This window comes from Camarhynchus parvulus, chromosome 13, assembly GCF_901933205.1.
Source record: "Camarhynchus parvulus chromosome 13, STF_HiC, whole genome shotgun sequence".
Classification (NCBI taxonomy): Eukaryota; Metazoa; Chordata; class Aves; order Passeriformes; family Thraupidae; genus Camarhynchus; species Camarhynchus parvulus.
Genome location: NC_044583.1, coordinates 460,250 through 531,744, shown reverse-complemented (window position 1 = coordinate 531,744; position 71,495 = coordinate 460,250). Strand labels below are relative to the sequence as shown.

General features: G+C 47.5%; 2 protein-coding genes across 2 annotated transcripts; one reads left to right on the top strand and one right to left on the bottom strand.

Moving 5' to 3' along the window:
- Nucleotides 1-21,810: 21,810 nt before the first annotated feature.
- TLX3 (T cell leukemia homeobox 3) lies at nucleotides 21,811-24,454 on the bottom strand. The gene is made up of 3 exons (XM_030957513.1): nucleotides 23,979-24,454; nucleotides 23,351-23,594; nucleotides 21,811-22,767 (listed from the first exon to the last, which is right to left on the bottom strand). Exons 1-3 carry the CDS (start codon nucleotides 24,406-24,408, stop codon nucleotides 22,557-22,559), a joined length of 885 nt encoding a protein of 294 aa, XP_030813373.1. The 5' UTR covers nucleotides 24,409-24,454; the 3' UTR covers nucleotides 21,811-22,556.
- Nucleotides 24,455-25,612: 1,158 nt separating this feature from the next.
- LOC115908814 (spidroin-2-like) lies at nucleotides 25,613-47,660 on the top strand. The gene is made up of 3 exons (XM_030957677.1): nucleotides 25,613-25,738; nucleotides 26,715-26,988; nucleotides 47,197-47,660. Exons 1-3 carry the CDS (start codon nucleotides 25,613-25,615, stop codon nucleotides 47,658-47,660), a joined length of 864 nt encoding a protein of 287 aa, XP_030813537.1.
- Nucleotides 47,661-71,495: the final 23,835 nt, after the last annotated feature.

The window sequence follows — 71,495 nt, the reverse complement described above, 5'->3', positions numbered from 1 at the left end:
CATTTCTCTAATCCCCTCAACAATACCCTTCCCCAAGCCTTTTTTCTATCTTAATTAGATATTCTATCCCTTCGGTTTAAAATAGTATTTAATTTCACTTAATGATTTCAACAAAAAATATTAGGATTCCCCAAACAGACATGTTCCCTCTGAATTCTCTCATTCTTTTTTCCAAGGGCTTCAGTTTCATCTTTTTGTTGCTTTGTCAAAACACAGCTAATTGACTGTCCTGAAAGTACAATTTTAGTAATTTCTCTCAATGAAGCATTGCTGCCTCCTCTATTAACACTGTCTAATTGGACTTTGAATCCCCAGCCAGTGACTTCACCCATGCTACAGGCCCGGATCACTGCAACAGTAAATATCAGCATCCCAGTTAAATGTAGGTTGGCTCACATTCCCCCAAAATTGGCTTTCTGCTCCTTAGAGTCCAATCTGATGTAATATTACATTAACCATTTTTTTCTCTGGGAACTGGAGGGAGGGAGGGAGGGAGGAGAAGCTGCAGCGCAGATCTGCGTTTCCTCTGCTCGCAGAGCGCGTTTGCTCCCGGCGCCGGCGGGGAGGGAGCGCTGCGGGCTGGCAGGAGCTCTGCAGCCTCCCAGCCCTCATTTCCACCTTCTCTGTTAGCAGCTTCAGCTGCAGACTGCACAGCAGGCAAGGACACAGCAGCGCTGATCACCACAGGCCCCACAGCTCCAGAGGGGTACCTGCCACCCAACTCCATCACCCAACAATGGACCCCAGCACAACTCTGCTGTGGGCAGCAGAAGTCATTTCTCTTTTTTTGCCCTCCTTCTCCATAATACAGGCTGTATGACACGTGGCTTTCAACCATCGAGGGCTTGGCACATACTGGGGGGCTGGGAAGGTTGAGTGGCCGTGCCACACTGCAGCAGCAGCAAACCACCCCCGGGCTTCATCTGCAGCCGCTCTAATTATCTCAGAGCATCTGCCATTAAAACGCAAGATCAGGCCAGCTACAAGTAGGAAACAGAAACAGAACTCTTCACTGATGCCTGCAACAGGCACCAAAGGCGTATAACTCTGCATAATTGCTAATTGTTATTACTATCGCAGGTGATGCCAGAATTGCCCAGAGATGCCTCTTGCTCCTTGTGCCCCTGTGGGATTTGGGGGAAGGCTGAATCCCACGACGAGCACTGGCAGCGGCCCCAGCAGGGACCCCCCCCCCGGCAAAGCTGCCCCTGGGGCCTGCAAAGCCCTGTCAGAAACCCTCAGCAGAAGCCTCACCAGCAGCCAAAATCGCAAGGGACAGAGTTAAGTGCGAGTTCAAGCGCGATGAGGGCGAGCGAGCTCTGCAGGCCCGGCCCTGTGAGGGCCCGGCCCCGTGAGGGCCAGAGCCGCACAAAGCGCCCCCGCTGCGCCACGTCCGCGTTCAGCTCCCGCCGCCAGAGCTCCGGGGCCTAATGAAGCCACTTGACCTCTTGCTACCCCCATTCTCCGATCTCCAAAGAGGGTATTAATGCTCCTGACACACGGGCAGTCAGGGGCTGGGGGTGGGTTTGACACGGGCTGTTCCAGCCCTGCTTACAGCTCTGCAACAGCACAGCCTAAAAACACCCTAAGATTCCCCCGTTCTGTTGTCTCGAAGAGCTCCTTACAGTACACAACACTATTAGATGTTTTTTCCCCTTTGCCACTGCATTCCTGTGCCCCCAGCAGGGTTCAGCTAGGATCTAATTTTGTATTTCTGAACTGGATTTTGATTGCTCACACTCAGACCACTTCACTACCACACCGCTCCAGGTGTGAAACCCTCATAAAGCTGACCAAGCAGCGCCATTTCTGCTCTGAGCGTGCACAACCCACTTGCAAACGTATAGCTGAATGATTCCTTTGCTCCCCTGCAGCGACTCACCAACTGCTTGTCCTTGCCCAGTGCCCAGCCTGGAGGCTCAAAGCTCCAGGGTACGGTTTGGAGCCTCATCCAGGTTTGATCCCAGGACCAGGCTGTGGAGCAAAGCAGGACCCCGCTTTCAGAGATGTTGGGATCAGCTCATTCTGTGCTGCAAGAAAACACTCCAGCAATTAATGTTTCTTGTAAACATACCATAGGTGGGGGTAAAAGCCCACAAACTGAGAAGCCAGAAGCTTTTTTTGTGATTTAGTTTCTTATTGGAATATACAACCAAGGAAGAAAAGACATCTTTGATAAGACTGACATTAGAAGCAGCCAGTGAAATTAAAACTCCAGGGAATGGCCTGCCCTTTTCTTGTCAGGCAGGTATACAGATTCCCTGCTGAGCACGTCAAGATACTCATAAAGATACCCTTTAAGATACTCATAAATACTAGGGACAAAACTTTAAAATAAAGAAGGGAAGGGCTTCTGCCTCCTTCAGTTTTGGCAGACCAGTTTCAGATGCTTTAAAGGGCCTGGCTTCAATCTGAGTACTCCTTCTCCTGCCCCAGAAGGGGACCCAGCCCCAAGAAGGCACCAGCACACCTGGTTTTGGGGCTGGAGCATCTCATGTTTCTGCTGCCTTCCACAAGCTCTGCTCTAAATGATGCTAAAGAAAACCAGTCTCAGAGCCCCACAGTGAGCTTGGAGCTGCATCCAGAACTCAACAGCACATGTACGCAGAGGATTGATAGATAAAACCACTTCAAATGCATCCCCCCTTATTTCTGCAGGCTTGTGGAGCGGGAGCAGGAGGACTCATGAGCTCTAAGCTCAGAGGTGCTGGGAGTTTTGTTCCTGGACAAATCTCCAGTAACTTCTTGGAGCTCAGATAAATGCTTTGATTTATTCTCATTGGCCTCATTCTCTTCTTTCATTTTTACAGATTATACCTTACCCTGAAAGCCCATTTTTTCACAATGGTGAACAGCCCATTCTGTGTCTGGGTTCTTTATCTCAGGGCAGTGGGGATCAAGCTTTTAAATTCAGTTGTCTTCTCCCCAGTCCTGCTCCCAGCAGCATCTTCCAGCTTCCACCAGCCCCGCACAGAGAGCCCTGCTCCCATGAGCACCTTGCCAGTGTGCACTCACTGCACACTCATGGATCTAAATGAGCACCATTCCTTGTGCTTCCACATTTTAGGAATATATTTATCTTGTTTATAAGAAGATAATAATCTTACAGCAATCTTGCAGTGAGCACTTAAATAATGTTACAAATAAGCAGTTGTGTATGTGTTCAACCATAAGAACAAGGGAGGCGAGGTGACTTAAACCCACCCCTGATTTTGCTGTAACAGCCTGTGGCCCACATACTGGGCCATGTAGCCATAGCAGCAGCTAGCCGGGCTCACAAGAGGGCTTTCCTAATAAATTCAGATTAACAGAGAACAAGTTCCTCCTCCCCACCTCTTTCACAGCCTCTAAAACCAGACACCCAGGCCCTCTCTGACACGTGTGTACCACCTGAGCCTCACACCAACATTACATGTCATTAACAAAACATAAACCAGTGGTTGCATCTTAACGGGAAAAGTGAAATCTCTTTATGCAGTTAAAGAAAGATACCTTGTCCAGTCATTAAGTGATTAACTTACCTAAGAAATAACAGCACTAGGGCTGTCAGACTGGCACACAAACACTAAAAAGAGCAGGGATCAGATATCATATTAGGCTAATTATAAAGAGAAGAAAAGACAGGCAGAAGCATAAAATAGCCATGTGGACAGTATTTTGCTGGAGTTTTTCTTTACACAGAAAAAGCTCTGAACATGTTCTGCAAAAAAGATATATGGGTATTAAAACCATTTCTCTCCTGGTTTCCCTAATTTAGTGCTGTACGTGAGGAGGCAGCACATGTTCAGACAACCTTCCAGGTTGTGTGAAGCAGTGGCCAAATCTTCATACAGACCAAACTTCAAGTGAACAGAAATCCTTAAATCCCTGCACAATCAACCTGGAGCACAATTCCAGGTCCTGGAGGCTTTGCAGAGCAGAAGTGAGGCAGCACAGCCCATCCCACCCACCTCCTGCTCACCCCCCTGCTATGGCCATGTTCCTCCTCTGGAGCAGGCACAGAAGTCCCCGAGATTCCTGGAGCCTGGGTGCACTCAGTTCCTTATCAGCCTGGTGTGTTCATCAGAGTCACCCAGCCCTGATGTCCAAAGATGCTTGATTTCCCTCCAAGAGAAACTGAGTGCCTTTCCTTCAATTTCTGCCCTGTTAATGCTTCCAGAACTGAAGTTTACCTTTCTGACCTGGTTTTGGTCAGGCTATTCCATACCACCTCATGTCATTGCTGGGGCCAGGAAAAAGGGACACTCTGGCTTCTAAGAAGAAGCACATGGCTACCAGTGGGAAAATGTGGCGGCATTGTCCACGTTCTTCCTTGCTCAGGGTCCATGTGGATGCAGCCTGCTGCACACAACCAGAGTGAGGTTATCTGTGACAGCCTTTGGCACCTGCCAAAATCCCGGCACCTGAGAGACTTGGGAGGCAAAAAGCAGGGAGCACAGCACTGGGAGGAACCTCTAGAATTGAATGGAGGTCGTGAGGATCTCAATTATAAATTTAGGTTAACATCAGTTAAACATCAATTTAGTGGGAGCCGATGAGTTGCAAACCCATCTTTGGGTAGGAGGCTGCCCACTGTGCTCTGCCAGCCAGCCAAGCACAGACCTGCCCTCCCCTTCCAACCATGGACAGCTACAGCCCCCAGCTGTGCAGGGATGTACTGATACTGAGGGATATCCAACCCCTCGTCCAATTGTGCAGGACATCATACACAGCAAAGTTTTCCAACACAACCAAAGTACTGACCTGACAGCTCAGGACCTGGGAACAAATGACTGGGACAGCCAGAAGTATCTGGTCACTGTTCAGGGAAAAGGGATGTGGGTTTCCATTTTTAACACTTGCATCCTCTTTAAAGCTTTTTCCCCCCCACCTAAAACCTAATATTAATAATGATGGCTGGTCCTACTTTCCTTGAAGTAATGCCAATTTTAATGCATTTTTTTAATATAACTATAGTGCTATTGAGGAACAAGTAGTAAGTGATAGATACTTTAATGCGAGTCAATATGTATTTGTATGTGCTTTATGACTTAATCAATATTGCTACATTAGCAAGAATAAATATGGTGTTTCCTTTTCTGGCCTTGGAAAGAACAAATAAGGAAAGTCACATGCTGAAGTTTAGGAATGAATAAAATCTCCACATTGCCCAGACAATTCAGTAAATTTCTTGACATTCATTTGTTCTCCAGAGCAGAGGAAATACGTCCTAGGCTGCACAGGCAACACTGAGGACTCAGCCTGGGACTCCAGTTCAGGTTTTTCACGGGGAACTTCCTAAGAGGAAATTTACAAAAGGAAACAGGCCCCAGTAGACAGTGCAGATCCACTCCAGCATGCTGAGTGTCAAGGGGAAGGGCTTGGCACCCTGAGCAATGAAGGCTTTTACTGCTGAGGAGCGAGAGGAGTTCACCAACCCTTCCCTAGCTGTGCCTGGCCCAGCACACTGGCAAAAGGAAATGACAGAGTGATCCTGGTTTACTACTGCTCAGCCATTTACTGCTCCAAAAGCAAAGGTTGTGACATGGATAAGACATCCAATTTTGTAATTGACACAAACTTTTCCATCAATTATTTGTTCTGGAGTACTGGCCTCATCCAATGCAGCAAGGAAGCCCAGCCCCAGCAGCAAGACATTCATCTTGGACTCAGTGATCCCAAAGGTCTTTTCCAGCCTAGTTAATTCTATGATTCTGTGATCTTACACGTTCTACGCATTCATCCTCCAGTGGCAGGCCTTCAGCTGGAGCAAATCTGCTGGGAATGAGCATTCTCCTCTGCCCTTGCTGCCCCTCAGATCAGAGTCACACTGCTGGCATGCGCTGGTACTTGCCTTAGGTAAGGCATTCCCTGTGCACCATGCAGTGGCTCTGCTCCTGCTGGACCCACACAGGGAGGGAGATCCAGCTTGTGTCATCTGAGCTTGAGCACCCTGATGGGATGCAGCACAAGACTGGCTTCTGATACTGGCTTTGAGTATCCCCAAACTGTGCCAGAGAAGTCCCACTCCTGTCAGTGCTGCTGGGAGACAAATCCAGGTGGCATTCAAGAAAACAACAAAGATCACAGCACTTGTTCCTACTCCAAAATCCCCCAAATCCAAGCAAGCAATATCCATTTCTGCTCAGAATCTTCATGTTTCTAATATCACATTTCGGGGCTTCATCTTGAAGACATCAGTGAGATGTGCCCCCCAGGCACATTCTAGGGGGTTTAAGAAAGGATCTTAATTTATCTAATCTGACTAAATATCCTCAGAGCAAGTCTCAGCAGTGACCAGTGTCCCTTGATGTCCCCCCACACAGCTCCTTTCCCAGCCACACCATCCATGCAGTTCCAGAAGGTCTCTCACTTGAGATCCTCATTCCAATGTTCAGTGTTGGATAGATGCTGTCCTGCCTTCCCTCCGCAGCCCAGCTCTGCGAGGGCTCCTCTGTCTGCGCATCCGGCCGGCCGCAGGCTCAGCCTTTGCCAGGGGCTGTCCACGCTCCACATGAGCAGAGCTGCAAGGTGCATCTGGGATACTTGGCACTTGAGAGGCTTTTCGGTGTGCCCCTCTTGAGGAAATAATCTCTGGAAATTCAGCCACTGCTTATTGCATCTGCCTTTGGCTGGACCCTAGCGGGTTCTGTCTGCATCCTCCACCACTGGCCTTCTGAGCTACTTAGAACACGGACTACTTTCCTAAAATTGGGCTAAAAGGTTGTGCCAGTGATGCTGGAGCTCTGCTAAACCCACCTGGGGCTGGCTGCTTCCAGCCCAGTGGCACCAGCTGAGTTAAATGCAGTCTCTCCCCCTGCACTGGGTGTCTCCTGCCCTGCTGTCACACAGGATAACCCCCACGGCTATCCTCCTGCCATTCTGGATTTACTCTGCTTTCCATGAGGTCAGAGCCTGACCTTACAAATCATTGAGCCAGGACTCACATAAGGGCAGGAGAAGAGAAAAAAATCTCCTCTATCCTCAATTTGGAGAGTTTGGCAGCATTTGTTTATTTTTAACAGATCACCGCCACCACATTTCAGCCCTTTTCCTGTTGTGATCATTAGAACTTTTAACTGGATCATAAATCTTTTATTAACATTTGGTATTATACTAATTAAAACTGTTTCATGTATGTATTATTAATTTCTCCAGCACTTCTTGTGAGGGTGATGGTTTTAGCTGGCTTAGCAAAATTCACCATAGTAAATAAGGAGAAACTAATTTCCAGGCAATTAGGCTTGCAGAAAAATAAGTTTCTTAATGAAGGGGATGATCATTACAAATTTTACCTAAATAAACAGGGTTTCTTAATGGTAACTCTTCAAGCTAAGTAAACAGATTGGTGTGGTAATGTCCTAAGCAATACTTAAATGTAACTGTTTAATAAATTGGTAAATTACTCATTTCATCTTAGAACAAAATGGTAATACTGCAGTAATAACCTAGTATATATTCTGTAAATATGAAGCATTATCACTTTAGCTCTGAAGAAATCACCACAGTGATATGTCAGCATTGATCTAAAACTGCAGCATTTTATCTCAAGTTTATTACCCATTTTTGAGAATTGCTGAGATTTTCAGAGCATAATGGCAATAAAAGAAGATTTTAAAAAGCGCTTAAATGTGCATAAGTTAATCAGAGGTATCCTCAGGGGGAAAAGGAAATTTGGTAAAACATGAATTATAAGCATCATTTAAACTTACTTTGGACACTAGAGATAATAAATGGCACCATAATTTAGAAATAGCTTTTAACATCAATGACTGTAAGAGGCACTTTACTGTTCATAAGAATTGCAAAGCAACGGTGCTGAAGCCAATTTTATTAGCCATTTTTTCCTTGATAAAAGCAATACAACCATTTCCAAAATGAGCAGACAGGAACAAGAGTTACGTGTTAATATGCAAAATGCATTTGAGTTGGTTTTTTTTTTTTTTTTTTTTTTGTAAATAGCCAGCAATAAATTTACTAAAAGATACAGTCTGGAGACAATTGAATGATCATTGAAGAAGAATAAAGCCTGCTCAGAGTTTACATGTTTGGGAAGAGCGGATAAGAGGAGGGAAAAAGAATCGTTCATACATCCCTATTTACTGGGGAATGTCGCGGCACTTCCGAGCTCAGGGGAGCCGCCGTAAATCAGCGGAGGCAGCGCGGGTGGAACAAGGCTTCTCCTTGCTAACTTTTCCCAGCCGACAGCGCATGCCAGGCTCGGGGGCCCGCACAATGCCCTATTAACGCGCCCCTCTCCCGCGGCAGAGCCCCACAATGCAGCTTTCAGAGCCATCCCTTATCAGCCCTCGCACCAATAAATTTTGGCGAGGCAGGACAAGAACGCCTTTGAGGAGCTGCAGCCCGCGCGTTACCGGGGTCCGGCTGCCCCGCCGCCGCTGCCCGGGGAGCGGGACCGGCCCGGGTGAGCTCAGACCCCGCTGCCTGCCCGGGGAGCGGGACCGGCCCGGGTGAGCTCAGACCCCACTGCCCGGGGAGCGGGACCGGCCCGGGTGAGCTCAGACCCCGCTGCCTGCCCGGGGAGCGGGACCGGCCCGGGTGAGCTCAGACCCCACTGCCCGGGGAGCGGGACCGGCCCGGGTGAGCTCAGACCCCGCTGCCTGCCCGGGGAGCGGGACCGGCCCGGGTGAGCTCAGACCCCGCTGCCTGCCCGGGGAGCGGGACCGGCCCGGGTGAGCTCAGACCCCACTGCCCGGGGAGCGGGACCGGCCCGGGTGAGCTCAGACCCCTGCCCGGGGAGCGGGACCGGCCCGGGTGAGCTCAGACCCCGCTCCCTGCCCGGCCCAGCAGCACAAAACATCCGGACTCGGCTTTACCCTGAGGCGCCGCGCGTATGCTCATGGAACTGGCAAACAAATCCAGCTCAAGAATTAAAATTTAATTTAATTGGTTTCAGACTACCCCCGAATCTCGAGAATAAGAGAGATTAATATTCTTGAGAGTTTCCGTGTCTGAAACATCCAGGATCCTTGACACATGAAGTAGCCCTGCTTGGCAGATTGGGCTGTTAACGCTGAAACTCAAGAGAAAGCAAATATCTATATTTTAATTATTTTACTCCTGGCCACTTAGCATAATCAAGATCTAACTACAGTTCTTATCCCACACTGCCTAAACGACTTCTTCATGGTCTCAGAGCTGCTGGGAGCAGTCTCAGCTCTCCAGTTTGTCCCCCACTAATTGCTGGGTTCGGATGTGGTTTCACACCAATCCAAGATAAAATAAGGCCACTTGTATAATTTCCTAGGGAACCAAATTTAAGCCATCCTGGTAACAGACTGTTGGCTAATTTTCGATGTTGGCAAGATTAATTCAGCCACTGGAAGAGCCACAGGACAAAACCTGAAGCTGTTCAAGAGAATATGGGAGGAGCAGGGAAGCATCACACTTATTCCTCAAAGCATCCTCTGCTCCAGGACTTTGCCTTGGCTTCCAGCAAAGCGCATTTCCAGCGGGAGAGATCCCTCTGGAAGTAAAGACAGAGGATGGGAGCAGTTTGTTAAGTTGAACAAAGAGAAACCAGGAGGTGATGTAAACCTGAGTCTCCTGTACAGGACTCAGCAGCATTGAGTAAACAAGTGTGCCATTGGTTCCAAGGGCTAGAAGCTAGAATTATACAAATCTAGGGAAAAAAAACAAAACAAAATAAAACAAAAACAACAAACAACAAACAAACAAACAAAAAAAACAGGAACAAGATATTAATTTTTATTGTGACTGTGATTAAGTACTTAAATTTTGAATCGATTCTTCATCATTAGGGATATTTCATTCAAGACTGGATTACTATTTAAACGAATTATCTTAGCTCAACTAAAGCTTTATTTGGGAGAAATTTAATACCTGTATAATTAGACACTGAATTAAGATGACCTTGCCATGGAACAACTACATTTTAATTTACTCTTCATAATTAAAAGCAAATCTCTAAATACCTAAGGCTGATTTTTTTTTAAACACCCATTTAAATCTTCCTGTTGTTCTAAGCGAACATCTTAAAACGCCGGAGGTTGGTATCAAAAAACTTGTAACCCTAAGATCCCTTGAAATCTGGAAATACATTTTTAATTAGAGAACTCAGGTGCTATACTCCGTGAGCTGGGCAAGCACGGCTGAAGCAGCGAGCCTTGCAATCCTTTTTAGAAGCAGTTTAACACCGGAGGCATGGGGAGACAGGAGGATGGACAGACAGGCTGTGCCCCCCTGAAAGGTGCTGCACCCCCTCGAGCTCCCAGCAGGAGGAACAGCTCCTGTTTCACAGCTGGTTCCTGTGAAACCAGCTCTGCCATACCGTATCTGGCATCAAAAACAGCAACGTGGAGCTTGGCTTTTGCACGAAGACAGCAACATTTCCAGCCTCTCTTTCCCCTCCCCATTAGCAGGGGGTTTGGCTGTCGCAGTAGAAGCAAGCCTGCTATTTTAATGCCACCATAGAAGAGGGATCTGCGCGCTCGGGTCTGTGTTTGCTCCCTGCAGCTGTGTGCAGCTCAGCCCGAGGGCATCCTCGGCAGCACCGCCCTCGAGGCGCGCAGAGCCCCGGGGGAGCCGGAGCCGCCCCCGCCGCCCGCTCCCGCACGGCGCTCGCTCCAGACCAACCTTTGGACCCGCGATCAGCGAAACCGAACGCATGCATTTATGAAGATGAAAACTCAAACTGAAACGTGCACTGAAGCATTTGGCAACAAACGGGATTGTGGAATGGGGCCCGTGAGCCAGATTTTCAGTAAATCAGAACACTCTATGAACGCTCTATCCCAGCGTACGAGGCATCGTCGAAGAGCTCCGAAAAGACCTGTGCAGCAAACATCACGACACAGCGAGTTCCTCATGCTGCCCCGAATCTGACAGACCCTGCTGTTCCTGGCACTTAAACAGAGAGAAGAGGGAAATTCCCTCCTGGCTCTGCCTGGGCTACGGCAGGGCTGATCGGGGGTACACAGCCCGAGTTTATTGGTGTTATTCAGAATTCACTTTGGCCTCTACACCAGAGCTGACTGTTGCTCGAGTACTTACTGAGCTCAGTGCAGAGGGCTGCATCCTCGGCTGCTTCAGTCGCTTTCAGCCCATTCACTCCCTGGCAAGAACGATGCCAATTCCGATCAAACCCTATTGTACACTAATGATATTCAGGCGGCACCAGCCAAGCGCTGGGAGCAGCTGAGCTCTCCCACTGCCTGGTGGGTTCAGGAAGAGTTACAGGTGTAGGATTTGGCTTGGCTGCTTTGTTTTTGCCTCATCTATTTTCATACATGTTTGAGCCTTCCATGACACGTCACTGAATTCCAGACACAAAAATTATCTTAAAGGAGATTTATTATTTTGGGATGAAGAAAAAAAAATGCTGCTCTCTACCCAAGTGAAACCTATAAAAGGTACGAGCTCGATCCTTCCGCAGCTACTTTAAGAGCCCTCCTCCAGCACAGCCCGCACCAGTGGGTGTCAGTCTCCCTCCGTACCTGGGGGCAGCGCTGGCCACCCCCCAGGGCTGGGCCACCCCTCCGGGGCTCGGATGCGGCGGAGCTCCCGCGGCAGCCGCGGGGGACGGGCACGCAGGCGGCCGAGCAGGTGGCTGCACACGCTGCCTCTCCCACCTGCTGCCCCGTGCCGAGGCACAATGAACTTGTCAGGCCGTGCTATTGTCACCGAGAGCAGATGTCGGCTGGGCAGCGCGGCCCCGCTTCGCCCGGCCGTGCTGCAGCCGCTCGCTGCGAGGCGCTGCTGGAGCCGCTTCTCGGAGCTTCCCGTTGTTCGGGGGGGCTCGCCTGCTTTTCCTCGGGCCCCATTTCTCTCTCTTGCTTCCACCCACTTTCTTCAGCTGTTCCGTAACCCCTGCTTACTGCCCTCTGCGGGATTTTTGGGTCCTTCTTGCCGAGTTTTACCCTGTTTGCTGTTTTCTGTCTTTCCCAGTGGGATGGTGATTTCTCCACGGAGCTGTCCCAGTGCTCGCTATCCAGTGGGACCCCAAAACACTGCACTGTGCACTCCCTGCCTGCCCCTCAGCAGGAACTCATGCCGAGCGATTTCCATTTCTAAGGCAGTACCTGGTTGCTTGCTCACATACAGCCCCACTGCACTGAGGTTTTAAACACAAAAAAAATTCCTTTTCCACCTGAAAGTCCAGCAGAGTCCCACGGCGCAGCTTCCCATTGCTCCAGGCATCCTCATGTCTCTTCCTCACCACTGCAGCTCTGCACAGCCCTTCCCCTGCTCTCTCCCAGGTGTTCCCATCACTCCCACTTCCAGCTTTGCTCTTGTTCATTCCTGGCTTTCCCCCTCCTTCTCAGTTTTCTGTGCATGCTCAGAGGTCTGGGATGTCTCCTTTCTCTGATCTCCCCCTGCAGCTTTCCCAGTTGCTACATTTCCATCCCTTCCTGCCCTCCAGTCCCACCAGCTCGTGCTCCATTCTCCTTCAACCCATCAGAGTTTTCTCACCTCACTCAGTGCCACAAGCGATGCGGTCAGAGTGCAGATCACACCTCGTTTTTCTGCTTCTGCCTCATTGTTAATTTGAATTGATAAGAAGGAAAAGTCTTGGCCAGAGAAGAAGACAAGAGCAAAGCAACAAACACCTCCGAGAAAATGAGCCAGCACTGTGGGAGGTGTTCCAGCTGCAGCTGGGAAACTGTGGCCTGGCATCCAAAGCAAGTCAGGAAGCAGAAGTAAACAGAGATGGACCAGACTGAGGGAGGGTCTCTTTTTTCCATCTGAACTAGTGAACAGTGATTTGTGTTGTGCACATCAACCCAGTTTCCTCTGGTTTTGCTCTCACCCATGGAAGTCTCATCTGTAGGACCACAAGTCTGGATGGACAAAGGACTGACAGACTCTGCTGTGTGTGGTGTGACAAAGGCCTTTGCAGACCTGTCTGGGCACCCTGCAGAGCAAACAGGGAAAACCAGTTGTTCATGTGAACCTTGAGCAGCACAGGGAGGTAAAAGCTTTAACAGGAAAGAGAGATTTGTGCCAGAAGGATCTCCCTCAGAGCAGTTTGACAGAGTCAGTCGCACAGGGGTTGGAAGCTCCATCTAAGAATGTTTTTGGAAAACTGCCTGCAGTTTGAAGGAAAATCCTGACATGAGAAAGGGACACAGGCTACTTTATTTTCCCTGCCTTATTCCTTATGGCAGGGAGAAGGGACAGTGGTTTCAGCCCAGCCCCTCCATGCAGCAAAAGTACATCTTTTCTCCTCTGATCACTTGGCTGCAGACAGAGAAGGTCTCAGCTTCACAGAGATCAATGTAGGAAAGCCACAAGCATGACAAGGCAGAAAAAAAACCCTAAACCCCTACAATTTCTATCCTTGATGAATTAGAGGAGGATCACATTTCAGATCTCCAAAAAAGGTCCTGCAAGCGTTTCTATCCTGAACACTTCACCTATTCCAGGTACTCCAAAATATTTCAGCCTAGAAAGGGTGCAAAAGGCTTTTTCCCTGCTCAGGCTTTCAGAGACAGTCTCCTTTTTCACACCCACCATTGACCTCCTGCTGAATAAAGGGGACAAATTTGAGTTGAAAGCATTCCTGATGAACAGTCTGAGGACAGGGGAACCTCCACAGCCCATGCCAGTCTGGAAGCAACGATGGGTACAACAGCTGCTCCGCTGGAGCACCGAAAGGCAAAGCTCCCCAGTGCAACACGACAGCTTCAGCGAGCGAGTCCCCAACTGTGCAAACTGCTTTCAGAATCAATTACCCATCTCAGCTTCTCTGGGCAAGAAGCAACCTCCCACTTTTTTTTTCCCCTCCAACCCTACAAAAGAAAACAGAGCAACATTAGGGTGCCGTTTGAGCCCTGAAATGCTGAGGGGTCTCTTGGCTCCAGGCAGAGAGCAACCATGCACCTGTGCAGAGAGGAAAGCTGGGAACAGAGGAAAGCTGGGAGCAGGGGGCTCAGAAGCTGCCAAAGCTGATGGAAAATAAAGGCTGGGGAGCTGCACAACACCAGAAATAGGCAGGCTGTGACCTGAGAGACAACAGCATGTGCCTCAGCCAGGAGCAGAAAGGCAGCATGGAGACAGGATGCCCACAGAAGACATGTCACAGGGATGAAAAAGAGTATTTTTAGAAACTCCAGGAAAAGCATGACTAAGTACTGCTTTGAAGTTCTACTCAGGAGCACAGATTAGGGCAATCCATGATGCAGGGTGCAGGACTGCAGCTCCCCAAAGAGATTTTTAGGTGCCAGAACCAAAACAAGATTAATTACCACACTTTCTCTGTTGCCTATGAAGGAACCATCTCCTACACATCACCCTGCAGATGCACCCACCTGCCTGCCCATGTGTCAACCTCAATGGTATAAAAGACATAAGAAAAGGGATTTGATGAAAGATCTAGAAGGATCACTGTTTCCTCTTCCCAGTCTACAGCTCTGTGACAGCTAAAGCATCCCCATCTTCTCTGTGCTGCTAGAGCCAGAACTGGGCACATCTGGGAGGGCAGGAGAAGAGCTGGCAGGGAGGAACAGCACAGCCTGGAGCCTCTGCCTGTGGGCTGCAGTCTGGAGGCTTCATCCCAGGTTGCCCTTGGAATACCTTTTGTCCAGATCTGGAAACATTTTAGCTGTGCTAAAATTCCCTATTTTCCAGATGTCCAAGGGAAACCCAGCTCAGGCCATGGTTCATGACATACCTACCTGCAGCAATGGTATGAGAGAAGCTACTGTCCCAGCCACTCATGCCCTCCTGGCAGGGTGCCCACCTGGTGAGGCCCACAGCACATGCCTAGCCCTCACAGGTGCCCTCGGAGCTCTTGCTCCATCCCACCAGTCCAAGGGAGTTGAAGGCTTCTTTAATTATTAACTGTTTTGCTTTGGTTTCCCACTTTACTTGAGAGCATGGGCTCTCTGGAGGCCGGGAGCAGCCTAAGAGGGCAGCAGCCCTGGTGGGAGCAGCCCAGGACTGGCACCAGCCATGCCCACCTGCGGCTGGCATTGCCCACAGGCTGCTCCCATCACCAGTAATGGGAACAGCGTGTGCGGGTGAACAAGAGGCTGGAATGTCTTTACATTATTCCACCAACTGAGCCCTCAGGGTCATGTCCTCAGCTGATGTAAAGCAGGGGATATGCACTGAAGTTAATGGATCTTTGCTGATTTACACCCTCTGAAGGGCTGGCCCTCTGCCTTGTATAAAAGCTGCTGAACCGTTCCAGCAGCCCTGGTGTTTAACAGCTCCATACTGAGCCAGCCTTCTCTATCACTCCAGTCCATAAACCACAAGCTTTATTAACTAATGATTAGTCCTTCAGTTAAGTTTCAAGGCCATGTTTTAAGAACTGCTGCCCTTAGAGCTGGTGTGGAGTTTTGAAGAGACCTGAAGCAGTGGAGAGGAGAGCAGAGGTGCTGCCAGGCTGCCCTGAAGATGCAGAGGGTCTTTCACAACCATGTTGGCACCCATTGCCCTGTGGAAGTACCTGGGAGTTCAGCACCTCGACTTCAAGCTGAGGGATCACTCTTGCAAACACAGAGGTGATTTTAACCCCATAATTTCAACAAGGCTCCTGAGCTGTGCAAAGGTTAGTTTGGGTGCAAGTCTCTGCCTGACCAGGGCACAGTGTAAATGCTGGGGGACATCAAGCTATAAAGCAGGGCCCAAGTGCATGGAGCAGCTCTGGCACAGGGCAAGCATGATTTGGGAGGACAGACTAACAGCTACTCTCATTTTTTTTCACTTGTACATAATGACTAGTCAGAAAAATGCTGTGAAGCTGAGTCACATCCTTCCCTCGTGTGCTGCTCTCTGGATACCCGGGTGTCACAAGTGTCCTGAGATGGCTAACACAGTAGTCCAGTTAGAAGGCTAAGCTTGGGAAAAATGGTGGATAAAGCTATGAATAAAATAGGATTTTTCTAATCATAGCTTAAAACACAACTTCCCAAACATTAGCTTCAGCTAATGCTCCTCTTCTTCCTTCTCTGTCTGGACTGAGTGAAGAACATCGAGTGCCTTTCTGCCACCAGAAGGAATAAAAGTTCTGCACAGAGCTGGGGAATCACAACAGCCTAGCACACAAATGTTCTCAACCAGGAATGTAATACGGGCAGCTCTCACTGAGACGGTTCTTGTGCAATAACTTAAACAGTACAGATTACTACTTGGGGAAATAAAAGAAAACATAACTTTGAAACTTGAAAAGCTCTTTCTTTGTTGTAATCAATTGCAATAATCCATGTCAGTGATTTAGATGAATATCAACTTTACTTTTCTTTGCTGATGACACAAAACTAAGAGCAATAAAAAACTTAAGTGCATTTGTGCACAACTAATGGATTGGATGTGGCATGTGCCAATGGAAGTCGGTATGTATAATGCAGCATATACTGGATGCCAAATTAATGGGATCATTTGGGCATTCTGGAACACTTGTGGCATTGAGTTTAAGTCATTTAAGGAGTCTGGCAGGGGTTGATGGCCTTCTGTTTTCAAAAGATTGAGGAAGCCTAGTACTTCTGTAGGCAAGCCATGGTATGAATTTTATCCCCGCTGTCCAGCTGCTGCTCAGTCCAAAGATGAGAGACAATAAAACCAAGGCAGTGAGATCATGCCTGGTATCCCTATTAAGAAATATAAGAATGCAGATTCACCCGAACAGAGAGCTGGAGGTTCAGGCACAGAGATGATGGACCAGATGGTCCAACCTCCTGCTAAATGTGAGGACCTTCACCAGGCCACAGGGCTCACACCAATTCACCATGGCACTGCTTCCTACTTGGATTAGTTCATTTAGGAGAAAACTGGTCATAGCACGGAGTGAAATGCATCTCACTGCCAACGTGCACCATCCAGAATTACCCAATGAGCTGCAGAGATTCATTCAGGGAGCTCAGATGTGCAGCAGAGTTGGAGACAGGGCAGTTTTCTCCCACCCGCCCATTCCAGCAAACTGGCCCAAGCTAGGGTGAGGCACAGGGACAGAAGAAGCTGGGTCTGATCCCTGTGGTCCTGCCACTGGGCAGAGCAGCAGAGAAGAACCCAGCAAATTGCACATGCTGGTAATAACAAAGGTCCTGCTCTCTCTGCCTCTTCACATGGAAGTGGGAGATGCTCCACAGAGGTGCAAAATCACTCCCTTGAACTCCCAGGAGGAAAATATTTGCAGGCTCCGCTCAGAACATTCATCAAGGACCAGCGCAGCACCCTTGATATCTGTGTAGATACTGCAGATGTTACTGGGAGATCTCTGGAATCCACTATCCACAGGCAGATTTCACTATTTGCTTTATTTTTATCTTTTGAAGAATGACCTAAGGTCTGAGCTTGTGAGGCTGTTTAGAGTCTGCCCAACTCAGCACCCCAGCAAGCTCAGGCCCCACTCAGTGAAGCACAGTCTGTGGATACTCAACACCACCTACACCAAAATGTCCAAGGCCAGGCTGGACGGGGCTTGGAGCAGTCTGGGCTATGGAAGGTGTACCTGCCCATGGCAGGGGGTGGAATGGGACGAGCTTTAAGGTCCCTTCCAACCCAAACCATTCCATGATTCTGTGATCACACAGTTTGTAGGGCTGAGGTGGAGCACAGCTCACACCCCTCCTGCAGAAGTGTGGAAACTTCCACCTGTGCTGCCTGAAGAGCACAGATCCCTCTCAAATGTCTCTGCTTGGCACTCCCAGCATTTCCAGCTCTGGGCACAGCCTACAAAGGACATGTGGACAGTTCTGAATGCATGATGCAGAGATGCCTTTAGGCAGCTGGCTTATTTTGTCACAATGATCTGGGAAGACTATTTTATTTCTTGTACTTAAATTAAATTAATGGGAGTATTTATCTAAATACCATTACTGCTCTGATCTTAACAACAGATTTTTAAGATACCTGAAATGTTTAGAAATGCTGAGACCCTCTCAAAAAGGGGAGAAAAGCACATAGGTGCCAAACTGCCACAAACTGCACTATAGCTCTGCCCATCAAAGCCACCTGGGTGCCAATCAGGAGGCAAATCCAGATACCCAAAAACAAGAGGGCACCAAGTAGAAATATTTATTTTGCTGCTGAGTCAGAAAAAAGATAGGAGCTTAAAAGACTCAAAAGACCGGGCAACGGAAACACAGGGCATTGAAGGGAAATGCTCCAAATACCTAAACCAAGGGTGTAAATACTTCTTCCTCAAAAAATGCCCACCTGCACAGAAGTAAATACTTCACCCACCTGGTCCAACTCAAGCAGCACATAATCTACTGACTGAGAAGGAACAGCTACATGAGCAAGTGCTCACCTGAGTGAGTCACAGCCCTGAAATTATTACTCCTCAGCAGTGGGGATGATTTTGGTGCAGAAATAAATGCTTCGAGGAAAGTTCAGAGGTGCGATGTAAATCTCAGTATTATTTATGTCATCTATAAATGAGCTAAATTATGATCTAGCTGAGCAAAACACTTTTGTAAACCAAGACATTGAATATTGTGTAGTTTGCGTGTTTAACAGGACCAGGCTTTCATCACGGAGTGGAGGAGAGCTAATAACCCATTGATTTTAGGGCCCATTTAGGAAAAGAATTGCCTATATAGATTTGATCACCACACATTACTTTGTAACATCTAATACCCTGGGCACAAAATAATGCTGAGAGAGGCAAATTGTGGAGCCATTTTTATCCAGAGTGTTTTTGCATGAGGGCATGGCACAGGGGCTGCTATGGGCTGGGGCTCGCAGCAAAGGCAGGAGGAGCTCTGAGAAGATGGTTGATGTTCCTCCAGTTTGCCAAGCTCTGCCTTCTGCATCCACCCACGGAGCTGCGCAGCCCTGCCCGGGAGATCATTCACACAAACAATTAAGCAAAGCTTGGAAAACAACCTGTCCAAAATTAAGTCCCACTGACAGTTCAATAATCCTTAATTCTTATTGCATTTTTTCATCCTTGTTCAAGAAAGTGTTTCTGGGCTTAAAACTTCCGAACAGAGGAATTTGGGTACATAGAATGGGCTTTTCAAAACATAAATTCGCAGAGGTATTTCACTTGCAGATTTAAGACTGCTTGGGAAAGATCCAAATGCTAAGAATTATCAATTTCATAGCAGCATCAAGCATCAACAGATTAAAACTCAGCTTGATGTGATGTGCAGCATCTTCAGCACTCTCAGACCACATCTCCATCATGACTTTCACTGCCTACACTGAAATGACTCCCCCTGAAACAGCCATGCTGCAGTACAGCTGCAGGAGCTTCTGCTGCCCTCACCCTGCCTGCACACCACTCATCTCTTCCTCGGCTGACTGGAGCACTTTAAGGAGTCTTCCACAGACGTAAAGGAGCACTTAGTGATGAATGTGGGGGGGTGAGAGATAAACCATGCTCCCCCCATGCTCCCCCACAGCTAGCCAGGGCCTGTGCTGCCACAAGGGTGTTTCAGAAATTGGGAAGTCAAACAGCTGCCCATACACAACAGCTCGGCTTAAGTTGTTGAGCACAGCCCAAGCGCAAAATGTGGACAGGACAATCAACAGGATCAGGACAACAGCCAGCCCACCCCCAAAATGTGTCCTCTCCTCCACCGGGCACCCAAATGCTTCACAATTACAATTTCTGGGATGGAAAGGCTCAAGCTGGTAGGGTCTAAAGTCTGTGCAGGTCCCTTCAGGCATCTCTCTCTCTGTTGACAGACCTTCAGAGAGACACAGCAGGGATCGTCAGACAATCCTGTCACATCTGAACCAGGCCGGCAGGGAACACTGCTCTCATCCACAGGGACAAATACCCTGTGTTTGTTCCAACTGGTGTTTCCCTGAGGCTCCTGTAAACACTGGATTAACTGGGCAGAGTAATTGGAGGTGACCCCCACTTGTGTCCCCCTCAGCACGGCCGCACACGCTGAACCCCTGTACTGCCCACGCACTCTTGTCGTAGCAGACACGGATGCAACGGCAGCCTGCGTCCCTCGTCCTCAGCACAGCTCAAAATGCACCTCGAGACAGCTCCTCGGGAACAAAGACACCAGGCACAGACACCAGCAAGCCCAAGGCAGCTCCTGGGACATAAATCCCGCTATTTGATGACTACTCAGATAGTTGAAATGGAAGTTTGGTTGTGATTTATGAAATCCTTTGACAAATTGGGGTGCCCTGAGGCTCAATCTCGCTGCCTGCGGCACAGCCCATGGGCAGCAGTGGCGAGGGGACATCCTGGGCTGTCCCTGCCGAGCTCGGACCCACTTGGCTTTGCGCAGGATCCTTGCCCATCACAAAGCCGGTTCCTGAAGAGCGCAGCAGCGTTTTGTTCTCCGCAAATACACTGCTCCTGGGCTTACAGCAGTTTGGGGAAAACTGCAGGGAAATCGGGAACGTAGAGGCTTGTAGTTGTGGGATGTTCGAGCAGTTAAAGAACAACGATGTATCGAACAAAATGCACTTTAGAGATGTTCGACGGTGCAGATAGAACGCAACACCGATACACACGTGCATATGTGTGCCCTTGTATTCCATCCCCATTCAGAGCTGGATTCTTCCCCGCTTTCACTGACACTGGGGTTTCTCGGGGCTGTTCTGTGCACGGTACCCGGGGGTCTCTCCCTCTGTGCCCCGTATTGGGTGCTGAAAAGGAGGGGAAGGCCGAGGGCCGGCAGCCCCGGCACGGCCGCGCGGCGAAGGGCGGTGGGAAAACGAATGCACCGAACAGGGCCGGGCTGGGGCTGGGGCGCAGCAGTGGCGGGGAGCTGCTGGGGACAGAGGACCGGAGTGCGGCGGGACCTTGCACTCCGTCGCCCAGTATACATTTCCCCGTTGTTTTTAATTTTTTCCCCACCAGACACCTCCCCTCGATCGGTGTTTCAGCTTAGGCTGCACATTCTGGCTGGTGGATGGCACCGGTCGGGCCCAGCACCATCATCCTGGTGTGACTGGATTTGGCCCTGCCGTGGGCCCTCCACAGCCTGCCCCCGACAAACCAAATCGACCAGAGCCCGTGCCCTGGTACCGCTGAGGAAAGAACCAGTTAGGGAAATTATTTTTTCCATCCCTCGTCCTGCATGGCTGCCTGGTCCTTGACTGCCCTGTGCCGCAGCCGGGGCCGGGGCCGGGACGGGCGAGCCCGGGAATGGCGTTGCACTCCTGCAGCCTCCCGGTGACCGGGGCCGCGCTGCGGCCGAGGCAGCGGCAGAGCCCCTCTCCCGGGAGCGCGGCCACGGGAGCGCCGGCTCCTGCCCGTGGCCGGGGGAAACCCGCCTGGTCGTGGCTGCTTTCTAAAAATGTCAGTTTTGCAGCTTCCTCCGTTGTTGGAGGCCGAGGCACCCGGGCCCGAGAACTACGGGAGGTTGTTCTTAAAAATCCCCCTGCACAACGGAGCTGGGGGCGAGGACCGGAGCCTCGGCCGCAGCCACCGCCGTCCCGCTGTCGGCGCAGAAAAGGCAGCAAAACGAAAACCACCGGGCTCCGCCGGCGGGCGACTCGGGACCGCGTAGCTGATGGGGAGAAATTACCGGGGAGCGGCGGGGCCTGCACCGGCGCCCGCTCCGGGGGGCGACGGCCCCGCACTTCCCCCGCCCGGCCACCCCTCGCTCCCATGCGGCGCTGCCCGCCGTGTCCCAAAGCCGGGATCGCTCCCGGCCGCTTCCCCCCGCAGCGGCGGAGAGCGGCAGCACCGCGCACAACCGCGCCGGCCCCGCCGCCGCAGCCCCACTCCGAGTCCGCCCGCCGTCCCGGCTCCACTCCCTGGTCCTCTGCCGCCCCCATTTAGGCTTCCCTCCTCCGTGGCAGCCGAAGCTCTGCGGCGGCCGCCGGCCACCGCCCGGCCCGCAGCGCCCGGCCCGGCGGGCTCGGCTCGGCTCTCCCCGGCGCGGCGGCAGCCAGAGAGCAGAGAGACATTTGTAAAGAAAACGTTTATTTACACGTCTCGGCAAGTACAAAGTATTATACATGGTCTGTGTCAACCCCAAATCTTCTTTATTATGAAACATAAGGCGCTTTCTCGAGAGCCGGTGGCGCAGGGAAGCGAGCGCTGTTTCGGGGCGCTAAAGCTCATCGGCTGGGAAGGTGAGGACAGAACGGCGTGTGGTGCCTGGAAGGAGCCCTTATTACTACGGTGAATAAATTACAGCTGACATTAACTTCACCTGGGACAGATGGGAGCTACCGCTTTTCAGTTTAATAGGGTTTCCGAAGCTAATGAGTCATCACCGGCTCCACCGAGTCCCCTCCGCTAAGTGATAGGGAGGTATTTTTTCTTTACACTATCCTCAGAACAGGAAAAAAAATAGCCTTTTGTTCCAAAGCCAACACAAAATACCTATGTTCAGATTTCGATATAAATAATCGAGGTTTTATATAATTCCATATTAATAGTGCCCAAAATCTCGATGCATAAATAAATTAAAGTATTAACACTTCTTACAAAAAGTGACATATTTCCCTTCCTAGTGGAACATCGACACAAATATACAAGCGGCTCCTCTCCGCGCCGGCCTCAGGGAAGCGGTTCCGGTCGGACCTGGTCCCGGTGTCAGCCCCGCCGGCGCCACTCGCCGCCCCGCCACCCGCCCCGTCGGGGAGCCGCGGCCCCGGGGCAGGGGGAGCCGCCGACCGCGCTCCGCGGGCCAGTCCGCTGCGTGCCCCGTCTGCCGGGCTCAGACGAGGGAGGTGACCGGGGGGATCTTGGCGCTCTCCTCCTCCCAGGGCTGCAGGTTCTGCAGCGCGAACAGCGACGAGTTGTGCAGGCACAGCGGGTCGGGCTGGATCGACTCGTTCAGCGACTTCTGGAAGGCGTCGTGCTGCAGCTGCAGCATCAGCCGGCTCGCCTGCTGCCGCTCGGCCTCCCGCTCCTCCGCCGTCTGCCGCCTGCCGGGGGACACGCTCAGCCCGCGCCCGGACACGGGGCACGCTCCGCCCGGGACTCCGCGGGGAGCGGCCGGCCCGGGGTCGGGGCCGGGGCCGGCCCGGCGGTCGCGAGAACCAGGCAGAGCGGCCGGTGCGTCCTTCCCGGGGCCAGGCACCGCCGGGCGGCCACCGCTTGACCGCCAACGGAGGGACTGTGGGCGGCGGGAAGAGCCTGGAAACCCGCCGTTACCCAGTAATCCCGTTTCCAAATATTCCCCCCTTTTCTCCCAACACTCCCTCGATTTTTTTTTTTCAAATTGTTTCCCCGTTTCTTCAAAAAATTCCCCGTTATTTCGAAGAATCCCTCATTTTTACTAACAATCCCCCGTTTTCCGAATGGGGGACTATCGAAAAAGAAATATGTAACGATAATAACAATAATAATTATGATAGCATTATAACAAAAATTCACCCCAAACGGTTTGCCTGCCAGCAGCTGGCAAGGGGGGCGACCCCGGCCGGAGCGGGACTCGCAGGGCGGCGGGCGGGGGACGCCGCCGGGGGCAGCGGCAGGACGGGGTGGCTCCGGGGGCACGGGACTCACCGCCACTTGGTGCGCCGGTTCTGGAACCAGGTCTTCACCTGGGCGTCCGTCATCTTGAGGGACTTGGCGAGGGCAGCGCGCTCGGCCGAGGCCAGGTACTTCTGCCGATGGAAGCGCTTCTCCAGCTCGCAGATCTGCACCCGGGAGAAGGATGTCCGCGGTTTCTTGCGCTTCGGCGGAGTCCGGTTCTGGTAGGGATGCCCGATCCGCCGTGTCACGGTGAAGGGCGTCAGTGCCGCCGCCGCTGCCCGGGGGGGAAGCACAGGGGTCAGCCCCGCGCCCGCACGGTGCCGGCCGCCCCCCCCGGGGCCGCCGCTCTGCCCGCCGGCCGCCCGCGCCCCGCCGGCCCCCGGAGGGACCGCGGCTCCCCGGGGTCCCGCTTCCACCTCTCGACGAAGAGCTACGGAGACGACCGGGGCCCGGCCGCCCCCCGGGGCGCCCCGCGCTATCCACGCCGTGAGGAGAGCGATTTTTCGCCTCGCTGCGAGCGCGGAGAAGGGAAGCATCCAGCGGCCGCCTTTGCTTTTATTCTTACTCGCATTACTGTTATTATTTCGTTTTATATTTTTTATTGGCCCTTCCGTTCGTTGTCGGGAGCCGGCTCGCGCGCTCCGCCCCGGCGCCTTACCTGTGAACCTGTCCTTGACGAAGCGCCTGCTGCTCTCCATCCAGGGGAAGTTGAGGCTGCCCAGACTGGGCACGGCAGGCATGGCCGGGATGGCGCTGGAGATGGGCGGCGGCACGGCCCCGGGGATGGGCCTGTGCGCCGGCACCCGGATCACGCCGGCCGGGGCCAGGCTGAGGTTCACACTGTACGATCCCGAGTCCTCGAAGGGCGCGGCGATGGCCGGGAAGGGGGCCGGCAGGGCCGGGTAGGGCGCACCGCCGCGGCCGCCGGGGCCGCCCAGGAAGGTCGCGCCGTCGGGGCCCCGGGGGGGCGGCGGGGGAGCGCTGTCCTGCTCGGGGCTGTTGAGGATCTGGTCGATGCCGAAGCTGATGGGCTCGTGCTGGTGCTGGCCCTGCGCCGGCCCCGGCGGGTCCATCCTCGGCGGGTCCATCCTCCGCCACCGCCGCCCTCGCGCCGCTGTGGAGGCGCCGCCGCTCGCGCTGCGCTCGCGGCCCGGCCGGACCCGCCGCCGACACCAAACTTTGCGGAGCGCGCGCGCGCCGCCCCGTCACCGCCCGGGGGCCGCCGCGCCCCGCGCCGCGTGCGCCCCCGCCGCCGCCATTGGCCGCCGCCGCCCGCCCTCCGCGCGCCCATTGGCTGCCGCCGCCCCGCACCGGCCTCGCGCCCGGGCGCGGGGCCGCCGCCGCCGCGGTGACATCACAGGGGCGCGCGAACAATGGCCCGCGCGGGGCGGGGGCGGGGCCGAGGGTCGCACGTCGGGGGCGCCGCTCCCGGCCCCGGCCCCGGCCCGCACCGCCCGGCGCCCCCGGCCCCGCCACCACGGGCCCCGACGGCCCGAGGTCACCCTGCGAGGCGGGACTCCGTCCCCGCAGCCCGCGGCTGCCCAGGCCGCTGCCCCGACGGCAGCGCGGAGCGGCGGGCCGAGGCCGTTCCCGGGGCCGGCCGGAGCCCTACAGAGCGAGATTCCGTTTGGGTTTAATTTATAGAGCCCGGCGCGGCTGCTGAGCGCGCTGGCAGCCGGTCCCTGACGGCCGAACGGGACTCAAGGCGTTAACAATTAAATAACGCTCGGTGCATTTACTTAGTTGTCTCTTATAAAGGGAAATGAAAACGGGGAATAGAATTTCCCTGTTAATAGAATGTAATGGCATTTGATCAGCACCTGGCAGGGCGAGCCCGGGATGCCGGAGCGGTGACAGGAAGGACTTGATTAGTTTTTAAACCTTAGTATTCAATTACCACAACGTTCCCAATCGTTTCGCCGGCAGCGGCAGCGAGCGGGACGGACCTGCCGGGCACAGGCGCCGCGCTCGGAGCCCCACGGCGGCACCTGCGGGCCCCGCTCCGCGCGGCTCTGCTCCCGCGGCGGCCCCACGGCAAAAGTGCCTTTTTTGAGACCCCCGTGCTCCGCATGGTCGCGGGGTTGGAGTAAGCTCCGGCCCCGGCGGGGTCCGACGGCCGCGGCGAAGCTGCCGCCCGGAGCTCCCCGGCGCGGGCGCTGACGGAGGCGCGTCCCGGCCCCCGGCCGTCGAGAGCGTTTCCGCGGCTCACGGCGCCGAGGGACACCGGCCCCGCCTTGCCCGGCGGTCATTAACGCGACCAGTAAACGCCCAATCCCCCGGCGGGACCGCCGGATGCCACCCGCGGCCCCGGGCGGCCCTAATCGGATTGTCCCCGCTCGGTGCGACGGGCAGCGGAGCCGCCATCAGCCGCCGCTCCCCGGAGCGGAGCTAATCCGATTGAGGCGATCCCGCAAGCTGGTGCGGGGCCGCACAGCCCCGCCGGGGAGGCCGCGGGCGCAGCGCCCTCGGGGCCCCGCTTCGGGCGGGCCGGCGGGGCGGGCGGGAGGCGACGGGGCGGGGGCAGAAGGGAAACGGAGAGGGGGAAAAAAGGAAATAAAAAAAAAAAAAAGAGAAAAGAAAAGGCAACCGGTGGAGGATAAATAAATAAATAAATAAATAAAGTGCCACCCAGTCCTGGATCAGGGCAGGCTTTGTTAGAGAAAATTGCAGCTCGATCTGCATAATGGGAGCTCGGGCTGCCCAAGGCGATCTTTTTATTGCGTGTGTGTCTGCTGTTATCAATTTTGTGAACGATTTCACAGGGAGCCTGGCAGACTTGAGCTGGAATAATATGCAAAGATGAGCTTTGAATAATGAATGATGTGCTTTTAAACCAATTCCAAAGTGTCTGTGATAGTACAATATGAAAAGGGGTGGTAAGTAATAGTATATTTAAAAGGCACTAGTATGTTTTTATTACTATATTTAAAAAGATATCTATATTATTTTTGTGAAATGGATAATATATCACAGAGTCTTTGATAATCAGCTAAACAATACATTTTTCTTTGGGAAAACTCTCCTGGTTTTACACAGTTAAATATAGAGTATCAGCGTACAGCTCTGTAACGCTCAGCTACCTTATTAAATATTAACGCTATTTTAATATTAGCTTTTAAATTTAATATGTTGACGTTGTGTAGTTTTACTTTAATTATGTTTTATAATTAATAACCCCGGACGTATGGTATCCTTAAATGCAGCTCTCCCGCAGCCGCGCTGTCTCCCTCGCCCCTCTGCGGGCGGGGGGTGCGCAGAGCCCGCGCAGAGCCCGCGCAGCTCCACATAAACCCTCACAACCGCGCAGAGCCCGCGCAGCTCCGCGCGGAGCCCCGCACAGCCCCGCACAGCCCCGCGGTTCCTCCCGACCCAAAGTCCGCTTGCGCTATGGCAGGTGCAGCGCTCCTTAGCTCCGTGCCGGCCTTCCCTGCGGCCCCGCTCCGGATCTGCGGCCCGGCCGGCGCGGGCCCTGCTGCGAGCCCCGGCAGCGGCAGGGCCGGCCTGCGGGGCGCTGCTGCTGCGGCCCTGGGAGCGCCCGCCGGAACCGGCTACGCTGCCGCCCATCGGGGAGCCGGAGCCCGCTCTGGGCTGGCTCCAGCGGGCACACAGAGGCCGCGGGACTCCCGGGCAGGCGCAGGGCACCAGCAGCCAGGCAGCATCACAAGGAGGTGAGAGACCCCACACCCAGCTGGGCTCTGGCCAGGCCCCAGCCATGGCACAGCAAAGCATGGCATGGCCTGGCCTTGGCCCTTGCATGGAGTGGCACAGAATAGCAGAGCCCATGGCCTTGGCCTGACGTGGCACAGTGAGGCAAAGCATGCTCGGAGCCCAGCCTGGGAGTGCCGGCCACGAGCAGGCAGCTGCAGGTGCCTCTAGCCCAGCACACGGGCAGCAAGGGCTGGACAGCACCCGGGGACAGAGCTGGACAGCATCAGAGGATAGTGACAGACAGCACCAGGGGACAGGGCTGGACAGCACCAGGGGACAGTGACAGACAGCACCAGCGGACAGGGCTGGACAGCACCAGGGGACAGTGACAGCACCAGGGGACAGTGCTGGACAGCACCAGGAGACAGAGCTGGACAGCACCAGGGGACAGGGCTGGACAGCACCAGGAGACAGAGCTGGACAGCACCAGGAGACAGAGCTGGACAGCACCAGGGGACAGGGCTGGACAGCACCAGGGGACAGAGCTGGACAGCACCAGGGGACAGTGACAGCCAGCACCAAGGGACAGGGCTGGACAGCACCAGGGGACAGAGCTGGACAGCACCAGGGGACAGAGCTGGACAGCACCAGCAGGCGACCACTGGAGCCATGCAGGCAGGAGAGGGTTGGGAAGGGAGAGTTCTGGAGGTGTGTGGGAAGGCTGCTGTGGCATTGTCATTCCCTGTGAAATTCTGCTTTCAGAATTTCAGGTAATATTGTACAGGTATTAACAGGTGTGGAGCCAGGTGTGTGATGCTGGCAGACAGGAACGCGGTGCAGCCCTGTCACGCTGGGGCACAGCTCCCTGGGCCTGTCAGGGACCGTGGCTGAGCCAGCTCTGCCAGGACGCCTGGGCACAGGGACTGACCACGTCTGGAGAGCACGGCTCCCAGTCACCTGCAGAGGTATGGGGGGACAGAGTTAAGCAGGGAGAAAAGCAACTAAAGCTGTGGAAGAGGAGTGACCACTCCCTGGCCCCAGTGGGCAGAAGAATCCCCTATCCAGTCTGTCACTGGGAGTCCCTGGGGACAGAGATGTGGCAGCTGTCTCACTCATGCCTGAAACGCAGAGCTGCTCCCAGGCCTGGCTGCCAGGAGGTGACAAGAAGGGGATGTGCTGCAGCCTGCCATGGTCACCAGGTTTGGTAATGGTGTGCACAGGCATTCCTCAGCCCTAGGAATGTCCTCAGGATCAAAACAATGAGGGGCCTGGAGGGAAGGTCCTTGCAGGACCCTTATCCTTGCAGGACCCCCACCATGTGCCTGACAGTGGCCACTGCCACCGTTCAGCTTTTAAAAAGTGCTTCCCATAGCAGGAGATAATCAAACCATGTGATGAGCGCTGCAAATAACCCCCTGCACCAGGAAGCAGTAGCAGATGCTGAGATGTTCCTGCTGTAGCTCCAGAGTTCCTGCTGTATCTCCTGTCTTTGGCAGCAGCTCTCAGGCTGGGAAAGGCCAGTCCAGTTCTCCACAGCCTTTTCTGGATGGATACTGCTGCATAAACCCCACACGGTTTGGAGTGGTTACACAACTCATGTGGAATTCAGCACGACAGAGGACACACATTGCTTTTCAGCTGTAGACCTGGAAGCTTCTTGTGCAGCTGGTGGGTGATGCTGGTGTTCATGCTGAAGAGGGACATGTGTGATCTGTGTCCTGGCACGAGCAGGGGAAGGGGAACAGGACAGCCAGGAGCAGCTTACGTGCTGCCTGAACTCTGCCTGTAGCCAGATGTGCCCAGCTGTGGAGGACAGTGGCAGGCAAGGGCTGAGGTTTGTGCACCAAAGGGGGATGTGGTCCCGACCCTTGTACCTTCTGCAGGGCTCAGTGAGACCCTGGGGGTTCTCCTGGTCAGTGATGAGCCCCCCTGGGTGGGGCCCACCATGGCCAACAGGCCCCAGCACAGAGCAGAGGCCTGGCTGCCCCATGCCAGTGATGGAGCAGGACCCTGGGTGCCAGCTGTGGCTGTGCTCTCATGGGGCAGCACTGGGCTCAGGCACTCAGCTCCTGGCTCTCAGCAGAGCTGAAAAAAAATCCCTTTTTTTTTTTGTCAGCCCACAAGGGTTAAATCAGCTGCTCTTTTTCTGAGGGAAGAGCTCCGATGCTGCAGAGCCAGAGGTCATTCCCCTCTGCCCCTTCCTTTTGGCTTGGAGGGCTGTGCCCCCTCCCGCCTGCCCTCATCCCATGAAGGCAGAGGGGAGGGCAGGGTCATGGAGCTCTGCCCTCAGCAGCCTTTTCCCCATCAGAGCAAGGGATATTCCCTATCCCCCAAGATGGAGGAGATCAGGACACCTGCCCCATGAGCCCTGCCCAAGGGTCCAGACACACAGCCTCCAGCAAAACTCCCTGTCCTCCATGTCCCAGTGGGTGGAAGCAGTTAAGTCCCACTCAGAGAGCCAATGCTAACGGGTTCTAAAACCTCTGACAAATGGACATTCCTTAGTGGCTTCAATCCCTGTTCCAAAACACATCTCTGTGGGGTTGGTAACCTTAACTGTGATATTTAAAAAGCCAAAACTTATTTCAGTTCAGAATCCATGCATTGTTCCACAAATGGCTGAGACTAGGTGAGAAGGAGAGGGTTCAAGGGAGGTGCTGGGGAAGGAGCTACCCCTGAAAGGGCAGAGGGTGATGGGCAGATGGGGCTCCATTTCTTTCTGCCATCTTTAATAAAATCAGGCTGTAGTGAAGCTGACAGGGAACATCCTATTATGGTGGACAAGCCCTGAAAGACACAGAGACATCTGGTTTCTGGGAGCAGCAGCGCCAGCCCCAGGTGAGGGGGAAGGCAGGGAGGTACCACAGGTCAGGGATGAGCCTGGGGAAGCAGCTGCTTCCTTCCCTCCTTCATTCCTATTTTAAATACCAACACGCAGCTGCTGCCAGGTTTTTATACTAAATATGACTTTTGCTGGGCAAATTACATTAGGATGGATGCCACAGGTATCCATTAAGGTTTATTTATTGTGATACCATTTGTATCTCATGCTTATAAATAACTTATGTTATAGCTTTTGTTTGTAGAAATGTAACTTACATATTTTATTATGCTTTCTGTAAACCTCAAAAAGAATTTTGTCAAAGCAGTGCCTCTTAACAGCAGTCTACACCCCGGTACATAAACCTATAGCAGCATTATTTTTTAATCTGGTGAGGAAGCGTGTTATCCCGCTGCAGTTTGAGAGGTTCGCTGTCATCGTAAACTCCTCGTGCAATAAAACATTAATGAAGCCAAGGAATTACTCTGTAAGGTGTGCATATGCTGGGGCTGAGCTCTTCACAGCCTCCTTTGCAAGCAGGGCCCGTATTCAGTGTGCTCAGCCCCGTGCCTACCCCAGGCAGCAGAGCCCAGCCAGGGCAGCTCTGGCTTTGTTCTGACTCCCACAGGGATGGGCACTCACCTGAACCTCAGCGGGCCCTGCCTTGCTCTCCGAGGATATAAAACACAGCTGGGGGAGAACCAGCCCTGATTTACAGTCCCCAACTCTCTGCATTGCCAGACAGGCTCACGTTGGTTCTTTATGAGGAAATTGCTTGGGCTCTGAGTGGCATTTCCCAAAGCCCTTAAGGCAATTATGTCTTTTCCAAAAATGCATAAGGCACTAAATGTGCTCCATGGATTTCTGTAGCCTCCATGGATTACTGCAATCTCCATGGATTACTGTAATTTCCATGGTTTTCAACCTCCATGGATTTCTGTAGCCTCCATGAGTCACTTTACCTCCTCAGATTACTCCTCAGGTGCTCAGCATTCCTGGAGCTCAGAGCCTTTGGCTGAAATCCTTTCTTGAACTGAGCTCAAATGTGAACAGCAAACTGACAAAACACCTTCCAGCTGTACTTTCTGCCGTCTGAAAACGTGCAGGAAAGTAACAATTGCAAAGAAGAAAACTGGAAAAGCGCTGTAAGAAATACAGGTGTGAACTTTTTCTCCCTGTTGGCCACAATTAGTAATTCCCATTCTTACCTAAGAAGTGGTGAAATGTTATTGAATTCACAAATGTCAGCAAACATGACAAATATGTGAAATATTTTTTTCCTTAGGTAAATAATGGAAAACCCAACTCAATCCCAAAGCAAGTTTGTAATTGCACATAGTAGCTTTTCCACATAATACACTGAGTTATGGTTTAAGAGGTTCTGATTTTTATTAGGTCTTCCTTAATTCATTTTGCATCTCCCCAGCCAGCAGAGCCCCTCCTGCCCAGCACAGGACACCCACTGCTCCCCAGTGTAAGTCTCTTTCTTTTTTCTGCAGTTTTGGATAAACTTTATGCTTTGTAAAGGGTTTTAACACCTCCATTTTCTTCTGTGGTTCTTTTTTTCCTGATTCTAAAGACCTGGAAAATGTGTACTTGTGAAATAACATATCAGTACTTCACTAAGTCTTGCTCCATCCTCTCTTATTCTACTCTGTGCAACATTCAATTTCTTGCTATACTTATAACCTAAAAATGCTTGTTTTCAGTCTTCTTTGTGGTCCTCATTGTCATTAACCACCTGTGCTACAAAGAAATATAGAACATTTTGCAGAAAAATAGTTTGAAAAGGTGTCATATAAAGTTTGTACTGGCTTTCATCTCATTTTCAAACAAATGTGTCTTCAAGAGTGAGCTTAGAGGTTTGAACTGATGAGATATTATTTACTATTACGTACAGAACTGAGAATCATGAACTGACACAAATTCAGAATGAACGCATATCCTTTTTTTCTCTAGTTATACACTATTTTTACACTGTTTCATAAAGCCAAAACAACAGGATTATAAATTTTGATAAGAAAGCCTGAAAACATTCTTCAAAGTAAGGCTGGTTTTCCATTGCTTTCACTATTATAAATCCTTACATTTAGGCTAGAGATAGAAAAATGCAGAAAGTATCTTAAAAATCGTTTTCACAAGAGTAAAAAGTCTCTCTAACAATGTAACAGGGTCCCAGCACTTTCCAAGGGGGTTTATGAGTCAGTTCTCTGTTTCCAAAGTCCTTGTCAAATCATATCCACGCCCTTGGGATTGGAGGCCCCTTTGCAGTGCAGAGCTGTGGCCACATCTCTCCAGCGTGCTCTGAGTGACCTGGAAAAGCAGACACCAAACATTTGGTTAAAGGAGACCTGACTGTGGGAGATACATTGTGAGAGATGGTAAAAATAGAAACTATAATGTGTATTAAATTGAGGGAAAACCAGAAGAAGACTCACCAACAGAATCACCAGGTGCCCTCAAAAGCCAGTTCTATGATGTTTAAGTCTGGGCATAGCAACGTGTGAAACGTCTGAGAACCAGCAGAGAAATGACTGCAGCCAGAAGCTTCCCCACCTCACATGGCTCAGAAATGTCCTTCCTCCCCAGCCTGCAGCAAAGGGCTCCTTGGGATGTGCCATGGAGGGCAGCCCCACCCTCACCCCTCGGGAAGATGCCAGAGTCCAGCCTGGCTGGCGAACGGTGGGACCAGAGCCCTCTGGCACAGCGCGAACACACAAACCCCCCAGCAGCTCACCGCCTGGCGGGCAGGGCATGACATCTGTCTGCTAACATCACCTGGGACTGAAGGACACCTCAGAGCCCAGACATGAACTCCTCCCCTGGAATGAGCACCCTGACTGCCGTTTGTCCCAACCCAAATCTGTGGGTTTGGTCAGGTGTTCCTGCCCACTGCAACGGGGCTGGAACTGGGTGATCTTTAAGGTCCCTTCCAACCCAAACCATTCTGTGGTTCTATTTTTCCAAAAGCCAAACATCAAAACAGTCCAAAACCCACACAGAAACGATTTAAAGTACCAGATATGTCTGCACTCCACATTTAGAGTGTTTCAAATGTTCTTTGTCTGTTGCCTCCATGCTCTTTGCCGTGATTGTGTCAGGCTTTGCTGGCTCACAACAGCCAAGCTAATAAAGTCTCCCCAAAACAGCTCCTGAGGGCTCCTTCCTGCACAGGACTGTGGGGACAGGTGCCTGCAAACTGATGGGATCTCAGCAAAGGTCTCTTTGCCGGATCAGAGGCAATAATCCTGCCTGCCTCCACTGCACAGGGATGTCTGGAGCAGTGGGGTGAGCTGGGGCTTGTGTGGAGGTACAGGATGCAATTAGAAAGTTATTCTTTATTCTAGTCCTATTTTTTTTAATGATTATGCTTATTTTCTTACTAATGGAAATTGATTTCTGCTCAATTTTAAGCATTTGCAATTAAAAGGAGCCTCCTGCTTCACAGAAAAACTAACAGCCACCAGGGCTGAGGTGAGGTGGGACCAACAGTGGGTGTTGGCCCCTAACCAGCTCCAACACACCCTGGAGATGTGGCAGCAGCACCCTCGAGTACTTTTCAAGCCTTTTTAGGGTAGTGCCAGTTTGGGCCATGTGCTCTGGGCTCTTGGGAAGCTCAGGCATCTGCATCACTTCCTGTATTTCTCTTCCCATCATACTGTGGCACAGTTTTAGGCTACTTAAAGCAGAACATTTTAGCACTGCACAAGAATGTTGATTTAGCTTAGAAATATGAAACAGGAGGGGACTGTAGTGCTGCCCACCACCCTGCTACCACAGCAAGTCAAATAACCCTGTTCAGCCTTTATTACATTGGCTGTGTCAGTCACAGCCTCAGTCATGGCCCTGGGCATCAGCACATCCCTGGGATAAGCATTTATACAGACAATTATTCAGAGGAGAATGAACCATTCTGATGAACTTGTGCTCATGTACCTGGTAAGGTTCCTGAGCAGTCTGATATTGCACTCCAGAGGAATATTACCTGTATTCCACAAATTTCAGGTGTGTAACAAGAGAACTTGTTAAAGGCAGGCTGAGAATCAGCTTTTAGGATGCAAAATGTAGTAGACTTTTGAAGTTAATGTAACTTGTAGGGTGTCACACAGAGGGTCAGAAAGCACAGAAGTTTGGGATTTGTTTGCCAGATTTTAAAAAAAACCTTTAAAAGGTTTAAACCGGTTTAAATCTTAAACAAATCCCAAATTAAACACACATCATCATCATCAAAATTACAGTTGTCTGTACATAGGCAAAAATATGGGATGGTGAAAGAAAATGTAATAAAACTGTAACACTAAGGCTAAGCCCTGACAACTCCACGGTTGTGGAGGGAGTTTTTGGTTTAATGTCTCCTTGGCAAATTTCCTGCCCCCAGGACAGTTTCTCCCCCACCAGTAATACCCTGTGTCACCATTCTTGCTGCCCCTGCAGCAGCACTGGGAGCAGAGGCAGCAGCTGATCACAGCTGGGTCCTGGAACACTCAAACCACTCTGAACATCCCCTGGGAGCAGGCGTGAAGGCCGCAGGACCTGCCTGCACCAAACCCCAAACCCCAAACACCAAACCCCAAACACCAAACAAACCCCAAACACACACCAAACACACACCAAACTCCAAACCCCAAACATCAACAACAGTGACCAGTGCAGAGTCCAGACTGGAGGAGGCCACAATCCTGAGACCTTGGCCAGTGTCCACAAGTGATGTTTAGAAAAGAGGCATTCCAAGAACTTCATTCAAGCCCACAATGGAAAGCATTAACAGCATCCCCAGGCAACAGCAAAGAATAACATCTCTGTGTCCCCTTCCTGATCACAGCAGCCATGGCATCCATGTGCCAACGCCATGGAGCTGTGCTGAGCCCTGGGCTTTCTAAACTTGCCAGTCCATACTGAGCTCCTGCTGCCTCAAGAGAGTAGTGCTGTTGTAGGGTGGACTGTGAGTATGATTCCATTTTGGCATAATTAACCCTACTGGTGCAGGCATGTGTCAACCGCAATTTTTCTGAGTCCCCCAGTAAACATGATGCCTTCCCTTTGAAATCAATTATGGGCAAAGTAGATCTCATTAAAACAAAAAAGCAGTACTGGAATGAGCAGTAAGACCTGGTAACTTGCATGCTTGCTATTTCCCAAGAACTGTAGAGACAGTAAAGGAAGTAAAGAAACCCATTCCCAATAAATAAATCAGCAGTGCACTGGAATGAGCCAAGAAAAGATGACTTTTACAGTTATATGTAAGTACATGTCCTACTTTTTCTCAACATGAAATAAATAACCTTGATGCAAAAAGGGCAATACAAATACTGCAAATCCTATTTCCTGTTCGTCACTCTTCCAAAAGAAATATAAGACTTGTTCCTAAGTGAAGGTGCTTATACATATCCATGTCTGTTAAGCAAAACACATAATCATTAGAACTAGTCTAATTTCAGTAAAAAGAATATTCTGACAGTCACAAATTTATTTTTTATGATTTACAGCTCCATGGTTTTATCTTCAAGTGAAATATTTAATTTCTTCTTATACTGAAGCATCAAAACCATATAATTAATATGTAGTCAGGCTAATCCTTAAGCACTATAAATCAGAAGCATTATATAAACAAAAGTGTCGTCTTGAACAAGATTGGGAGTGCAGAAAACTACTTATATCTCACTTTTATAATGAGGCAGTGACTCAGAGCAGATAGAAAATGATTAGTTTTCCTTCCAAAGTAGAAAATATTGCTTCCATCTGTAAAGTATAATATTGTGATGTCATAAAGTTTTCCTAAACACTGAATTTACCCTTATTCCCTCTCAATCATTTTAAAAGAACTGCTCTCTCTTATAGAGGTTGGATTTAAATCACAGTAACACACCAAGAAGATGAATGACATTGCTGTTAGATATGGCTAAAATTGGATCCTTCAGCACAGGTGAATGATGAGACAGCGCTTCTCTTCTTGATATATTTTCTTCTTCTATTAGTTTCCTTCCATGGCTGGGATTTCAGTTTGAATTTTAATGTATGCGGTTGCTGCTAATCTTAGTGTCTGATTTTTTTTCCAGCGCCCTCTTATTGTATAGACAATTCATTCTCCAAAGCAGTAATACACTGAGGCTTGTGACTGCCCAGGAGATAAAGCAATTCAGAATAAAGTTAGAGCCAGCTCTGCAGAAAGGCACAGACAACAGGCCAATATTCTCAGAAACAACCCCTCGCCATACAAAAAATGCACACCTTTGGATTGAGGCACAGGCTTTCCCTCAGAGGGCTCCCATCCCACATAACAGCGTCGCTAGGAAGTCACCAGGGAAACATGATGGGCATATCCAAATTCACAGCTTCAGGTTTTATTGAAAGGGCGAATTGCAGCCTATTTGCTGGTTTACAGAGTCTGCCACAGATGCACACAACCCAAACTGCAATCAATGCCAGTAGTTAAGTGTGAGCACTCAGATAATCCCCCCCAAAGCCAGTTGCTCCTAGGAAACCATTCAGAGAAAGAAACTGGTTAACTGTTTTTCTAGGAAGCAATTTTTCTGATGTGATTTACACAGTGTTGTTGTTTTATCTTTCTATCTAAAAGCCTGATGAGCTTGCATAACTTCCACTTAATTCTGGAAATATGAAAACAAAGTTTATTAGGAAAAGGTTAATTATATCTTGCATGATCGGAGGTTGGGGTAAAAGTTGGAGAGGATTTTTCATCAAAATGGACTCACTCAACCTCTGGGAACGATCTGTAAAATGCTTACAGAGTACATGGGCTGAAATCCACTCTTCATTCCTAACTTGAGCATAATGGAGCAAGGACCAGGGACAGAGATGGCAACTGGAAGTGCAGCAGGCAGCTCTGTTCTATGTGTAGCAATTATTTTTACTATTTTGGCATGTGATCAGGTGGAATTTCCTAAACATTCATTTTCTCATTAAGAAGTGTGAGTCTAAGCAGCAGTCTTGACACAGGCCATTGGTTTCTTCAGTCTCTAAAGATGATGGTGTTCATTAGGACTGACATCACCTGAAAGAAAATTCAGACAGTTTACATGAACATGGATGCTGTTGTTAAGCTGTGTAAAGTGCTGAGAAGGAAAAATGCATGAAACCTTTACTAATCCTGCTGAAATCACTGATGTTTCTTATACGAACATGGTATTACAAAAGTCTTTCTTCCAAACAAATATTTCTATAACCAAAACTACCAGGCGAAGAAAGTTTAAAAAAATATTGCCAAAGCTCATCTCTAAAGCCAGAGTTGAATAAAACCTGAAGTGTGAACTGACATTTAGAGCAGAGTTAATTGAGGTACAGGCTTTGAAGCTCCCTCCAGGATTTTCCCCATTGTCACACAATTTCCAGAGAGCAACACGTGTGCCCAGCAATCTGTACGAGTTGGAGACAAAACCCAGGCTGCTCGTCAAGATTCTGGTTTTCTCACATCCAGCTTTCTCTGTGTAGGACACTGCCAGGACTGGAGAGGAACACTCCCTATTTCAACCAAGGCAATTGTGATTACAGCAGAAGGCCTTTAAACCTTTCCACCACAGTTACACACCCAGCCTCAGAGTTTAGACATTTGAGTTTATTCTCTGACTTGCTTTACAGAGCTTTATAGCAGGGATACAGCCACTTCTCAGCTTTATAAAGCACTGAGATCTAGCAGCTCACACACTTAGCTTCTGCCAGCACGTAAGCAGAAGCTGCACAATTCACTTTGCCCTAGAGCCCCACAAAGCTCTGACTCTGAGCCCTCTGCTTGTTCAGCTCTACTCCTGTAACTCTGGTGTGTCTAGCTGGGAAGGGTAAGACTTATCTTAGTGATTGGCACCATTCTTGTACAAAGAAATTACAAAATAACGATGGAATCCATTTAAAGATAAAATGCTGTGAGATAGTCCCAAACGCCAAAGGCCACAACATATACAAACCTAAAAACATTACTTAGAGATTAAACAGAGAGAAAATTTGTAAAATGTCACCAGTAAATAGTTTGACTCACATTTATAAAATATCCACACCCTAAAACCAAACACAGAGGAAGTAGAAAATCATTAAATCCTTTCTTGTAGGCCAATGAGCAGCTGTGAGCGGGGTCTCCAGAGAGCTGCCACACTGCAAACTAGCCTGTAATAACTGGCCAAGGCAAAGTCAAACAGCATGTTTCACTAAATGAAAAAGATGAATCCTAGCACTACAAATCACCTGGAACACAGAGATTCACAAATCATTTCAGCATCCAGGTTAGGAACACATGGTCTGGCGTGGGAAAGGCCAGTTCTTCACTTGATTTCACAGTTATGTATCACACCAACTGTGCTCCATTACTCAGAGGACAAAAACTGTTCCATTCCGCTTTGGAACCAGAGCAAACTATTCCAAACCTCTGCACAAGCACCAATAGGGGCTTGTTTTCCAAACATGAAGAATAATTATGACTCCTTATAATTCATTTCTCACTAGGTTTTCATCTTCACAGCTTGTAACAAAGCCAGTTGTTGGGACAGAGGCATTTTTAAAGTTATAAATCAGGGAAGCTGGAAGAGAAGCTGCCCTTCCATTGCAAAGGCTGCTTTGCTGTGCCAGGTTATCAGAAGAATATTTGCATCACTGCAAGTCTTGTAACTCACTCCTCTTTCCCATATGTTTGGATGGACCCTTTACTATGCTGCAAAAAACCACATTTTGGCAAAAAAACCCATTACAGTAACCAGAGAAAGCACTACGAGTATTTCTTTACAAAGGATTTAGAAGGGAACATGCACAGATTTCAACAAAGTACTTGTCTGCTAATAGCATTCATTGTTTCCATTCAGATCTGAAAAATCACCTTTTTTTTCATTGTTTAGCATATAAAATTTGGTGGGTTTTTAAAGCTCCAGCTTTGGAGAGTCTGGTCTTAATTTAAAAGATCTGTAATTACTAATTTAAATGTCCTTTGGAATTCTTAGTTCTTTCAACATCAATTTTTTCCTCCATCAGTAAACCGATCATAATTTACTAATAACACTAGGAAGATTTAAATACTCCAGGATTATTAAATACTTTAAATTTTAAGCTGTTTTAAAAAATATTTATTTACTAGAAAGTAATAGAAATAAGTTTGGCTTTCATATTGATATTTTTTATGTTCAAAGCTAAAATTTCCAGATGAAATGCAGAAAATAAAGGCTTTATTTATCTTGAAAGCCAGAATAAGCCCATTATTCCTGAACTAAAAATATTTAACTGTCAGAAACAGCACATCAGCTGAGCTTTGTAATATATAAGAGTTTAAGAACCACGTGCCTTTCCCCCTGTATGATGAAACCACATTAGTCCAAGACAGAATATTATCAAGCTGTCCAGAGCAGCACGAGAGGTTGGTGACACTGCAGCTCCCCTCCCTTAGGACTTTCATATTTCCTTCCTTTTCCCTCCCCAATCCCTCCCATCCTGTTGCCAATTTCCATGACATGTACAGGAAGAAGGGAGGAGTTGTGGCAGGAGGAGGGAGGGAGAGGCAGAAGAGGCATCAGGCAGGAAACACGGGCAGCCCATGAGCCCAGGCAATGGATCCAGAGCCCTTTCCAAAGCCTTCCACGCTGCCCTCAGGCCAAGCCTGGCATCCCCCCCACAGACCAGATTCCTCCAGATTCTCTTCAGAGTATGTAGCATTTCACCCTCTTTATGCACACTTCCAGTATATATATTTAAATAAACATTAGTAACTAAATTAGTAACAAACATTAGTAACAAAATTTCAGGATTCAACAGTTGAAGCTAAAAAGTGTGAGGGACCCAGTTCTGTATCTCTGTTGCAACAGTTCAACAGGCACTGCCCTTTTTGCCTGCTTTTATGAGAATTACATGCAAATGGCTGAGAAAAAACCCAATCCTGGTGTCAGGACAAGGCATCTGGGAGACACACTGCACACCATGAACTAGAATGTGCCAGCAGCTGATGGACTGAAATATTCTCCAAGTGTGTCTCTCACAGGGTATTCCCATCAGTTTTACATCCTGCTGGGAGACTCCCATTCTCCCAGGTCCAAAAGGGTGACGTGAAAAAGGAGCAGCTACAGGGAATGTGGAGCTTTGCATTTCCCAACACATCTTCAGAGCTGGCCAAAGGGCTGAGTGTGGGAATTCACTTGAAGCAGATCCAAGTCATGAGCCAGCAGAAATAGTCCTAAAATAAGAGTGTGTGAACTTAGGTGAGAGCTGACTTTGTATCTAAACAGGAGCATAAGTACACTCTCAGGACACCCTCAGGACAGGTTTAGCCCCTGCCATGTGCACCAGAGCCATTGTGGTCTGGTTCTTATGTTAATAGCACAATAACTCAGAGCAGGAGTGCAAAGAGCTCCTTCCAAAGCTTCCCCTCCTAATTCCCAACCTTTAGCCAGCAGTGAGCTGCCTTCCAGGGCATTGATGGGATTACAAAGCAGAGGTTTGTGCTATGCCATGGAGTCACCACAGCAGTGCTGGGCAGGGGCAGCAGCTACAGTCTGCACCTGAGCTGTTCACAACACAGCTCTGCCCTGCCCCAGCAGGTTTTCCAACAGTCATTGTCTGAGACCCCATTCACATATGACAGAATATGTTATTTTCAAACGGCAGTTGCATCTGAATTTTTTCCAAGAAGGACTATCACACATCCAGTCTCACTCATCAGAACTGGGTCCGCCTCTGTCAGGGGAGACCGTGCTCCTGGGGAGGCTGACACCCACCTGAGCTGCAGAAGTGATGCCAGGCAGCCAGTGTAGACTGCCCCAACAGGAAAGCACTGAGTCTCACAGGGTGGAGCAATTTTGCTTGGTCTAAGAGCTGGCTACATCACATTCTGGGAGCAGAACAGTTAACAGCAGCAGTACTGACAACGCCTGATGAATGAAATCCCTCCTCCTTCTGAAGGATATATTTCATTAATTATTACCTTCCAGGGTGTGTTGACTTGCTCCTGTCTGTGCTGAATTTCATGTAAACCCTCTGTGAATGTCACATGCTCATGCGCTGCCTGAAGTGCAAGATTTTGTATTTGGGTACCTGCTGTAGCTGACAGATGTTTACAGACTCATGTATCTGCACAGCTTCTTCCTGCCTATCCATCTGTGCTCCCTGTTAGACAACAAGTTATTCCACCTTAGGCTGGAATAATTTAAGATTGTGACATCAATCCTTAATCTGCATTTTTTAGCTGGTAGCATGCAGAGAGTTTAAGTTACAGCTACTAGACTGTCATTTCATATTAATCTAAGCTGCTTATTTAAGATTCAGCTATTTCTAAACAAGTGGCTGTAACTATATGATGCTACAGCTGTTTTTAACGATGACAGGACTGTGATTAACTGGGACCTGTGGAATGCACAACCTGCCATAATTTGTAACAGAAATTTCAGGATGGTCTGATGTACCAGAGGGCTGAGCTCTTTCAAAACCTCACAAAAAAATTAATACCCATTCCTCTCTGCTTTTAGCAGCACATGAAAAAGCAGACAGGTTCAGGGCTTTCAGCACAGGCTCATCTTTGAGGATCCTTAAGCATCTTTTACAGTCCCCATAATGAGACCCTCTCTCTGTCCTGTACAGCCAGCCCGCTTATCTGAGAGGTGACACAGGATGGAGCTGGGGTCTCCTGCAAGCATCTGTACCCCAGTGATGAGTTACACATTATTTGATCCTCTTGGCAGGACAGAACATCAATTTCACCTACACCAACACCTTCCAGTAAGGGCTCAGAGCAGGCTCAGAGCAGGCTCAGAGTGGGCTCAGCTCCACGGACACGCCAGGAGCAGAGCCAGGGGCTGCCCCCACACAGCAACAATAACCAGAGACAATTAGAACAGGGGTAATTATTTTACCCATATCAATTGATATTGAGATGATTAGCAGGGACAAGAGGCAGGGTGGGCTTTAAACCACCCCTTGAAGGAAATGAGAGTGGGAGAAAGGCAGCAGCTGGGCTGTGACCACTGTGCCAGGATGGTCTAGAGGGCACAGTGACCCCTCTGCTGGCTCCAGCAGAGCACTGGACCAGCACACAACTTAGCCTAAAATGAGTATTAATTACCCGTTGCCTAACAGATTGCAAGCCTCTTCTGTTTTCAAACTGTTCATAAATAGATTCTAATTTCTTCTGTGGAACAATTAAAAGTGTTTTTGTTATCCTGATGAACTGAACTGTAACCAAAGCTTTTGCAAATAAACACAAAGACAGATGATAAAGCTGGTAATAAGCAGATTGCTCCTGTGTCCTGAGCAGCCACCAACACTTGGCAGTGAATATCATCTTTCACAACAACAACAACAAAGGCTAAGAGCACACGGCTATTTCATGCAGTCATCAAAACAAAATGCACTGAATATTATATTTCATACTAAATACATTACCCTGGCAGTTTGACACTCAGCATTTCAATAGATATTGCATCTCTCTAACATTCTGCCTGAATTTCTGCAGATGGACTTTTAAGTATCAATGGAAGATTACTTTACTTGTCATGCTAAAAAGATTTTAAAGAATGGTTGCACACACTTCATTTTTAATTTTTTCTTTTCTTTTTTTTTTTTAAAGGAAAACGACTTATGAATTCAGAAACATGGTTCTACTGAGAGGTCAAAGCCCATGTTGCTGCAGCCCTTTGTGCGTGGTGCTCTTCCAGACACTCAAATCTCTCATTTGATGTGCCCAGCAAAGCACAGGGAGGATTTCTTCAAGTTAAACTCAGCTTACCTAGACAATGCTGTGCTAAGCTGAGAGAAGGTAACAGCATTCTCAGATCTCATCAAGCCATTGTGACATTGTTTTTTTTAAAAACTGTATTTTATTTTAAAGCTGTGAAGCTTCCCGGACACATGCAAATACTGAAGAATCTCAATTCTCAGTAAAAACTCCAAATGAGTACACACCAAAGGAAGAAAACCCAGCTGGATGCCATGACTTCAGAAGACACCTCGAGCACACAAATATCTCTCAGGATCACAAACAGAAAAAACCAACAGCATTAGCCCATGAAAAATGTGTATTTTGAGGTTCAGTTCCAGAGTCCTGAAAATCAGACACCTGCCAAGGTTACGTGGGACACATATTTAGTGTCTGCCAGTCACTTACAGAGTTTTGGGCACAAACCAGCCCCCTCACCTGCACATGTCTCTGCTCTGACTCCCAGTCAGAATGCCCTCATCCAAACCTGGACCTCCACACCAGCACCATCTCGGCTGCTGCCTTCAGATCCAACAGCAATTAACACCCTTGTAAGCTGCAGCTATTCTAGAATTTTAAATTTACTTTTTTTTTTTCCAGATGGAGGAGGGAGTTCATTCACAGAGAGCGAGTTTCATCACTCTCGTGGCAAATCTGCCAGTAGCAGATCACAGAATGGATTGTTACCTTTCCCTATCCATTTTGCAAAGATATTGCTTTCTTTCCAGACTGCAAGCATCACTTCTAACTGGATTTTGAATTATAATGTGAACTTTACAAAATTATTGGTGCTATTCATATCACTAGTTAGATTCTATGGAACAGTGATATTTTTTGACCTTCCCCAAACCAGCACCTCTTAGTGTTTATTATCATAACAGAACCAGAGCCAGCAAAAATTGAACATCTCCAAGTAAAGTATTACATTGCAGGGAGTAAACAAGGAATAAAACATTTTTATACTTCTCCCTAAACTTATTTGCTTTTTGAAAATACTTATGCAGCACAAAGACACGAGTTTAGTGAGAAATACAGCCAATTCCTCTCGTTTAATTGAAACATTTATACTTTTTGTTCTGCTAGCAAAAAGCGATGAACGGTAATATTGCAAGATAAATACACAAGAAACTTATAGATATGATTGTAAAACAACATCATCCTAATGTTTCCACTTAATTACCCTGAAATGTATTCTATTTAATATTCATTACTCAAAAGCCAATTTAAAAGAGAATGAGGTGAAGGGACTTATTCAGAAAGACGGACTGTCATTCACTGCAATAGTTATCTAATATACAGAAGTTAATAAAGCAGATTAATCTACAAGTCCCTTTAAGCCATCACTGAGTTTAGAACAACTGCCTCTTTGACCCCTAACCCTCCCGCTGCGCACCAGTAGCAGGTGCCAGCTGCGCTGAAATGATGGCTGAGGCGTTTTAAGGCAAAGCCTTTTCTTGCTTTGCTTCTGACCAGCAGCTGACCCTGTAGAAGCGATTGTTTCATGTGCTGGCCTAAAGGCTACACAAACCAGCAAGGGATAAACAAAAGCAGACACGGAGCAGCTGCCTCGCCCGGGGCCCTGCGGCGCCGACACCTCGCACGGCCGTGCGGAGCTTTGTGCTCCTCCCCGGGCGGGGACAAAGCGCGCTCGGAACTTCTCCCCAGCCCGAAACTGCTGCTGCCAACTGCAGCACAGCTTGGATGATTAAGAGGGGATTCCCAATTTGATTTAGCGCCATTATTAAGACCGTGAAATCTTCCGATAGATCACTAATGATGATGTATTTTAACATTAAAAGTCTTAAAATTAAATTACTCAGTTCACATGATAACGAATCACAATGAGGCTTTAAACAAAGTGGAATTAGAAAAGACACTAAGCTCATTAATTTTTTCGTTTGTTAATTGACAGCACACATAGTGATAACTATACATTTAGCAATATACTTGGGACTGGGATTGCTGCCATTTTTATACATGAACAGTAAGAAGCACGTATAAAAGAGAAGCAACTGTGGCTTTCATTAATATAACACAGCTTTGACATAGTTATTTTGCTGATGCAAATTACACAACCACAAAAACAATCAGAGTAATGATTAAATGCAGTTATGTACATGGGAGACTACTAGTGCAAATGTTAACATATTTAAATGGGTTCCTTCATTAAAAAGATTATATATGATATTAAACCATCAATCAAATCGAAACACTAGAGTCTAAACGTATTGTCACTGGTTAAAGTAAATGACTTTGAGACTGAATTTTGGCTCACTCAATATGATGCCTTTTCTGTTGCTTAGCCACCCAAATCTCTGCTGGCTTGGCTACAGCTGGTATATCGCCATCCCTTTCAATTAATAAAGAAAGCTATGGTAGTATTGGATAACATTTTTAAATTGGGCTAAGAGGCTGAAACAGATGTCCCTGGGAAAATCCTTCTCACTATTTTATCAAAACTTTCAAGCCTTGAGCCAGCAAAAGCTGAGCACCCTCATCCTGATTCAGCTGAGCCTTTAAACACATTTGATTTTAAGCATAGGAACAATTACACCTGTGGGTTTGGTCTGCTCTTAAGATGAAGTATATGCTCACAAATATGAGTGAGGGTCTTAGGCACTCAACATCTTGCACACCAGTACCCCCTGCCAGTGCCAATTAGATTTCTTTGTGATGTGCTTATGTGTAAGTGCTGCTGCCTGGGCCATGAAGCCTGTTATAAACACAGCTCCACTGCAGGTTTTTATCTCTATTACTGTGCATAACTCCACACTAGCAGTATACAACACTGAGCTTTATCTGAAAAACAAAAACATCACTTATTTCACTATATAAAAGGGAAAGAAGGAAAGTTGCAATTTATAATACTTTCTCATTGTAGTAATGCCATTTGATTTTTCATTGCTACTGGCACCTCTGCTTCCTGGTTTCCACTTTCCAGGCATTGCCTGTCGTGCTGCTTCACTTGGCGCCTCCCATCACTGGGTCCTTGGTCACTGGGCAGCCCAGGCAAGTTCCTCAGGACACCACCCCCTCTTCCTCCCCAGCACCTCCCATCCCATCCTGGCTCCTGGCTCCAGGCTCTGGTCTTTGTTCCCCGGCACACCTTCCCTCTTACCTACTGCGACACTCCTGTCCAGAGGTCCCTCTCCAGCCCTTGTATTCCACCAGATTCTCCTCTGGCAGGGAATGCTGGCTCTTCCCATGTCCCTGCCGACCGTCCCCTCCTCCAGCACTGCCCACCTGCTGCCCCCTGAAATGCTGCACCCTGGAAGGGCTCAGCTCGGGCACAGCCTCATCCCACAGAGCCAGCCCCAAAGCACCTCTGTGCCAGCGCTGGGGCTGAGACGTGGAGCAACCCTGCCCGTGGCCAGGGGAAACCCAAACACTGCTCCAGTGCTCAGTCTCATCGAAAACCCAGCTCATTGTCCACATGATCTTCCTGAAAATGATGCACAGCAAGTAACGACTGGGCAGCGCCATCGCTCACTTGGCCTCCCTGTACTTTACATCCCTGCCCAGGAAACACCCAGGAAGGAAAGTGAATACTGGAATGTCACTGAAATCCTGTTTCTATTCAACCATTTATCCCCTCTGCAGCCAGCACAGAATCATTTCAGAGATGCAAGCAAGAATTCTTTACCTATTGTGCCTTGTTCATAAACATTTGTTAGAACTGCAGGTGAAAGATGCTACAGAACTCATCGATTTTTGGAAAGAACTAAAAGGAATAGTATTTTACGACACAAAAATTGAGCTAACAGCCTAATGTGTAGAGTTCAGCAAGATCAGCATTAACAGAAGGTAAAGCTTCTTAAGACCAAAAATTACACTTTCATTTATAAAGTGAAGCAGCAGAGGCTTCAAGTCTCAATTTGAGAAAAATAACAAAGTAGGAGCTTTTTTAAAAGCTACTTATCAAAGTGCTTAGAACAGAACATAACATCAATAGTTGAGTGCAGTAAACTTAATACCGTGTTCTACCCATACATCTGAAATTACTTCCCACATTAATTCGGTGTGGCTGTAAGATCCCCTCACCAAGTGGCGATCTGCAGATGGAGCTCAGGCTGCGCGCCCGGGGCTACGAGTCCGGGCACGGCAGAAGTCGGCCAGAGCCAACAGCCACTGCCGAGTTTCCCAGGGATGCCGAAACTTGCTCCTGAGTATTACGGAGCTGTTTCACTTCCATGTTCTCAATTGCTCCCTCTTTGTACAGCCGCGTCAACCCATTAAAGCCCCGAGCTGCTGCGGGTCACACGTGAGGGAGCAACGTAGGATCGAGGGGGGGCGATCGCACAGCTCCGGGCCGGGCCACACCGCGCTGTCCGCAGCGGCCGCACCGCGACCGCCCCGCTGGGCAGCGCGGGCGTGACGGGGATGGGGATGATGCTGATGCTGATGATCGTGATGCCACAGGACAGCGGGACACCCGCACTCGAGGCCGGGCGGGCGGCGGTTCCTGCTGCGGGAGGGCCCCGGGCCCGCAGAGCCGCCCCTGCCCAGCCCCAGCCCCTCCCGCCGCCCGCGGGCCCGGCCCGCACCTACCGCCCGCCGCCTTCTCCTCCGGCGAGGCGGCGCTCGGCCCCGGCCCCCACCCCGGGCCGTGTCGGGCCGTGCCGGGCCGGGCAGTTCCGGGCTGTGCCGGGCCGTGCCGGGCAGGGCCGTCGGCCGTGCCGGGCCGGGCCGGGGCAGTGCCGTGCCGGGCAGTTCCGTTCGGGCCGTGCCGGGCAGGGCCGTGCCGGGCCGGGCCGGGCCGGGCCGGGCAGTTCGCCGTGCCGGATAGTTCCGGGCCGTGCCGGGCCGGGCCGGGCAGTGCCGTGCCGGGTAGTTCCGGGCCGTGCCGGGCAGTTCCTGGCCGTGCCGGGCCGGGCCGGGCAGTGCCGTGCCGGGCCGGGCCGCGGGCAGTGCCGTGCCGGGCAGTTCCGTGGGCCGGGCCGGGCCGTGCGGACCGCCTGCCGCCCGCCGGGCCGCGCGCCGGGCAGGGCGGGGCGCGGGGCCGGCGCCGCTGCCTTCCCGGCGAGTGGGCGCCGCGGCCCGGCTCCCGGCCCGGCCCGGCCCGGTACGGCACGGGACAGACCGGCGGCGCTGCGGGGCCCGAGCGGGGCCGGGTCGTTGTCCGGCTGCCGCCGGAGCCTCACGGCAGCCCCGAGCCCCGGCTGGGAACTGTGCAGGGAGCGCGGCAGCGGCGCAGGTAGCGAGCCGCCAAAGCCCCAAAGTGCAGCACAGCTTGGCAGCAGGCCGCAGGTTTTCAGCGCCGTTAAGCGTCTGTGACCCACTCCTTAACAGGGTTATGCATTACTGAGACCAAACAGATGCCCTGAAAACTGAAACCGCTGGTTAGGAAGCAGCAATCTTGTTCATTAGCTTCTATGATAGTCAAATCGTCCATAAACCCAGTGTTTAATGGCCAGCCAATGAATAATCAATGTCTCACTTTTCATCCGAGTGTGAAAGTGAGAATAATCTAATACGCCATGCCCCCGGTAGCACACCAGGCCCTGGGTTCCGCTTCTATTCAGGGCTGATTTATAACCCAATGGAAACCTGATGTAAACATATGATCAATGAGTCCCATCATTGCTAATAATAACCCCCAACCGACACACTCCCTCATCTCCAAAGCCATCCCTTTAGGCTATTAGTTTTGTCCAGCTAATCCTCTCCACTATTCCTGCCTGCTGCTTTTACCTTGGCCATCCGTTCAGTCCGGCAGACTCAGAAGTAATTTTATACGCAGCAGAGAGCGGGTGGAATTGATTTTTCGCTCAGTACTCAGTTCCCATCTGAATAATTATCAATTTTACTGCCTCATAAAGGGAAGAGTCAAAATTTCAAATCAATTCAAAAGAGCTTCTGAGACTATAGAAACTGTGCATGAGAATAAAGGTCAAAGTTGTCAGTGACCTCGGGAGATGATGTCAGATATTAGTACCCTGAATAGTTGACATCAAAGGCACTCAATATGATATGACTAGTGCTAATGCAAATCATATTTATGCTGACTGCTGGAGACCAGCCATTAATATTTAAAAGAGTATGTGAAAGCCTGCATTCAAAATAAATATAACATATTCCGCAGAATCTGAAGTTAATAAAGACAGATCGCTGCCTAGTCATACGCTGTAAAGTGAAAGATTACTGCATATTAACAGACAAAGTATTACATCAGGACTGCCACAAATGGACCAGCCTGCTGCTCTGGCCCTTCAATCGCTGCACGTGAGGTGCAGTGTGGAGCAATCCAACAGCCCCAAACGCTGACTGCTGCTTCCAGGAAACCCCTGTCAGGCGTGTAAAACATAAGAACCTGTAATATGACAAGGGAATCATCCTATTCTGGTAATGATGTCAATAATAAACACCATTAATATTCTCGGAATATAGTGCCAGGATTGTATTAGCTACCATTAGTTCCTTTTCACCTTCAATTAGAACAGCAAGCAAATGCCAACAACAACTGGTGACTGCATGCCAGGCTTTTTACAAATGACACCCAGCTAGCAGGGAAACACAAAATGATCACACTCGTCATTTGCATTTAGTTAGATTAAAAGCCTCCTGACCTGTGAAACACACCTCCTTAAATGGCAGCTCTGCCACTGAATTAGATTCCTGTAAATAAGCATTTTAAAATAGTTTAGTGAGAATTTAAGGGCATGTGGCATGTGGAGATCTGTAGCTATGAACTTCTTGGTCTCTCTGTAATGCACTTGGACTGTGAAAACCTGAGGGAGTTGAGAAGGGGCAATCTCTCCTAAGCACTACAGAGGCCACTTCCTTTTCAGAAGCATGAGATTTAATTTCTATCGTATTTACCTTTAATAGAAAAAAATCCCAGTGAGTCATCTTCTGCAAAATAAAATATTCAAACTTGACAGTATATAGACATTCAGTTTGCACACTTCATTACCAAAATGTGTAGTTCAATGCCAGATTTTTTTCTTCTTTCTCCTAAAATACTTTGGAGACTTTTCTTTCCATTTGTCTATCGAAATGTATTGATGATCTCACATACATTTTTTTATCAGCAAAAATGAAACACCCAGTTGTAAGATACTGTACAGACAAGTACAAGGCCTACATTGTTCAGTGTGACAAAAAATAACTTCAGTCCTTGGTTGTCATGAGAACACAGCTGAAGCTACTCAGGGTTGCATCCCAGAGTGGGGAGATTTGTTCTGTCACGAAATAGCCACTGCTACCTGGGGTTAAGTACCCCAAAACCCAGGAGAATTCAGAAATATAGTAATACCCCATAGAAAAGACTGTGAATTCACCTGGTGTAGAACTTCTAGGTTCTGCTGCATGAAGTAGAGCGATCTCTGTCCATCCTGTGAAACGTCTCTATCTCTGAGAGTCTTCTTGTCTTTAGTGCCTGAAGAAGCAGGTGACAATGTAGTCTAAAGCAGCTGGAGGAGACAATTGCATCTGTGTAAAAAATGAAACTGTGTTGTAATTGTTTCCATAAAAAAATAACTAATAATGACATTTCACAGTACTTCGAGAGCTCAAAGTTTAATCTATTTGACATTAGGCTAGATGATAAATCACCCAGTCTGGTTTTGGCAGAGGGGCTGAGCGGCTTTGAGGACTGCTTTTACTAAGGCCCCTTTGCTGTTGGGGAACTGGTTATTCATGTTATACCATGTTGTGGGATACCTACATGAAGGATCCTGTAACTGCAGCAAGCCTCATTCAGCACTGTATGAACACTGGCTGTTCATCCTCTGGCAGGATGAGGGCTGACATTTTACTGGTATGCCGTTTCACATTCAAAAGACTGCAGATTCCTGGAAACTAAAATTCTTGTTTGATCTGCCTATTGAGAAGAAAAGATTAAACCCAATAGAGCTGTTATCTAGGCTTTTCTTAAGAAGGGTTTCCCAGTGTTTCTGTGCCCCAAGGAGCTTACAGTCCATGCCAGGTGCCAAACACTGAGCAAGGGTCATTAAAGGCAGTAAAAAGGTCATCACAAACAGCCACTTAGTTCACTTACTAACGAGTGATTGAAGCAGCTTAAAGTGTATTAAATACATTAAAATCAGTGGCTTGGCCTGTGGTTCTCATGCACTCTTCCCTTGCCTTGCTCTGGCAAACAGTGGGGCACCTTCCCCTGCCCACTGCCACCTCCTTGACCTGGCACCCAAGGGACTCCCCGGGCACCCGGGCACAGCCCCCTGTGCTGCCTCCAGCTCCCACCCTGTAAGCCTTGTTCCACAGCTGCCAACTCCATCCCAACACAGCCCCTGAAGCTCCTCGTGCAGGCAGCAGCTGAACCTGCTGGGTGCCAAGCTTAGCCCTGATACCCTCTGCGATTCCAAACATCCCATCCGAATGAGGGGAGTGTTGAGGGCTCCATCCTGTTGCCACTAGCTTCAGCAAGAACTTCTCTAGGCCTTTTATAGTTCACAGTATTTATTTTAGATGGGCCACTGGACTAAGGGATGTGGGGGTTGCAAAAGGAATTAAACTGTTAAAATGCTCATTCTAAGGGAAAAGGGATTAGAAGGATCCAATTAAATGTACCTTGAATTCTTTAAGCTATGCTAATTTGGAGGCCTGCCAACCTTGCAGTGTTCATTTAAACACATCCCTCTAGACACTGGAGTATTTTGATCTGTGTCTATTTAACTCCTTGGGCTCTGTGCTGACACTATTAACCCTTCACCATCTAAATCCAAACAGCATCTTGCTAAGGGTGTTTTGGAGGAAACACTAAAGGGATATTTAGCCAGAGAAGAAGTGGTCTCCTAAGGCTTGATCTTCCAAAGCAACCAGCTGGCTCAGCAGCATGAGCTGGGAGTCACCTAACAGCTCAGAAAAATGAGCTGGAGCCTCTCAGCTCTGTCTCCACAGGACCCATGAGCTTCTGAGGGCTGAACTGAGCGGTACAAGAAGGCAGGACATTGCTGGAACAGAGCTGAGTCCAAAGCTGTGTTGACAAAGCCAAGGCCGCAGAACCTGGTACTGTTGTATTCCCAACCAAAACAGTCCTGCATATAAACTAGAAATGCAATTCATGGTGAAATTGAATCACCATCAATAACAAGTGAGAGATTTGAAAATACATATTTCATAGGAGGGCTCTGCTGTATTTCCTAACCAGTGCTTAACTCTATTTCTTTTTAAATTGAATAATACAAAGTAAATCACTATCATCACTTTACAAAACAGCAGTAGTTCTAAACATGCTGATACTGTGCAAGTAGGTATTTTACACTTGACAGTAAGTGATTTTAGCAGGACAGCAGACACGTCTATGCTATCATTTGCTCATGAGAATCTGATAGGAGTGTTAAGAGCTACTTAAATTTGCCCATAACTATATATCAAATATGCTTCCCTATGCTCATTTTTCCTTTTGATTGCAGACAGGGAGTGTCAAGCAAACTCCCTTGAATGACTCTTTTGGGCATGCGGAACCCTGTGCTTTGCAGAACAATGTTCTCACTAAATCTTGGCAAGACAAGCCAACCAAATAAATAGAACAAACAGGAGCAATGAGGAGCTACCAGCTCTAGGCTATGGACAGATAAATGGGTGAGAAGACAGAATAAAGATATAATTACAAAGGAAACAGAGAAAAATCTTGGTATAATCAGGAAAAATGCAGTCAAACCACACTTCTCACTTCTGTTCCAGTCAGCTCCATGCCCTGTGTACAAATCATTTGGGTCACGAAGCGAGCAGGTCGTGGTTACACAGGCACCACCTCCAGCTCTGGGTGTGTCATCAGGGAGCAGCAGCACTTCAGCAGCTTTGTCAGGCAAACAGAGCCCTCTGCACCTCCCTGATGACCAGCTGGGGACGGGCAGAGGACGTGAATGGCAACTGTGGCACCAGTCACCAGTCCCTTGGGTTTCTGCTTTGCTAGCAGGAGTTCATTTCAGATTTGGGACCTTACCTGCACTTCTCTGTTATCTGTGTGGTTTTGCCTCATGCATGCAATTCCAATCAGCCATCAGCTCATTCAATTGCAGGTTGAGGATGTATCTTAGAATGGGTTATATTGTTTTTTAGAAGAGACATCAAGACCTCAGAGGACTTGATGATGCCTTTTGGTCTCAGCAATATGACAACAACCTGCTGGAAGGAAATTGTTTTTCAGTAGTTTAATGACATTGCTGAATCTCTGCAAATTAAAAGATTTTGATTTGGCAAGGAGAGGGAGTTAAGTGGTATTTTCTTTGTCCGTCAACTGCTTGTAGTTCAATACTGGCATTATTTGCCTTTGAGACTAAAGCTGGAAAGTAAATGGATTTAGCAATTTAACATCTAAATTAGGCAGCAAGACAGAAAAAAAATGTTTTACTTTTTCCTCAATGAATAGCATCCTATACTATTAATCATATGAGAATTAGAAAAGCTTTTCAGAGATTAGTGACAAAATGCCAGGCAGACTGCCTTAAAAGGCTCGGATCCACTGAGTCAGCTGTGAGAAAGCCAGGTAAACACTTTGGAAGGGAACTGCTGCAGTGTTTATCCACCCAATAAAAGCTGGGATGAGGGCTTCCATTACAGCTGATTTGCAGTGAGGTGCCACAGAAGGGATACATATTCCTTATAAAGTGGGGAATCAAGAAAGGTATTTACTCAGCACCAGAATGAGCACTCCTCAGGAAAAAGAATTTGGGGAATGTTTGTCCTACAGCTGACTGCAATGATAGTCTCAAAGGTTTCACATACATAAAGAGAATGAAGAAAAATGTCACATACTTTTTTTCTGTGCAAGAGAAGTGACCTCCTTGTATATAATTTTTAAAATAAAAAAGACAGCTATGTAATTTTTATAAACATTTCTGAAAATGACTTGTATGTTCTAATCAGTTTAAAACACAATTCCCCCTCACATGGCTTATAGCCTTGAGCCCTACAATTCTGAGATGTTCTTGTGGCACTGATACAATTCAGTGAAAAAGGCAGTGCTTGAATCTACTCACAAGGTTGTATGTGGCCAAATAACACAGAGGAAGTAAATTTATATTTCACTGTCTGATAATTAATAAAGTCCCAAATACCAACATTTTAAAAGGGATAAAACATTTAGAAAATTAGGAAATAAAGTGACAGGTGAGACTATTGAGATGATTAAAATCAAATCAACATTAAGAGCCATAAACTGTCCAATAGTTCTTCTGGACATGTCATTACAGCAGTATGGAAAATAACATTTCTTTAACACAAATGAAGAATTTAATGGCTGACTTGAATATTAATTCTTGATACATGATATTAAGGAAAAATAATCAGTTTGTCCCTGCAACATGGAAATTTTAAAAAAATGAAGCTTTTTTTCAGCTAACTAATCACGGGAAGTAAGCACAGGCATGTGGACACAACCAAAACATGTCTTGGGGAGCTAACCTGAAAACAAGTGAAAAAGACCAGCGGAATCCTAAAGATGGAGGCAGAAACCAAAGGAGACCATTGTCCATCCAACCTCCTCTTAAAACCAGGGTCAGCACCAGACAGGTTCCTCAGGACTTTTTCCAGTATTCGGGAATATCTCCAAGGATGGAGACTGCACAGTGTTTTGGCCTTGTATGTTTGTACTTTTTTTTGTGCTGTAAGGACATTGACAGGAACTGAAGGAGAGCATTGGATAAGCAAATCTAGGGCTTATGATAAAAAAGGGAGCTGTTAACATTTTTGTTGTTACTTTCCTCAGCAGAATATTAGGCATTATAGAGTATATAAGTTTTCTAAAGTGTTCCTAAAAAAAATAATTATTTTGATAATTAAACTCATACATGCCTAAACCGCAAAAGTTTGAAGCTAAAACTGGAAAGACACAATTTTCTTACTCCTCCTACCTGCCTTGAGTGAGAGATCAACACTTTTTGAGAGGAAAAATAAACAGAACACCCGAAAGCTGAAGCTTATTTAGCTTTTACATTTTCTTCTCCCCCTTTTAGTTAGTTCCATTTGATTTTCAAAGAGACGTTAAAAGTAAACATGGTATGCCATTGAATTATGGAAATGAACATAACCAGTGTCTCCCATGGAAGAGGTGTGGAGGATAGCAGAGCCCAGGCCAGGGCTTGCTGAGCTGGCCAAGGTCGGGTTCAGCAGAATACCTGCAGGGCCAGCCACGGGCAGGAGCCACAGCGCCATCACCACTCAGCATACCGGGGACATGGGTTTTGTGCTAGAGCGGAGTGACCTGAACCCTCCTCGTACTGCTGCTCAGCCCTGCCCTGCCCGCTCCCCCGCGCAGGGCTCCCTCCCGAGTGCTGCCCGGGTGTATTTAGCAGAGGATCCCCTCCCGAGGTGCTGCCCGGGTGTATTTAGCAGAGGATCCCCTCCCGAGTGCTGCCCGGGTTTATGTAGCAGAGGATCCCCTCCCGAGTGCTGCCCGGGTGTATTTAGCAGAGGATCCCCTCCCGAGTGCTGCCCGGGTTTATGTAGCAGAGGATCCCCTCCCGAGTGCTGCCCGGGTTTATTTAGCAGAGGATCCCAGGATCCCCTCCCGAGTGCTGCCCGGGTTTATGTAGCAGAGGATCCCAGGATCCCCTCCCGAGGTGCTGCCCGGGTGTATTTAGCAGAGCGTCCCAGGATCCCCTCCCGAGTGCTGCCCGGGTGTATTTAGCAGAGGATCCCCTCCCGAGTGCTGCCCGGGTGTATTTAGCAGAGGATCCCAGGATCCCCTCCCGAGTGCTGCCCGGGTTTATTTAGAAGAGGATCCCCTCCCGAGGTGCTGCCCGGGTTTATTTAGCAGAGGATCCCAGGATCCCCTCCCGAGTGCTGCCCGGGTGTATTTAGCGAGCCCAGGATCCCCTCCCGAGGTGCTGCCCGGGTTTATGTAGCAGAGGATCCCCTCCCGAGTGCTGCCCGGGTGTATTCGCAGAGGATCCCCTCGCGAGTGCTGCCCGGGTGTATTTAGCAGAGCATCCCAGGATCCCCTCCCGAGTGCTGCCCGGGTGTATTTAGCAGAGGATCCCAGGATCCCCTCCCGAGGTGCTGCCCGGGTTTATTTAGCAGAGGATCCCAGGATCCCCTCCCGAGGTGCTGCCCGGGTGTATTTAGCAGAGCATCCCAGGATCCCCTCCCGAGGTGCTGCCCGGGTTTATGCAGCAGAGCGAGAGCCCCTCGGTGCCTCCCTGCCCTCCTGGGGCCCGGGGCAGCCGCAGCAGCTCCTGCGGCCACACCGCCACACGCTCATGGTGTGGGCTCCTGCTCCTTCCCCCAAAAGCTCCCCTAATCAAGAAATGTGACTGGAGGTTTTGAACAGCTTCCCTGTCAGAAACTGCAGAGTATTCCAAGGTGGCCAGAATGTAACTGCATGATTTATTTTTTCTTCCTCCAAATGCTGTCTCCTTCTCCATATTCCAAATTACTTTAGACTAGCACTCCCCAGCCCAAACCCCAAATATTGGACAGGCATCTGGTCCAAAAGCATTAATTAAACAGTGCAAGCGAATTCAGTGAACTGCAATCGGATGCTGTGCTTTATCATACCAGGTGTGCTTCTGTGACTCTGATTCTCCCCTGAAGTGTTTTCAGGAAGTACTGAGTAACTGGTTTCTTTTTTCCATGGGCAGATACCTTTACATTCCTCAAATCACATCACAGCTGTGCAGAACAAGCATTATTTACACAACAGCAATGCTGATCAAATAAAACAAAACCCCACAGATACCTGTACACACATTAATATTTTTCTTCTGTATAACAAATGCATGAGTTTTCAGTATGATTCCAGGAGAGGCACATTAATAAGTTTAAAAATTCAGGCTTGTATAAAAACACTCTCTGTAAGAATCTACAGGTTTAAAAGAATTTATCCAGTAACAAAAGAGTCACATTCTTTGGCTATTCAAAATCCAAGCGTCTTCCAAATTCCAAACATCAAAATTCATCTTCCATTGTCCTTTATATTATTATTTTTTTGAAGATACACATGAATGTGCTGCCTTGAAAACCTGAGCTATCTAAATACTTAAATTCTTTCTGTAGCCAAGTAAAAGCAATTCCTACCCACTGCAGCGAGTCCTTCAGATACTGAGGTCAGAATACAGACTGAGATGTTACTTCTAAACAGGTAATGGAACTCATATGATCCTGGGTGAGACACTTCAAAAATGAGTTATAAGAGTGGCTTCGTTTTGGATATTACTGAAAAAAGGAGTACACATTCATAGAAAATACTGATACTACCACTGACTAATATTAACAGCATTAATAGATGACAGAAGAATGATCTTACAGATTTGATGACATGATAAATTCTAAACTAGCCAATAAACCAGAATATTTTGAAAGACAAAATATTCTCTTGTCTTCAGTAGATTTCAACTTTTCAAATTTACCATTGGATATAACTTGCTATTAGTTTAAAATAATAAGCTCAGGATGTTCCAAACCCACTCGAGTGCTTTGCTATCTGCCACAGCTCCCAGTCTGGGGAGAGTGGGATGGCTCTGTTCAGGTGCCACACTCCAGGTGTATCTTGCCTTCTGCAGGAAACCTCACCAAGATTTATCACAGCCCGGACCACCTCAGAGAGACGCTTGTTTTTGTGCCTAAGTGATCTCCTTTAACAGGCTGTGTGCTGGCACAGGTCCCTGCTTGAGCCCACCAGCCCAATGCAACCATCATCTTCCTCTTAAGGATTCTTGTTTAGGGAATTAAGCATTGGATACATGGGAATGTTCCCATTAGGCATGTTTGACTATACAGACCATACACTGACTTAACTGAGAGCAACTTACCACTTCCATGGACTTTCTTTATGTAGCAAAAATAAACGTGAGTGTTACCATCTTTAACTATCCTGGATTTGTCCCCTCCTACAAGACAAGGACAGCTCTGAATGAAAGCATCACAAAGAAAAAGTCACAGTTTGAATTCAGGCAGATATTATGCAAGATCTGCTGTTTTCCTGTGGAGAAGTGGGAACATTGTGTACTTTAATTTTAAAGTTTCCCAGTTTATGGGGAATACACAGTGCAGTGACAATTCACAGATTGAAACTAATTGCAGAGCAGCTGGATATATGAGGATGCTTTACAGTGCATGCAGGAAACAAAATGGGTTTGCAAGTATAGAAAGGGAAAAAAATTGCATTTCTCTCTTTTACAAGCCTAGTGAGAATTCTCAAAAAGCTCTTGTTTCACATGGCACTTCAGTCATACCTGTATTTCAGATGTCACTATATCAATAAATTCAGGTAAGTGAACTGAAAACTGCATTTGAGCTGTTCTAGATCCCTCTCATTATACCAATACAAAGCCTATGGTGCTATTATTTCATATTTCACATAAAAACTCCCAAGTTGAGTAATTGCTTACTAGCAGGTCACTGTGGGATACTGAAAACAGCATTTTGACACAGGCCTGAAGTACATTGTCAAAGTGGTCCTCCCCGTTCAACTTGAAGACACCAAAGCTGACATAATTTCCACATAAGGCAGATTTGAGTGGAGAGAAACAGATGGAAATGCTCTTGAATTTCAGCAGATGAACCTGATCCCATGAGAGAGGATCTGATTACATGTTAAGAAAGAAAGGAAGAAAGAGAGAGGAAGGAAGGAAGGATTCCAGGAAGGAAGGAAGGAAGGATTCCAGGAAGGAAGGAAGGATTCCAGGAAGGATTCCAGGAACGAAGGATTCCAGGAAGGAAGGAAGGGACTTGACTTATTTAAGCAGCTGCAAATCTAAAATATTTTGATGGCACTATCTAAACTTATTTTTTGCCTCTATTTTCATTACTCTTTGGAAGAAATATGTAAAAGATGTAAAGATGCAAAAGATGTAAAAGATCTGTTAAGTAAGCATGACTAGAGTTTAAAAGCCACCAAGCAATTAGTATGCAAAATTAAAATTAAAAGCTCTGAATCCCTGCCACTGATGTACAGGCAGACCATGACTGGGTCTATCAGCAGGAATTCCTCAATCTGAACAGAGCTGCAACACATGGTTTTATAGTTTCTCATGCCTCAGCCTCAGCAAAACCTGGTTTTGATCCACTACCAGAATGGTCTCTCGGGCCCCTTGCTGACATATACACACCCTAAATGTATTCCTCAGAAAGCTAACATGTCCTTTTCAAAAGCCTCTGTTTTACCAGTCACCAATGGGAATGACTTTTTAATTCAACTCCATGTTTATAATATAAAAATAACAGCAACTGGTGAATATTTTTGTTGCTATTAACAAGCAGTAATGACTTTTGGATCCACCGTGCAGCAGATCCCAGTGCAATCCTCTGTACAGATTCCTGTGCTCACAAGGTCTCATTACCATGTTTTCTTAGTACCTTGTAACAATTAATGCTCATCTTCACAGCACCCCAGAGGGAGTTTGTCTTCATGACAGTCTTTCTCAAACCTGAGGCAATTAATGAAAGTGAGCTAAAGCAGTGCAAGAGCACAGCAAAGCCAAAGCTCTTGCCCACCACAGAGCAGCCTGACTCAACTGAGCCCTCTGATGTGACCTGGACAAACCTGGTCTGCACAGAACCCAAGTGCCAGACATGTCATCATTCTTGGCAGTTTTAACCAGAGGAAAATACCACAAAGCTGTAGGTTTTTGAAAGGATTCTCATTAAGAACAGCACAACAGCCCACAGTGAGATGCTCGGCTCCTCTGCTCTCCGTGCTGTCCTGGCTGTGATGACAGCTTGGATCAAGGAGCACTGAGCTAAGTGGGCAGTACCTGCGCTGGTTCACAACCCAAACATTGCCTGCTGGGAGAGGGAGTTATGACAATGCAGTTGTGATTTTATAGTAGGCAATTAAAAATGCCCTAAAACCTTGCCTGAGATTGCACAGATGGAGCATCATTTAACACATATTGAGGCCTAACCTTAAAGTGGGTCAGCCTCTGCACAGCTCTCCTTCCCATCCAAGCAAATTCCCACCTGCAAATCATCTCCCTGCCTCATTTCAGTTCTTTCTCTTAATGCTACTGGTTACCAGCAATGACAAATTTACATCATGCAATTTAAAAAATGAAAGGGAAAACATTGTTTCCAAACACCTAATGCACTGAAGTACCACCCATTTGGTGTCACCTGATGTAGGGTAGGAAGGCATAAGCTACTGTTTAAAACACTAGTGTTGGTCACCACTTCTAGCAAGTACAAGGCAATTTATGCATTAGGGTGTAAAAGAAAAGTAGATGCAAAAAAAAAAAAAAAAGACTGGGAATATGGTCAGGTAATGTGCTTTAAAAAAGTAACTGGGGTCTGTAAGAAGCTGGAATGGTAAATTAGAATTACAGAAGGGAAGAGGAAAGGAAATATTTAGCTAGGAAAGATGATCACAAAATAAAACCAAGCCTTCCTAATTAAACAAAAACTAATTTACGAATGAGAATCCAGAATGGTTTTCACATTTGTAAATGGCGCTGCAGCACATCTCTTATCCCAAATGCTACAGTCAGGAACACAGGGTAACTGGGGAAGAGATACCATTCCAGACACTGTTGCTGCACACAAACTAGCTCCAAAGGGCGTTAAATCTCTGTTACACTAAACAGGAGCAGAATCTAAAAGGTCTTTGAAAAGTAAAACATAGCAGAAAAAGAAAAAAAGTCTTATAGTGTACCTGGATATTAATTTAATACTTTACATAAATAAGAGATTTCACTTACAAAAACTTAAACTCCATTTAGCTTCCTACAGTGTACTATTTAATACATCTTAATTAGAATTAATGTCTTTGACAAGTCCTGGCCTAGTTATTGAGAAGATCAATGAACTTCAAATTCTGTGGGGAAAAAAATAAAACTAAATACAAAATTGTCTGTGAGATCAAGTGGGAAGACAGACACTGATTTTGGAAACCATTGTTGAAGAGTAAAATTCTCAGGGCACAAACAAGACAGAAAAGCAAGAGTGCTGTAAAGTAACCTGAGCTACTCTTCTTCACTATTAAATTCTCCATTGAAAATGTCAACTTCACTAACACTATTATATACCTGGCTTCAGAAACAAGCAAAGTTCTGGATCTTGAAAAGGAAGAGCCTGGAGTTTGTAGCTGTCGAAGCATTACATCCTGCAGCCACAGGTCCTTCAACTACTTGGTGTAAAAAGCAATGAAAGAGCTCAGGAGTTGTCAAGAAGGCAATTATGTACTTAATATGGAAATGAACTGCAAGCTGAGATAAAAAATGGATGATGAGGAAAGAAGCTGGAAAAACCCTAGGAACCCCTTAGACTGGGAACATGAATTCTTGGAGGTATCCTCAACTGCTGATGTTCCATCACTTTCATTACTTCAGAAAAACCCCTCCCTGTAATTAAAACCCCTTGATGAGCAGAAGGGATTGGCTGCAGGAAGGGAGCTGGGGACCACGGGGCTGTCCCTCCCCAGAGGCACTGAGGAGCCTGAGTCTCGTGTGGGAGTAAAAGCTGCTTTTTACAAGTGGGCAGAGCCCAAGGAGAAGTGTCCCGTGCTCATGGATCCATCTCCAAAGGGCCCAAGGGTGGGAGCAGCCGATCCCGAGAGCAGCCGTGCTGAGGGACCGGCGGTGCCGCTGCCCACACCCTGCCGCCATCAGGGCACCAGTGCAGAGCAGTGTTTCAGCATTTATTGAACAAAATATGAACTACAGAGCCAGGCCTGAGTCGGTAAAAAAAGAGAATGATCTACTTGTAACATTTAGTAGGAGCTTCAGGGGAATATTTTTATACACGATGGATACTACTGAACATAAACTAATTTATGGAGGTACTTGGAATCAGGTCAAGAACAACTCCTCAGCTACTGAGGATATGCTTACATTTATAATCCCTGTAGTGGAAGACCAAAATACAATTTTATAAACTCCTATTGTTAAAAGAAACCATTTAAAGAAATTAAATCAACATAAAAGTGACCTTTGACATATTTAATTCAAAAATTGTGTTTGAAATTCATAGCTCCTGTCAAAACAACAACTCTGTAGAGACTAATCACTGAAGTCCCTGTGCTACTACTGAGTTAAAAATCAAATGAAAAAATCCAACTTGCACCAATTTCTTCTTGCTGTGGGAGAAATTGCATCTCACTACCTTAAAATACATTGGTTTTCAAAATTCTCAGTAATTTCATTTAACCCAAAGTTTTGCCCTGCACTTCACGGCAATGTCACTCACACAAATTATGAACTCTCTGTGACTCAGGGGTGATACAAAATTCTGATAGGAATAAGAAAGGGGTTTTAAAAGATATTGCTGAAACTGCTGGAGAGGAAATACAGGCTTGAATTTGGCTGCCAATTTAATGAGCTACTTACTGAAAGACTCCTCAGTACAACCAAAGGTGCTGGAAGAAAAAGGTGTCCATGCAGAGGGAAGTTCCAAGGCAGCCAAGAGCAGTGTGGGCTGCTGGGGCTCCAGGGAACATCCCCAGGCTCAGGACCCATGGCCACCCCTTCCCTCCCTCCCCTGGATGCAGGAGATGTCAACACACACAGCCTTCCCCTCAGCTCTTCTCCTTCATTGCTTTTACAGGATGTTATAGATACATTATAATATTGGCTTTTTGCAAATATTAAAATAGATTTTATATGTGTGATGTTAAAGTAACTTTGCTATAAAGATATCGTTTGTATTTCTGTTATTAATTAAGCTTAGACATAGTAGTGAAATAGCACTGCTTGTGTTAAAATGCCTGCTTGGATGGGATAACATCCAATGAACACAGGATGAGGACACCTGTACAGATCTGCCAACTATCGGCACTCACCATCTGAAGAAAGTGTGGACCAAGGCCCAAACTGGAAGTGATAAAGGAGCCAAAACTACAGCCAAGAAACATGCATGCTCTAAAAAGGCAGACCCAAGGAGGGACCATGTAAAATAGTTCCTGGAATATGTAAACTACTTATGGATAGGCATAAGGGTCTATGAATATACAACAGGCAAAAGGTATTTAAGGGGTATCTTCAAAGGTAAAGTGTGGTCTTGGCTGAGTGCCAAAATGCACCTGCCCATAATAACCTTTGCTTAATGGTCCTTGTGTCCCATTGCCCTTTATTAAACTTTTTAAATTTTCACAGGAGACTGAAGGTGTTTTTCATGTAGGAGAAGCTGTAACACAGAATGATTTCCTTATGGCCGAGTTCATTGCAGCAGGGCTTCTTCTAACCAATTTCAAACCAATTTCAATTACCACGTTGGATGGTAATAATGCACCTGAATCATATTTTAACATGTGTGAATTAGATGAAGACGTTGGTGAGATTAAACAAAGGTTGTGAGAACTTATCATATTTATAGAGAAAAAGTGGATTTTGCCTTTCCTCCTTTCCTATTTTTATTATTCACCACTGCCCATAAAGATGGCTTGAGCTACACTTCAGGCATTCAGAATGCTGGGCAGTGCAAAGAAGTGCCCAGACAAAAAAGGAAAATGTGAATCATAAAGATGAGAGAGAGCTTCAAAAAGTGTTTTAAGGCTTCCATAACAACCAAATGTGCAGAAAAGCTGTCAAATCAGCACAATGAGTGTGTCCAGCACCAAGATAAATTTTCTGAAAGACAGCGATTCTGAAATACGAGTTAGAAATGCAGCACAATATATTGTGGAACCACCACTCCAGGAATGAGGAGGGCAGAGCAGTGCTGCTCAGAGCACTGAGCACACCACTGCCAAGCTCAGCTGTTGCTGAGAAATACCTGTTCGACTGCAAGAATCCATTTAACCAAAATTTTGAAGAAGACCTGTTATCTTATGAAGTTGACACTGAATGGATTACCACACTAAGTTTTGAAATACATGTTCTGGAAGCAATTTAAAGCTCATTAGAAATAATTGTGTCTGGCCACTGGAAAATGTGGTAAAATTTAATCCACATCCAAATGCTACCTGAGCTGTGAGCACAGGAAATTGTTTTGTGCTACTGTGGCTAACCTCCTTGCTGACCCTTAGCAGTAACTGCTACAGCAGCTGAAAGCTGAAGCAAAATTAAAAACTTACATCAAAGTATATCATGACAGAATGTAGATAAATAAAAACAGCATATTGAAAATATTATTTTTATGTCAGCCTCTTCTAATGAAAGGGAAGAGGTTTACTAAAATGTAAAGAAACCACAAAACAAAAAATGGATGGCCACAAGATGCATTGAAACATTCCTGTGCCACTGGGAGTTCAAAAACACACGGTAAGAAGACCTGTACATACAGAATTAAAAGTGAAATATATTGGGGATGAAGAATGGTGAACTACACTATTCCAACTCCTCTCAATTCTCTCTGCTGTCTATTTTAAATCACTATCGCTACCTCAGACCGGCTCCAGCCGTAATGGACAAGACACAACAGCCCTTGCCAAGAAGCTGTGGAGCCCCAACAAGGATAATTGCCTGACTAAGTGCATCCTACGCCAGGCTTCCCATCTTCTGAGCAGATCACATTAGCAAAGGCATCTCAGAGCTGTCTGCAGCACAGGATCAGTGATAAATGAGCAGCAGGAGAGGACACACAGCACTCCCCCAAGCGCACAGCTGGATCTGTGCGGCACAACTCAGCACTCACCGAGGTGCTCCTCTTCAAAGCTACAGAAAAATTCATCTTTTGAATTTTACTCCCTGACAACTGAACATACGTGCATATCTTAAAAACAGGCATTTGGGGATGTTTTCTGCTTTGCACTCAAACACATGAAATCACTATATGCCAGTCTAGGGAAAAAAGAGTCTCTACTCCAGTCTAATACTAAAGATTTCAGCATCCAGACTCACAAGCTTTTGTGTACGTTCACGCTCCCCAAACAGTTCTACCCTTTTTTCCCCCTTCTCTCTTCAGTCCAAGCACAGCCCTACAGCTCTTAGAGAGATGAAATGGAGGGATCATTCAGACACAAACAGACATCACAAACTTGGGTTAAACTGAAGACAGATAGAAAGAAAGCAACACACTGGATGACCAATGTTTGTTTCAGAGTCATTTCCACAGTTATTTCCTGCACACAACAGTACAGGACCCACACAGAACAATGCGCATATAAATTTTAGCTGATTTGCATCACCTGAAGAAGGCCATATGTGTGAAGTATCTCTGTGTTACCCAAAACTGCCTTGATTGGTGTAGTCCAGGCTCAGGAAGAATGCACATGATGCTGGCAATCACCACTGTGGGTGAGAAGGATCACCTGATGCACCTCACTTCAGTCACTAATTCCTTGTCAAAGTGTTGACTGCACAGAGGTGTATCTCAGATCCCATTTTTATATACCTGTAGGTTTACATAGCAAGAAAACTCCCAGTTGACCTAGGACCTAACCAGAAATTTTTGTGTTTCATTTGGTGCAAATGAAGTTCCTGAAAACAATACCTTTACATGAATTTTCTGTATATCATTGCATATGAAAGAGGAGGAAAAATCCTGTTCTAAAACAAATTTAAATTTCACTTACCAATAGAAGCACAATACCATGAAGCCATATTTTTTTTATTGCTTTATGTTCTGTTCTTCTCAGAAAAAGGAGCAGCCAGGCTGAGCTGTATTGTCTGTGGAGAGGGACCAAGCCTTTCCCTACAGAGCCAGAGACAGAAACTCAGTGTGAAGGGCATGGCAGGGAGGAGAGGGGAGAGCCCCACAGCTGGAAGCCAGGTGCTCAGACAAGGGTTTGCCAGGGCTCCAGGTGATGGAAAATAGAACTTCTAGGGATGAGAGGAGCCTGGGCAGAGTTTATGGCAATCCCACTCAGTGGATTAATTGAGACAGAGACTGAAAGGAAGCACCTTCCTGCAAAGGACAGTGTGAGGAAAGAAGGAGATGCTCACTTCTATTTCCCCCCTCTGCTTCATGCCATCACTTTGTGTTTCTCCCAGTTTAAAAAGGAAATTATTATAATATAAATTTCAGTCAAATCTATCTTGAGTTAAAATGTGTCTTTGATCAGCTCTGAGGAGCTCACCATAAGCTGCAGGCACATACAAGAGGTCTGGCTGACTTGGTAAGATAAATGAGCATATTCTGTCTGGTGTCATCTCCTGACATTTGCCGTGCATCTCCTATTTTTTTCTAACACTTCAATCATAAAATCATGCTGAGTGAGAGAATCTCAACTATTTTTGTGATTTTAAGTTACTTGGAAGAATGGTACAGAAGAAAGCTTGAAAACTGAGTCCCGGGATTAGAAGGCATGTATAAGTTTATTCTTTTATCCAAATCACACAATTTTTCAGAATTGGAAAATGCAGGGTCTGGAAACACTGTTCAAGAATCCAAAGTGAGTTTTATGATCATCACTTGGTTTACTTGTTTGTTTTTCCCCAGATATCTGCCAAGATTACACAGGCTTAAAAGACAAATACACTTTAAAAGATCATAGACTATTACGGATTACAGTTTTCCTTAAAAATAAAATTATTAAGATTTTCAGGAAGGCATTGGAAAATAATGCAGAATTCCTTTACATCAGTACTTTTATAGGAATTTGTAAGTTCAAAAGATCGTACTTCATTAATGAAGCACATTTCCAGAAGTTACATCTTTCTGTACACTGGAACAGAAATCTCAGGAACTACCACTTGGTGACAAAAGCTAAAAATGCTAACAGCCATTATTCAGTGCTGATCAGTTGTAGTATCTTGAAATATTTACAGTGGGCAGGGAAACCTTCCCAGAGCAGTGTGAAATGGGGCTGAGTGGGGCTCACTCCAGTGCCCAGAGCCCAGCAGGGCTGCCAGGATGGCCAGGCTGTGCTGTCCAGCTGTGCCAGCTGCATCCTGTGAAATCCCTGTTCCCACATGGGCAGGGCTCGTGTGGGAATAAATCCTGGGGTGGATTCCCAAGAGTGGACTCTGCCCAGAATAAATCCTGGCAGTCACTCACCCAACAGAAAAGCTGCACAGTTCCTCTTAAGTCACACCTGAGTACTGGAGGGATCACTGATGGGACCCTGAGGTTCACATGCATGTGCTTTAAAGCAAAAGAAACCCCGCAGATGCTGGGGGAGGCTCTCTCCCACATCTCCATTTTTTTCTCTGCTTTTAGCTGATGGGTGATTTTAAATGTTTCTTCTGGAGGAGATTAAGCACAGTACTCCTCTTAAACCTGTGCTGGGTGAAATGTCATCCTTCCCTAGGAAAGCAGTTATGAAATACATGGAAGAGAACACAGGAGAAAGCTCCTGGGGGCAGAGGATACCCCTGCCCATCGCAGGGGATGTACTCAGTGACCTTTAGCAGGTCCCTCCAACCCAGCCCAGTCTTTGATTCTCTGCTCACCTCCCCTTTTCTGTGGTGCACACCTCTGAGGAGATGCCACACAGTCCTAAGGATCTCTCCCATAATTTAGCAAAGAGGGTGATCAGACTTTGGACACAGCTCCCACAGACTCCACAGCTCTACTGCTCAGTTTTTACTCCCAGATCTGCACTGGGCTCAGATTCCCTTTCCCACTGCACAATTTAATCCCAGCATGAGTCAGAAAATGCTGTCTGGTCCTTATGTGTAAGAGCTACCAATACCTTAGGGCTGGGAATTTTATCAACTGCATACACACCATAAAAGCTGCAATTGAAAACAGAAGGTTTCTTTACAAAGGTTTTTGGGGATTTTTTGGACATGAATTAGGAATGAAGCAGGTTGAAAACAACTCATGTGGTTTACTCAGCAAGGTTTAGAAACTTGATGCCAACAACTGAGCTGAATGGATGCCCAATAATATGGTTATGTTTTTCCTAAGTGCAGAAAGGATGGTAAAAGCTGATGGAAATAAATTAAAATAAAAAATTAAAAAGGAAAATATGATTGCAGTGGGATCAGGTACCATAAGACAAATAGGGCTGAATCATCATCATGATTACACTTTATATTTTTTTAGATCAGATAAAGATTTGCCTTTTATCTTTCACACATTTTCAATGGTTGTTTTTATTTTGCTTAATCATTTTAACAAATTTACTTAAGAACACAGCTGAAAAAAATTGGTCACTTACAACACAGTACATTTGCAAAAGAAACAAAAATTATTTTGCAAAAACTGAAAGTTACTTGTGTGTAATTTTTTTTCTGTTACAAATAAATGCTTTAGGCATTGCACAGATACTGTTTCCATGTCTGACAGATCAAATGCAACATCACATTTGAAGTTTTTTATAAAGGCAGCCACGTAACAAACAATTTCCAGACCCTAAAATCAGTCTGAATGAATGCAATAAAAGCAACTTTGATGGGCCAGTTTTCTTTCTTTAAATGAAACAAGCCATTAATGGCTTTTCCAGTTTACACAAACTACAAATGGTTTCTCTACAAAAACTTGGTAATGTTCCTTTCTAAATATTGAGAAAGCAAAATCATCTGCAATGTCAGTTGGGATGTAATACCAACTGCTAGTGTCAGAGACCTGTTGCAGTTGCAGGCATGAGTGGGAGTAGTAAAATGGAGCAACTTATCATAAACACTTTTAACAGTGCTCTAGAGTAGAGTTGTTATGGTTCTATTATGTTTTGGAAGAGCTGGAATATAATTTGAATCCATAAAATCATCCCACACCTATCAATCAGCCTGCACCAAACACCTCATGAGTAGGTGCATCTTTGCTGGAATACATCTGGAACACATCTGCAGCTGCCAGAAAGCCTTGGGTTAAAGGGGACACGAGCAGCCCTGGGTTAAAGGGACATGAGCAGCTCTGGGGTAAAGGGATGTGAGCAGCCCTGGGTTAAAGGGGACACGAGCAGCCCTGGGTTAAAGGGACATGAGCAGCTCTGGGGTAAAGGGATGTGAGCAGCCCTGGGTTAAAGGGGACACGAGCAGCCCTGGGGTAAAGGGACACAAGCAGCTCTGGGGTAAAGGGATGTGAGCACGGGTTAAGAGCAGCCCTGGGGTAAAGGGGACACGAGCAGCCCTGGGGTAAAGGGACATGAGCAGCCCTGGTACAGGAGCAAAGCCCAGGCCAGGGACCAAGAGCTCCCAAGGCCTGAGCCCTGCACTGCCAAGGTGGCTCTGGCTGCAGCACCTCCCAGTCCTGCTGGGGATTCCCCAAATCCAGCCCTGCTCAGCAGTAACAACTCATAGAACTTTTACATCACAAGCCAGGCAAAGGATTACAGCACAGAGGAATCATTAATGAATAGCTACCAATGGACACATCACTTTACTGGCTTATCTGAAGGGAAGAATGCTGTTTGGAGATGATCCATCAACACTTACATGCTGTGATTTAAAATAACAGAAAAATATTCAGATCTTCATCAGAGCTGAACACAGCAATGGATTCACTTCTAAAAGAAAGAAAGAAAGAAACAAACACACACATTTGCTGATTACAGAGTACAATTAAATGGATTACATATATATATACAGGAAGGGTTTCACACCTCCAGGCCATGCAGCCCCAGCTCTGCTCTGGAGTGGAGATGAAGCCCAGCCACAGCCCTTCCAATCAACAGCAGCACTGCATGGACAGATGGACAGACAGACAGACGAACGGATGGATGGATGGATGGATGGATGGATGGATGGATGGATGGATGGATGGATGGATGGATGGATGGATGGATGATGATGGATGGATGGATGGATGGATGGATGGATGGATGGATGGATGGATGGATGGATGGATGGAAGGATGGATGGATAGATGGATGGGCTGCTGCTGCCTGAGGCAGCTCCACACTGCTGCACCCTGCAGCCACCTGCCCCAGGCTCTGCAGCTGAGCTATAGAGGGGAAGAGGCTGACATGATAAATGTACTTTAGACCTTGCTTCTCTCTCCTTTATGGAGTTCCTCACATTTGGAATCCAACAAATGAGTTAAGCACACCATGGAGAGCTGTCCAGTAATAAACTGGGATTCAAATTCAAATCTCACTTACCCAAGATATTCTCAAAGGGCACAGGTGACCCATGTCATCTCATACCTCTGAAAGCTCACTAATGGCAGCTGCATTTTTACTGAGGTAGACTTCCAATACAGCTCACTCTCAAGAGAGGGTGGTCAATTCTCCAAATGCAGCAGATGCCAGGTAAGCTACAGAACTGAGCTGTGTTACTAATTCTCCTAAGTCATCCCCATTCCTCAGCCTTCTGAGCACCCCCATGGCACTGCAGGGAGAGGCTGCCATGCTGCACAGCCTCACTGTGGAACTTCATGGGATAGAAAGCAATCACCTTTTCAGATTTCATGGCAAGGAGAGTAAACTGACAGCCAAACCCTCCAAGCAAAATGTAAGCCAGCAGCAAAGGCTGCTGATACATCCAGGATACATCTTAATTCAGAAACTTGAAGCATTGAGTCCATATTCATTGACCAGGAAAGACTGGAAACTACAGTCAAATTTTATAAAAGCCAGGGTCAACAGAAAGGCTTTGGCAATTTATTGCTTCTTTTATAAATCCAATAAGATGGAATAAATTGGTTTTAAGCAGAGTATTATTTTTAAGTGTTTCTAACCACAAGCTTCAAGGAATCTGGCTAAGGCATGAACTTAACCTGAGCAGTCAGTTCAAGCTCAAAGGAATTCAAGCTGCAAAAAACAATACTGAGGTTTAAGTCCCTGTAAGTGGGCAATAACTGCTCTTACAAAGAGATTACTGCCTCATGAGAAATGCATTCTCTTCTTGTGATTAGGAAACTTCAGTCTCTGCAGCAGTTTGGCTCTTTCAAGCTTGTACCGAAACCTGAATAGTTAAAACACAATCAGAAATTTAGTTCTTCAAAATCAGAATAATGTTGAAGAAGCCATCTTACTGCTGTTCATGGTTTTATTTGGTTAAGAAATATGATTTGAATTTGGACAAATATATAACACTGTCAGTTTGGTGAAAAGATTGTCCTGCTTGTCCCAGTAATCCACAATTGGAGCAGCACAGGATCAGCCAGCCCAGTATCCAGCTCAACTGCAAGTTTTAAATGAGCATGAGATGAACCCTGTCCATGGCAGGTCATTTTCTATGAGCTCAGTGTCTGTGTCTGTACACACAAGTATTTTATATAGGGAGCTTCATGCACTCACCCACAGACATCAGGTGTGACTGAGCTGACTGCAGCTTGGAGTAAACCTAATGATTTCATTTCCAACCCATTTTCTTATTGCAACCTCTTTCTTTTAGAGAGAACAGAAATCCTTAAACCCAAGCATCAGCTGGGAGGACCACAGGAAAAGACTGCTCTGGGTTCCCACCTAACTAAGAAACACTAAGTGAAAAAACAAAAAGGTGGCTATTTCCCTGAACTCATAACTGAATTTTCATGGATGTATCTGACTCCAGGCTAAGGACCTTAGACTGCATTCTGGTATTAGTATGGAAAAAACAGATTAAACACTCAACATCTTACCCAGGCAGCCTGGAAGTAGATTAAAATACCTAAGGAGAATCACCACTGTTGGGGAAAACCAGGTTTTGCCTGTCTACCTGTGGGTACTCAGGGTTTGCCAAGGCCACACCTGCTCATTCAGACCTGACCCACAAACTACAGAGCCCACATGTTCTGAATACAAAAGACAAATAAACTTTCCCAAGCTGTGGTACTGCAATCGTCATTGACAGCTTGACATATCAATATTTCAGGAAGAATAAATGACTTTCATATCCAGGGGGTTGGTTTTCTTGGTTTAGTTGTTTGTGTGTTGTTTTTTGGTTTTGCTTTTTTTTTTTTTTATTGTTCATTACTGGATACTCGGGAAGATGCTATACTTAACACCTGAAGCTGCTTAAAATATTTGGAAATATTTTAATGAAGTCTTTTGAGAGATCACCTAACACAACTTAAAAACAAATTTTACTATTATTATAAATATTTTCTCTTCATCCCTTGCCAGAGGAAAACTATAAATCTTGTCTCAGCTGAATGAACACCATTTATCATATTCATTTTCTTGTCAATACAATTATGAAAAGCCTTTGGCCTTTTTCCAAGGAGCCTGATTTGCTGGAGAAACTCAATTAGTATAAGCAAGGCTGCTACAGAGCAGCCCTGTTTGTCAGCCCAGCACAGCCCTGGTGTACCTGCAATGCTCCTCTGAGCCAGGAGCCAGACAACTCCATCCTGGTGCTAAAATACAACAGTGCCCTGCCTTCCCTCTCTCTTCCCTGGACCAAAAGGACTTCAAAGAAATTATTTCTGCTCATTTTTGCCATCTACTG

Bases quoted from the DNA above. Each gene is read 5' to 3' on its own strand.
- TLX3 (XM_030957513.1), bottom strand. From the start codon at position 24,408: ATGGACCCGCCGAGGATGGACCCGCCGGGGCCGGCGCAGGGCCAGCAC. The intron at 23,595-23,978 runs GTAAGGCGCCGG...CCCCCCGGGCAG, and splicing joins CGTCAAGGACAGGTTCACAG to CGGCGGCGGCACTGACGCCC. The intron at 22,768-23,350 runs GTGAGTCCCGTG...GTCCCCCGGCAG, and splicing joins AACCGGCGCACCAAGTGGCG to GCGGCAGACGGCGGAGGAGC.
- LOC115908814 (XM_030957677.1), top strand. From the start codon at position 25,613: ATGCCACCCGCGGCCCCGGGCGGCCCTAATCGGATTGTCCCCGCTCGG. The intron at 25,739-26,714 runs GTGCGGGGCCGC...GCGCTATGGCAG, and splicing joins TGAGGCGATCCCGCAAGCTG to GTGCAGCGCTCCTTAGCTCC. The intron at 26,989-47,196 runs GTGAGAGACCCC...CGTGCCGGGCAG, and splicing joins CCAGGCAGCATCACAAGGAG to GGCCGTGCCGGGCCGGGCCG.